The sequence below is a fragment of the Neomonachus schauinslandi genome, chromosome 3, assembly GCF_002201575.2.
Source record: "Neomonachus schauinslandi chromosome 3, ASM220157v2, whole genome shotgun sequence".
NCBI classification, from domain to species: domain Eukaryota; kingdom Metazoa; phylum Chordata; class Mammalia; order Carnivora; family Phocidae; genus Neomonachus; species Neomonachus schauinslandi.
This window is the reverse complement of record NC_058405.1, coordinates 161,650,940-161,723,028: the sequence shown is the minus strand read 5'-3', so window position 1 is coordinate 161,723,028 and position 72,089 is coordinate 161,650,940. Positions and strand designations below refer to the sequence as shown.

At 38.6% G+C, this 72,089-nt stretch overlaps 1 protein-coding gene across 1 annotated transcript; it reads right to left on the bottom strand.

Moving 5' to 3' along the window:
• Positions 1-32,110: 32,110 nt before the first annotated feature.
• ICOS (inducible T cell costimulator) lies at positions 32,111-53,080 on the bottom strand. The gene is made up of 5 exons (XM_021703222.1): positions 53,016-53,080; positions 36,566-36,904; positions 35,779-35,885; positions 34,557-34,641; positions 32,111-32,598 (listed from the first exon to the last, which is right to left on the bottom strand). The coding sequence occupies exons 1-5, from the start codon at positions 53,071-53,073 to the stop codon at positions 32,558-32,560; spliced, it is 630 nt and encodes a 209-aa protein (XP_021558897.1). The 5' UTR covers positions 53,074-53,080; the 3' UTR covers positions 32,111-32,557.
• Positions 53,081-72,089: the final 19,009 nt, after the last annotated feature.

Genomic DNA, 72,089 nt, shown 5'->3' with positions numbered 1-72,089 from the left:
TGGTTTGGTTACCCCTAAAAGGTTAAAAATAATAATTAAAAATAATAATTTTTTAGGCTCCTTAAATTATCCATCTTCCTTCTAATGGAACCAGAAACTTACAAGGTTTAAAACAGTAGTTCTCAACTGGGAATGTTTTGCCCTCCAGGGGCCATTTGACAATGTCTGGAAGCATTTTTGGTTGTCACAGATAGGAAGCGGGGAGGTTGCTACTGGCATTTAGTGCGGACGGGCCAGGGATGCTGTTAAACATCCCACAATACACACAACAGACCTTCACCCAGAAAAAAGCTATCCAAACCAAAATGTTAATAGTGTTCATGTGGTAGAGAAATCCTGGTCTGAAATAATGTCAATCCACAAATTTCCTTCAACTCTGCTTGTTCTGGGTAATGCTATGAAGTTCTTCTTTCTTTTCTTTGTATTTGTTGTTCTTGTCTTTCTTTCCTTTCTTACTTTTTTCTCCTCCCCCTTCCTTCCTTTCCTCCTCCCCCTTCTTCCTCTTCCTCCTCTCTTTGCTGACTCACCTAGTTTCCATAATCTGAATTGAGATTCTCCAGTTTTTTTGCAGAAGCCATGAAATATGTCCATGAAATATGGACACGGGTCACTTCTATCCTGGTATATCTTGAAATCTACATGACTGACTCACACAGTGACTTGTGCCCTCAGTATGTCCATCATCTCTCCCTAGGACTCCCTCATCTTCCTGCATCCTGTCCCTTCTCCTCTACCAATTAGCCTTTTAAAAACATGCAATTTAGGGGCTCCTGGGTGGCTCAGTGGGTTAAGTATCCGCCTCTTAATTTCAGCTCAGTTCATGATCTCAGGGTCATGAGATCGGGCACATGTGCTGAGTGTGGAGCCTGCTTAAGATTCTCTGTCCCTCTCCCTCCTCCCCTTTCTCCCACCCTCCCCCACTCTCACGTGCTCATACTCTCTCTCTCAAAAAAAAAAAAAAAACAACAATTTAATCTTGTCAATCTCCTATTTAAAAAGAAAAAAAAAAAAAAAACTTCAATGACTTTCCAAGAGAAAGTTAAAAAGCTTTATTGGCCTGGGAAACCATGAACAATTTCTCTTTGCTCTACCACCTCCCACATTTTCCAGTTTCATTTTGTGCCTCTCCTACTCTTCACTCTGGCCATGCTGGATTCTTAGTTTTGAGTATACCCTATTCAAATCTGTCTCACAGGCTCTTCCCTCTGTCTGGAATACTGTTCCCTCTATTTACTTACCTATCACCTGTTTCTTCTTCAGGTCCCAACTTAATCATAATTTCTCAAGGAAACATTCCCTGACTCCAAGACGAGGTACACAGCATCAGAACACTTGAGAATATTTAATTATTTATGCTTTATCTTTTGCTTAATGTTAATGTTGGCATCCACCAGACTATAAAGCAAACCATGAGTGGGTGTTCAAAAAGAACCTTGCATTTCAGCCTGTTCCAACGACTTTTGATCTTTTATTTGTAACCACATGTCATGGACCTAATGCTCTCTCTAAGAAAATAGTGGACTTGGGCAAAATTTGCAAATAATCCTGGCATCTTAACAGTAGCATCACATAATCACATCTATACATTCCAATACACAGTCCTTCTGCCTCTAATATTAGCCTGGCTAACTGTACTAGACAATTTTTATGCCCCATGTTGTGTTCTTCTGGACTACTTTACTAGTGGCAGCAACCAGTTGGTGTAACCTCACCTTAATTACTCTTATGACTCTAGCTTTAGCCCTGGGACTGTTGTATCATGAGACACCTAGGGAAACCTGCCTGGACTCATGCATGTCCAGCTTTGAGGTGCAAGGGATTTAACATTCTGTAGGGTAACTCCTGGTTATTTTTTGATGGAGCTAGTGTTCTTCCACTGGTCCCACTGTTTTGGGCAGACTATTCTGGAAATACATTCTAAGTTGTCTTCAGAAGGACCTGGCTGGATCAAGCCTTAGCTGCCTATAGTGATGGTCAAGCCAATAATGTATCCCTGAAAGAGTTTTACCTTTTACCCTCTTTCCTCAATCCATCACTAATGCTCTCTGGGACGACTTCCAAAATAAACTACCTGTACATAAGCCCTTGTCCTGTATTTTCACTCCATGGAGAACTCCGCCTAAGGTAATGACACTGTATTTTGTGGGAGTCATGTGGAGGAAGCTATTTAATCACACAGCAAATGAATTCCACTTTGCTCCAGAAATCCTGGATCCATCTGTGATAAGCTAAATAATGGTTCCTCAAATCTATCCATGTTCTAATCTCCAGAACCGGTGAATATGTTACCTTAATATGACCAAAGGGACTTGCAGAGGTGACTAAAATAAGGATCTTGAAGTAGGGAAGTTATCTTGGATTATCCATATGGTCACTAAGTGTAATCACAAGTCCTTATAAAAAAGAGACAGGAGAGCCAGAGTTGGAGAGGTCATGTGGTATTGGAAACAGAAACTGGAGTAATGCACTTTAAAGATGGAGAAAGGTACCACAAACCAACAAATATAGGCAGGCACCAGAAGCTGGAAAGGGTAAGGAAATGGATACTCCCCAAAGCGTACAGAAAGAATTTGATTTTAGCCCAGTAAAACTGGCTTTAGACTTCTGACCTCCATAACTCAGAATAAATTTATATTAAGGCACTAAGTTTGTGATAGTTTCCTTTTATTACTATAAGAGTCTACCTCTTTGACCATAATACAATTGAATACTTCTGTTAACAAAAATAATAGTAGCTGTTAATATTTATTAAGCCAAGTGCTTACTGTGAGTCAGATTCTGTGCTAACCACTTATTTTCCATTCTTCCTTAACTTTCACAACAACCTTATAAGATTGATACCTTGACCATCTATCCATTATGGTGGATACATTCCTATGATAATCTAGATCCATCTCTTTCCTACTCTGCTCTGGAAGGTGGGTCCATATTGACTGCCTCCATTGGCTCCCTTGATCTCTTGCTTCTAGACAAGTTTGGCCAATTGGAGGCAACAGGAGGAGATATGGAGAGTGGGTGGGCAGTGAGGTTTCCAGCTCTTTCTCCCAGGTTATTACAGGTTGACTGCATCCCTCTCTGAAAATCACAGATCATGTCAGGTAACTTCTACATACAGCTTGCTTCCAGGGACTTTGCTCCTGCTACCTTCGGTAATGTCCCATCACTCGTTGCTTTTCCTGAATCCTGCCCCCACTTCTGTAAATAACCTTTGATTAAACATTCCTTAAATCACCCAGTTCATATGTTCTGATTTCTGCCAGGACCCTGCCCAATATTCTCCAATTTACAACTAAAGAAACTAAGGCTCAGAGTAGTAAAGTAGCTTATACATTTCATCCAAGTATAAAATAACCAAAGAATGAGATGATTAGCAGAGGTTCCATCTGCTTTTGCTGTGGTAGGAAGCATTGCTGATGTCCTCCCAAACTTAAAAATAAAACAAAATAGTTGTTAATGTTGGGTCTATTGATCACATGCACACTTAATCTGCCTGCATTTTTATCAGGTCATCTCCCTTAACTATTGTGCTCTCATTTTGTAGGTGTACCATTGGGTATTTTTTAATAATATATGCAAATTTTGTGAAAATTATTTTCTATCTTGTTTTGATCATCTTGACACCGCATTTTCCTGTTACACAAACATTTTAGAGTGTGGTTTGTCCTCAAAGAACATGCCATTTGAGAGGAAATATGTCTGTGAGTCGTCTGTGAGTTATATGTGGCCATTTTTTGATGAGGTCTGCAATTTTAACGGCTGTGTCCTAAATTAAGAAGATGGGCATTTCTCCAGAGATGAACTAATTCATCAAGAACCCATCTTGCACGTAATATAAAGCTTTAATAATTCAGCCACACTGAGGGTTTGGCCAGGCTGAAACATGTTGCTTAAAGAAATGCAGTTTGATGGCTTTGAAATACAAACAAGAATTTGAACTAGGTAAATAGAATGTGGCCAAGCACAGTTCTTAGGAAATCTGCTTCAATAAATAGCTAAGAAAGATTTATAATTGGTGCATCAATTATTTCTATGGGAATGGATGTTTTTATGATGCTTGAGGGTACTTAAAAAGTTTGTTCTCATAAGTAATTTAAACATTCCTCTTGAAATACTGTTTGCACTATTAATTTATTTAGCAAATTAATCACAGAATCATAACATTTTAGAGCTGGAAGAGGCCTCAGAGAAAATCCAGTGCAACTTCCTTTTTGCAAACAGTTTCTTGGATCATTCTTTGCTCCACGCTCACAGGACAAGGGCCAGACCTCTACACCCCACCCCAATCCAGCTTCGACTCCTGCGATGCTGGCCCAAACCTGGGGGTCCTGAAGAACTGATTGCTTCTTGCCTGCAAAGGGAGATCAAAACATGGCATAAGTTAGGTTGTACAAATAGAGCCTTTTCCTGCTCTATTCTTTGCTACCTTTTTTGTCAGTTAGATACATTCCCAGTCACTTCAACTATGGAAGGCTGAGAGGAGGACCAACTTCTGTGTCTTGCTTTGCTAATTTTCTTCCAATCTGTACTCCTTCTCTATCCCTCTGGAATCTCATCCTCCAAAATGGCATTTGCCAAGGTCATTAATAAAAGAGCTCAAGACTCCTATGACCTGACCGTTCCTTGGTAGCATTTGGAATGGTTGATGCCTCCTTTCTAGAAACTCTTTCCTTCCTTAGCTTCAATTATATTGGCTCCCTGCTGGTTCACCCCCACCATCCTGACCATTGCTTCCCAGGCCCTCTTGTTGGAGTTTGTTGTCCTCTTCTCATTCTACGGTTCTTCATGAGAAATCCCACCACTTTCTTGACTACCTGTAGGCTATTTACTCTCAGATTTAAGTCTCTGGCCCAGATCTTCCACCCAAGCGCCTAATTGTCTATTGGACACCTTCTGAAGTTCCACAAATTATCTAACTCAACATATCTAAAACAGAGGTTTTTCCCTCCCAAATGTATTCCATACTCAGGTTTTCTTCTCTGTGAATAACAATATCATGCACATAGGTGCCCAAGCCAGAAATATGGAAATTACTGGATCAGTCCATCAATGTTTCCCCACTGTTCCAAGATAAAATCCTAACTTAGCATAACATGTAAGAAGGCCTGTGAGATCTGGTCACTGCTTACTACAACAGCTTCATCTTTTATAACTCCTTGTCAGTCCCCACATCCGCTCCAGATAGACTGTCCTTCCCATAACCCTCCAACAAACACTGACTCCTCGTCCAAGACTCCGTTCAAGCATTATCTCCTCTATAAAAGTTTTTCTCACCTATTTTTCCCTCTTCGGAAGACTCATTCATTCCCTTTGTGCTTCATCAATGACACTTAGCTATGCATAGTCCTAAAATAAGGTTCTGAACAAGGTTGTCATTAGGAATAGGAAGAAAATTCCAAGTCACAGAGAAGAAGCAATAGTGTTGAGGAGATTAAAATTGTCTCAGGATGAACTAAGTAACAGTTTTTAAAATGGGAGATATTTCAGAACTTTTCCTTCCCTGATACTTCTTTGTGAAAGATGTTTTCCTGAAAGTGAAATGGCTCTATGACTCTCTTACTTCTGTGGGTTGTTTTTTTCCTTTGGCTGGTGAATTCTGGAGGCCAATATCTTTGAGTACTGCTAATCACAACCCTGTTAGTGGGGAGCAGAGGGAGGAGGAATGTAAATAGGGAAACGTGCCCTGAGTGTTTATTTTTCCCCTGTCTGATGTCTTTAATCTTTTAAGACTAGACACAGAGGAAAAAACAAGCTGAATGACAGAAGAGCCAAGAAATTATAGGTAAAAAAAATCTGGGGGATTTCACAGAGGCCAGTGAAGGATGAAGGTTGTTGTGGTAAGATGGGGAAAAGGATTTATCTCTGTTCATTTTATCTACTTAGAGCTAGGATGGAGTTGTTTGTGACTCTGGTGCCCATGCTGTCCAGCCGAATATCCACAAATAAATAATATCTACAAAGATCCTGCAAGTTACACCAGTCTTTGCTTTCTTTCTCTCAAATTCCCTCCAAGACCTCACACAACCATGGCTACTGAAATCGGAGTTCTGGCAACAATAACAAAACGTCCATGTGTCAACCGGTCCCCATACCCTTCCATGTATATGTTTATGTTCTATACTTGAGTGTTTAAATATGTCACGTGTTTTTATCTAACTTGTCTGAACTCCCATGTAAGAATTTATGAAAGCAGGTCTCTTTCATTTAAAAGTACTTAATACATGGTTTCTGAGTTAGAAATATAAATATAAGAAAATTCTGAAATCTAAACTTGAGAAGCAAAAGTCTTAACTACAATGTTTCTCAGATGAAGTCTTTCATAGCTTTCTTCCAATACGTGTCAGGGTGAGGGATCTATAATAAAATCAACAGAAATTGGTGGCTTTTTTGGGATTTTACTGAGGAAAAAGGAAACACTCTGCACATGATTAACTTTGTCTGATTGAGCTGAAAGTTTCTGAATGATTAAGAAACTAGAACTTGACTAAGTCAGAAACCATGTGGTCTATAACAGAACACCTTCTAAAGAAAAACAACATAAATTTCCAGATGAAGCAAACAGATGATTTCTGTAACTTCATAACCAGGACAAGCACTCCATTTGCCTTCAGTTCTGGGTAAATTCCCTGAATTGAGGCCACACCAGGACAAGGAGGTAAAATGTGTTTTCAGCGACTTCTTGGAAAGAGAAAAATTCTCTATTGAAACTGAGCCCTCTGATTTATTTGAATAATCTCCATTTCAGATAGGAGAATGGAGGTGAGGGGAGTGAGTTTTGAATTGCCTGCCTTGAGAGTATAAATGGTTTTGACTTACTATATTTTTCTAATGAAAAGGAAAAGAACATAATTCTCACTAGTGGAAAGCCTGCTAATATTCCGTTGAGTCTGCCATGGGCTAGACACTGAGAGAGGTTCTTTTATAAACATTTTCACTTTTAGAAATAGTAATAATGATAGAATTCTATTGGCACAGCCACCATTGACTGAGAACTTCCATGTGTCTGTGAATCCTAAGTATTTTACGTAGATCACCTCCTTTTCAAGGTTTTCAAGATTCATCCATGTTGTAGCATATGTCACTATATTATTCCTTTTTGTATTATCTTAAGATAAAACTAAATCAAACTTGTGAAAGATAACTTTCGTTTCCATTGACTATCCTCTCCTATTGTAGTCTTATTAGCTCCTCTGTAGATAATTATCTCCACACTATCTCAGCAGTCCCCATGTGAAGGCAATCAATATTGTATTTTTTAAGAGGCACATAGCATTGTGTGCATCCTCCATTACCTTCTTTTTGAGTTCTCAGGCCAGTTGGTCTGGGAATATACCGCTCATTTATAAATCAAAGGCAAAAGGACCCAAAGATCCCAGACCTACCCCAGCATAGGATCAGATTAGGAGAAATTAGATTTTTAAAAGTCTGCTGGCTCTTGTGTGTTTATTACCAAGCTAATTATCTGTTTTACTGCTCCAGAATTTGAGCTTCCCATGAATTCCTTCTTTTGATTCTTTTGTGTCCATTATTTGATCTTAATGGTACAAAAATGTGGGTGGGGTGACCAGAATGGGATTGGACACACCATTTCTACCTAGCATTTGAATTTTTTCCCATACCTTCATTAGATGATATAATGAGAGAATCACAGTACTGGAAGGAACCTTGGCCAGCATCTTCTGTGTAAGAGGTCTACCAAGGTCACACAGCCAGTTAGTAGCAGAGCTAGAGTTAGAGCACAAGGAGAAGGGTCCTCGTCTTGGTGAACAAAAGATAACATGGATGTACTTCAAAAGATCTAGCTGTGACTCTTCACTCTGCCCCCTCTTAGCTGGGGACCTTGCATAAGTTACCTAACCTCCCCAAACCATTTCCTTATAGAGGTGTGAACAATAAATGAGATAACATGTAAAGTACCATACATTGTATGTAGTCTTAAGTTATGGGTGAATGTCAATTGCTATCCTTTCCATGTTAGGGCTCTTTGGTTTTGGACTTTGAGAGGTCCCTCCCAGGTAGTTAAGCAAAACCCATAGTTTTCAATTGTCTCCTCCACTTCCAGGGCAAGGAGACTGTTTGGTCACCTGGCCACCTAGGGCAGTGTCCTTTACTGAGCTGTAAACTGAGTGTCAGTTAACACAATGCCAGAACAGAGTAGGGGATTATGCCTTTGACAGGCACAGGGCTTTCTTCAAGTCCAGAAGATACTTCATTCCAGTCCTTAAAGCCATTAGTCACCTCAGTCTCTGTTATGATTATCCCACCCTAAGAAGATCTGGTCGATTCCTAGGAAGTATTTTGGATAGAAAGTAAAAGATTTTTGTTCCCACTTTATAGTTCCCAAGGGTGAGAATGAACCAAGAATGTATTCTGAGCTCCCTCTTAGGCCCTGGAAACATTATACTATCAAATACAAACCACTACTTATAACTGAATTTTATTACTTACAGTCATAGTTTTCCCACTACAAAATATTGTCTTAATTTTAAGTAGCATGCTTACTCCTCAAAATCTAACTGAAAACTTTCTATGCTACCCAAGTGTTCAATCTAAACAAACATAAGCTCTGTCTTGCAGTAATGCTTGTCCCAAACTTCCTCCTTTTTCATAGATTATTGACCCAGAGTATTTTTACATTTTGTTACTTTCCCAGATATGGATCTAACTGATTCTGAAACACATTTTCCTCATCTTATTTTCTACCTTTCACTGGCAGGCCTACTATTGTACTCCTAACTCCCTTCTAAATCGCTTTAGGGCTTTTCCAGAGCCCACCCCAAAGCAATCCACCTTTTCAACACTTTTGCTTCAGCCACTTGGAGGGAAAAATAAAGGACACATTCCCTGACAACTACTCAACTTTAGGGGAGCCTACTATATGTAAAAACTGAACAAAATTCTGTCACTTTATAAGTGACATAAAGCAAACTACTTAACATTTCTTTTTTAAGATTTTCTTTGTGAGAGAGAGAGAGAGAGGGAGAGAGCACAAGCTGGGGGAGGGGCAGAAGGAGAGGGAGAAGCAGACTCCCCACTGAGCAGGGAGCCCAACCTGGGGCTCGATCCCAGGACCCTGGGATCATGACCTGAGCCACAAGCAGATGCTTAATTGACTGAGCCACCCAGGTGCCCTGCTACTTAACATTTCTAAGCTTCAGTTTCCCCATCTGAAGAAGGGAGATAGTGATAGAACCCATTACGTAGGGTAGTTTTGAGTAATAAGAGATAATGAATATAAAGGACTTAGTGTAGTATCTATCTGGCACATACAAGTAACCAATGCTGGCTAGTGTTGTTGTTGTCATTAGACAATAGAGAGCACAAAGATACAGAAGATATGTTCCTCACCCTCAAGGAGCTTACAAGTTACTTGGGATAACAAGACATAACTGTGTGACAAGACCTCAGCATTAGAGATATCCTAATAAATTATGTGATGCTATTATTTGTCAGATGAGTGAAGGACAGAATAGTGTGAGCTAGAATATAACCTGGAAAGACTTTAGGTTGATGGAGCAATAATGACCTGGACCTTGATGGATGAAATGTTCTTAGGCGGGTAGTGAGAAAGGAAGAGCATTCTAAGTAGGAGAAACCCTAATAAGCAACATGCAGCTAGGAATGTGCAAATATTTAGAAGACCATGAGTGACAGGTTCAGAGGAGAATCATGCCAATGTAAGTTGGAGCCAGATTAAATTGAGTAAAACATTGAGTATAACTACACTGTGGGCATTTGAGGTTTGAAGACACAAAGCTATGGAAGCTTAATGTGGTGGTGGTATTTGGGTGAGTTTGGGAGGAACGGACAACAACAGAAAGTGAACACGTTGTTAAAATCACCGAAACTTAAGGTGAAGAACACAGACACATACAGGTGACTATCTAGAGGTGTAAAGTGAAGCTAGGTCTGAAATCCACTTAGAGGGAAGAACTGTGTTCTGACTTAGTATGCAAGGGCAGAGTGGAGTTGGGGTATCATGCAAGGAAGAGGGAGACACAGAGCACTCTAAGGTTTTAATCCCAGGAGGCAGATTTAATCCCAGCTGAAAGTCATTCATTCAGTCATTTGTTCAATAATATGAATTCTCCACAGTCTGCATCAGACCCTGTGTCAGCTCATTGGGATCCAGAGATGAACACAGCAGTCCCTGCCTTCCAGGAAGTAACTGACTTGTCAGAAAGGGAAACTAGCCTGGGGAAGAAAGATGAATATTTACTCATAAATTATAGATCTGAAAAAAACTTAAATGTCATCTAGAGTACTCCTCACTTTGCCCCACCTGAAACAAAATGTAAAGAAAACTGAAGTCCAAAGAGAGTAAAATTCACACCTCTAGTTACTGTCAGAGCTAACCCAGAATTCTTTTGTTTTTTTTTGAAGGGGAAGTGGTTGGTGAAAGGAAGTGGGAAGGTGGAGTGGTAATCCAGCAGTTCATCTTCATGCTCATGTGATTCTGAAAGAGCGCTAGGCTTCAATTTGGACTTGAGATTGACCTGTGGAAGGGCCAGACTTTGAATGAGGGAGTCTCACTGGAATTTGGGGGTAGAAGGGGTGGCACATAGGATCCTTTTTGCCAGCTCCAGTCTCCCAGAAACTTCCTCTGAACAATTTAGGCTCTGGAGAAGATGAGGTGTCTGCAGACATGTTGTGAGGCTTCCCTAGGGACAACCTCTGGCATTTTCACCGTAGACAGCTGTGGCTGCTGGGGGAGGGTTACAGGCCATCTGAGGAATAAAGAGCCAGTTTAGATGCACCACTGGTTGCAAAGAAGAGTTTGCTGGAAAAGAATAATGCAAATAGATGGCTGAGCCCAGAGGAATGAGAGACCTTAGTAGATTATCTGCCCCTACAACTGGGAAGAGCCAGGACTAGGGGTCTTTAGCCCTAAGCCCAGAGTTAGAAACCTCCTAGCCAGCCAGCAAGAGCACAGGTCTCTGCAAGCAGCTCTGAGGCCGCTGAGAGTGTGCTTCAAACGTGAAGCCGGGAAATGTGGAGTTTGGCCTTGGCCCTGCTACTCACCAGCTGAGTGTGTGGGGACCACCAGCTTCATTAACTGGGCTTCAGCTTACCTTCTGTAAAATGGCAACTTCAAAGTTGGCCCCTTCTAGTAATTCCCTAAAAGACCTTTGAACCAGAGGGAGGTCTACAAGTGCTTTGATTTGATCCGTACAGTTAGTGTTCTGGGATGCAGGCCTACAGAAGCAGGAAGGAGAGATAGGATTTCTTTCCTTTTTATGGATGAATAATATGCCAGTGTATATATGTATGTATATGTGTCATTAATCAATGGACACTTAGGATGTTTCCATGTCTTGGCTATTGTAAAGAATGCTACAACAAACACGGATGCAGAAATCTTTTCAAGATAAAAATAATGTTTCCTTCAGATAAATACCCAGAAATGGAATTCCTGGATCATAAGGTAGTTATGTTAATAGCTAAGTTAAATTTTTGAGGAACTTCCGTGCTGTTTTCCATAGTAGCTGCACCAATTTATATTCCCACCGGTAGTACGCAAGAGTTCCCTTTTCCCTACATTCTTGCCAACACTTGTTAAAATGGCTATTATCAAAAAGACAAGAAATAACAAGTGTGAGGTGATATTTCATAATGGGTTTTTTGGGGGGTTTTTGTTTGTTTTTTTAAAGATTTTATTTATTTGACAGAGAGACTGTGAGAGAGGGAACACAAACAGGGGGAGTGAGAGAGGGAGAAGCAGGCTTCCTGCGGAGCAGAGAGCCCGATGTGGGGCTCGATCCCAGGACCCTGGGATCATGACCTGAGCCGAAGGCAGATGCTTAACGGACTGAGCCACCCAGGTGCCCCTCATAACAGTTTTGATTCCCTTGTATTTCCTTGATGTTGAGTACCTTTTCATGTACGTGTTGGCCATCTGTATGTCTTCTTTGGAAATATATCTGTTCAGATCCTCCACCCATTTTAATTAGATTTCCTTTTTCTTTTCTTTCTTTTTTTCTTCTTTCCTTCCTTTTTTTCCTTCTTTCCTTCCTTCCTTCCTTCCACTATTGAGTTGTAGGAGTTCTTACTTATTTCGGGTATTAACCTCTTATTAGCTATATGATTTGCAAATATTTTCTCCCATTCTGCAGGCTGCCTTTTCATTTTATTGATGGTTTTCTTTGCTGTATAGAAGGGTTTTAGTTTGAAGTGATACCACTTGTTTACTTTTGCTTTTTGTTGGCTTTGTTTTTGGTGTCAAATACAAAAACTCATTGTAAAGACCATTGTGAAGGAGCTTATCCCCTGTTTTCTTCAAGGAATTTTATGATTTCCAGTCTTAAATTTGAGTCTTTAACTCATTTTGAGATGATTTTTGTGTATGGTGTATGTGTGTGGCTGTCCAGTTTTTCCAGTACCATTTATTGAAAAGATCTTTCCCCATTGTGTATTCTTGGCTACCTTATCATAAATTGACCATATATTTTGAGTTTATTTTGGGCTATCTATACTGTTACACTGATCTATGTGGCTGTTTTTATGCCAATACCATACTGTTTTGATTATTAGAGCTTTATAATATAGTTTGAAATCAGAAAGGATGGTCCTCTTGCTTTCTTGTTCTTTCTCAATATGGCTTTGGTTATTCAAGGTCTTTCGTGGTTCCACATAAATTTTAGAATTCTTCTATTTTTTAAGTTTTATTTAAATTCCAGTTAGTTAACATATGGTATAATGTTAGTTTCAGGTGTACAGTTTACTGATTCAACACTTCCATTCAACAACCAGTGCTCATCACAAGTACACTCCTTAGTCTCCATCACCTATTTAACCCATCCCCCTGCCCACCTCCTCTCTGGTAACCACCAGTTTGTTCTCTATAGTTAAGAGTCTGTTTCTTGGTTTTTCTCTTTTTTCCCCATACTGTTTTTTTTTTCTTAAATTACACATATTAGTGAAATCATATGGTATATTTCTGTCTGATTTGTTCTATTTCTATGAAAAATGTCATTGGAATTATTAAAGGCATTGCATTGTAGATTGCTTTGAGTAGTATGGACATTTTAACAATATTCTTCCAATCCATGAGCATGGAATATTTTTCAATTTGTGTCTTCTTCAGTTTCTTTCATCAGTATCTTATAGTTTTCTGTGCACACGTCTTCCATCTCCTTGGTTATATACATTCCTCAGCATTTTTTTTTTTTGATATGATTGTAAATGGGATTGTTTTCGTAATTTCTCTTTGTCTATTAGTGGATAGAAATGCATCACTTCTATATACTGATTTTGGATCCTCCAACTTTACTGAATTCATTTACTCTAAGACTTTTGGTGGAGTCTTTAAGATTTTCTATATACACTATCATGTCATCTGCAAATAAAGACATTTTATTTTTTCCTTTCCAATTTGGATGCCTTTTAATTCTTGCTTAATTGCTCTAGCTTGGACTTCCAGTACTGTATTAAAGAAAAGTGGTGAGAGTAGACATCCTTATCATGTTCCTGATTTACAGGAAAAGTTTTCAGCTTTTAACCATTGATGATTTCCGTGAGCTTGTCACATGGCCTTATTATGTTGAGGTATGTTCCCTCTACACTCACTTTGTTAAGAGTTTTTATCATGAACGGATGTTGAGTCCTGTCAAATGCTTTTTCTGCATCTATTGAGATCCTATGATTTTTATTTTTCATTTAATGTAGTATATCACATTGATTTATCGGTGGATATTGAATCATCCTTGCATCCCTGGAATAAATCCTGCTTGATCATAGTGTATGACGTTTTTAATGTGTTGTTGAATTTGGTTTGCTAATATTTTTTTTTGAGGATTTTTACATCCATATTCATCAGGGATTGGCCTATAATTTTCTCGTAGTGTCTTTATCTGGTCTTAGTGTCAGAGTAAAGCTGGCCTCATAAAATGAGTTTGGAAGTGCTCTTCTTCTATTTTCTGGAAGAGTTTGAGAAATATAGGTATTAATTCTTCTTTAAATGTTTAGTAGAATTACCAGTGAAGCCATGTGGTCCTAGGCTTTTTTTTTGGTTCTGATTTAATCTTATTAGTAATCAGTGTGTTCAGATTTTCTATTTCTTCATGATTCACTCTTGGAAGATTGTATGTTTCTACAAATTTATCCATTTCTTCTAGGTTGCCAATTTTTTTGGTGTATATTTGTTTATAATAGTCTCACGATCCTCTGTATTTCTGTGATATCAGTTACAACATGTCCTCTTTCATTTCTGATTTTCCTTATTTGAGTCCTTTATTTTTTTTCTTGGTGAGTCTAGCTAAAATTTTGTCTATTTTGTTTATTTTTTAAAAATTCAACTCAGTTTCATTGATATTTCCTATTGTCTTTTTAGTTTCTATTTCATTTATTTCACTCTGATCTTTGTTATTTCCTTCCTTTCACTAGCTTTGGGCTTAATTTGTTGTGTTTTTGTTTTTGTTTTTCTAGTTTTTTGAGGTGTAAAGTTAGGTTGTTTGTTTGAGATCTTTCTTGTTTCCTTATGTCAGCATCTATCACTATGAAGCTCCCTCTTGAATTGCTTTTGCTATAACCCATAAGTTTTGGCATGTTGTATTTCTGTTTTCATTTGTCTCAATATATTTATTTCCCTTTTGATTTCTTCTTTGACCCATTGGTTATCCAGTAGCATATTGTTTAATCACATATTTGTGAATTTTCTGGTTTTCTTCTTATAATTGATTTTTAATTTCATACTATTGTGGTCAGGAAAGATGCTTGATATTTCAATCTTCTTAAGGTTATTAAAACTTGTTTTGTAGCCTAACATATGATCTGTCCCGGAGAATGTTTCATGTGCATGTGAGAAGAATGTGTATTCCCCTGCTTTTGGATGGAATGTTCTGTAAATGTCTAAGTACATCCGGTCTAACATGTCTTTTAAGTCCAGTGTTTCCTTACTGACTTTCTATCTGGATGATCTATCCACTAATGAAAGTGAGGTATTGAAGTTCCCTACTATTGTCATATCATATTGCTGTCTATTTCTACCTGTAGGTCTGTTAATATTTGCTTTATATATTTCAGTACTCCCATGTTGGGTGCATAAATATTTACAAATGTTATGTCCTCTTATTGGGTAGCTCAGAATTCTTTGTCAGATTATGCCACCATCTCTCCACACATAGCCCTCACTGTTGAAACTATTTTTTTGATACTCAATCATGCATTGACTTGAGACATCATTCATGGGTTATCAAACAAGGGAATGGAAGGCCATCACAAACTGCAAACTGTGAGGGAAGGTAAACTATTGCTAACTCACTTCTCATGTGCTGATGCCTTCTTATCCCCAAAAGATTCTAAGTTACTTCCAAGGACCATGTAGTCAATATCTGTGAGAAAAAGGACATCATCTGCCATCCAAATGAAAGCCTGCCTCCCCTCTCCCTCACTGGCTATACCCAAACATTCCTGAAATCCTACCACTCTGTTCCTTCAATATTGCTTGAATTGGTCATTTCATTTATACTTCCACTGCTATTGCCTTAGTCCAAGTCCTCACTGCAGTTAGCTCTTAATTTTTTGCCTCCCTCATTCCAACCCACCTTTTTCACTCTGCCATCACTGAGCCGAACCTGTTTCTCCTCTCCTTTAAAATCACTTCTATTTCCTCATCCTTTATAGGATAAGAGCCAATCCCCTCAGTGTGACTAGTCGTTTTTCCTCCAGAAATTTCCTGCCATTTATTTCTATGATCCCACAAAAAAAACCACCCACCATTATCTGAACACCCCAAGATTTTCATCTCCCCGTGCTTTTGTACATACTGTAAATTCTGTCTCTTTTTCTTCTTCCTGCCACCTGAACTCCATCTATCAATGCCCACCTCAAAAATCAACTCCCTTCAATATAGACATCTATTAATTTTATTTATTTATAGCACACACCAGGACATAAAATAAAAGGATATGTTTCATACAGAGAAACACACTATATAGCAAAGTGAAATATATTCGAAAACTTAGCAAATGATATGAAAGCAAGATGAAGACAGGAGTGATATTAGGCCATGAAGTGCTTCTCAAACAATTCTACACATTTGCTAGCCCTTCATAGTATTCACATAAGTCTCTGGGGCCCCTCAGTGTTTGTGTTTTACTCCTCCTCTAGACTATAAGTCGTTAAGAACAAGAAATTCATCTTAATCAATTCTGTGCCTCCAGTGTCTCAAATAATATGCAGTATTTGCTAAGCACTCAATAAATGATTATTGGATAAATGAGTAAATGAACGTTTCAATGGATATCATACTCCTCTTTATACCCCTCTCCCAGGACTGAATAATTTATATGTAATGTATGAAGTGATGGAGAGAAATTCAGAGAAATTCATATCCAAATACTTGGAAATGTGATCATCTTCTTTGGGGAAAATAGATTAATCTTTGGGAATATGTTAAATATCAAGAAAGAAAGCTTGGAAATAAAAGAAATGGACAAAGGAGCCAGTGAAAGAGAATAGAGAAAGTGTTGGATGGAAAGGAGTAGTAAGGAGGTAGGAAAGACAGGAAGAGTTAATAGGTCAATGCTGTGAATATTCAAGAGACACAAGTTGTTCTTGAGTCTGATTTGTTTTCTATTCCCTGTGCCCTTCATGTAGTAGGTGCTAAATAAACATAGTTGTGTCAGAAGTTGGGCAGAAAAACTTTAAAGCTCCAAGTCAGGAGCTCAGCAGGGTGCATAACCTTCTTGTCTTCAGATTTAGTTTGAGCCTCCATGTGAACACATCTTCGCACTATTTGATATGCTTATGTTTCCATCAGCTTTAATTCATTTCTGGCCACCTGTTCCTCCCAACACTAGAGCTCTCAGAAATAATTTTTTTAATCTGCATTTTTTTATGTGCATTAACAACCCTGGTTGTTAACTCTTGGGAGAATAAGCATTCCTTTCAGATCCCAATTGATTTCTGCATCTGCCTGGGCATTCCTGACTTACTTAACATGCTCTAGGATGTAACCTGTGAGTCTACCTGTGCAGTCTTGGGTAGCCTCACCTCACTCTTCTAATGTTCATTTGTTCCCTGTAGAGTTACACAGCTCAGAAACTCTCCTCTCTTTCCCCATTCCCAGCCGTGAGCTCTTTGGCCCTAACAGAGTCAGAGATTAAAATGTTTTTTTGTTTCTTACGCTAAGTTTTTAAATTCACTCAAAAGGAAGACTATGCTGCTTTGTTTTTTATTCCAATGAAGCTTAAAATCACTATAAATTCTCAAAAGACTGACAGCTGGTCACAAAAGACAGTGATTACATTGAAATATTCTTTATAAAATCTCTACTATGTTTTGTGAGAAATCTCATCCAAATGTTTCTGATTTTGAAATTGCCACTTGTAATTGCTATTTAAGTCCAGGAAGCATTTTGACTATCATCTGTAACATTTTAAAAAGACTTTTTTCTTTTGAAATCACTTTTTCAAAGTTTGTATCACATATATTCTTGTTCTATAAATCTAAGAATTAGGTGGTTGCTAATTCAAACATATTCTCCATGTAGGATTGCCACAAATAAAGCTGCTTATGTAATTTGCAAAGTCATTCCCTTCTATGCATTCTCATTGGGATAAACCCCTTCTTGCCATCTAACTTTTAAGGGGGGAAAACCCATAAGAGTCACACACAATATAAAAATACTAAAAATGGAAAAATGGGAACTTTCAGAATGAAGTAAAATCTGAACAGACTACCCTAAGTAAGTCAAAAAAGGGTAGAAGATGGAAGTAGAAAATATCTTATGATCTGGGTGATTTTCTCAGGGACTTTTAGGAGCCTTAGGACTTTCCCAGAAATAAAAAAAGTAAATTGTAAGAAGCCTGACTATGCAGCTTTAAGAAGTGTAAAATCTTACAAAAAATGTTTTTTAATGGGAATTCATCTTGCCAATGTAATTTATGGTACTTTTGCATACAAAGATCACCTCGGGAGTACAAGTTTGCAGCCCTGAACTAAATCAACACAGGCTCTGATACCCCCTGAAATTATCACCAGGAAAGATTTTAAGAAACCTGAAATTCAAGTGCTGGGGATGGAGCTAAATAATTCTAAATGCTAAAATAGTAAAATTGTAGAAATAGCAGAGACTTCAGAAACGAATTTGTAAATGAGAAAAATGAGCCCTCAAGTGTATTGGACTGGCAGTGAAATGACTGAATGTGTGAAGATAAGGGCACAGACAAAAGGCAACATGCTTTAGATAATAGGAACAATTATGTGCAAAAGTTAGCACTAAAGGGGATTGGGTGTAATCCCATTTCTATGGGATGCAGTGGTCTCATCCTCAAAGACCCCAAGCTTCAGTCCAGGCTCACCCATGGCACACTCCTGACTTTCTCTCCCTAAGTACAGAGAAGTTGGTGACAATGAAGGTGGTAATACAAAGAAACTTGAAAATTCAAAGCCAGTGATAACTTGGGGAAAATGAAGAGATGCAACGTGTGAAAGCCAAAAAGCTCATGATAATTATGAGAATAGAAAATTGACTAATTTTAGACAAACTATTAGTGAAAAGTGCATAACTACATTATGAATTTTCTTTCGAGCATGTAATTAAGAATGTGTCTTAATCTATTTTTAAGTGTCATTTTTGAATTCAGGTTTGTCATTTTTAAAGATTCATATGTTAATTTGATCTATAGTAACACTAAGTACCACTCCTTTAGAAAAGCAAATTATACTATGGAAAAGAATGCTTAGCAAAAACTTCTGTTTTGTTCTTTGTGGGGGTGGCAGAGTTTCTAGATCATAGGCACCAGAACCTAGTCTCATTATCTCTCTGAGTACTGTGTCCTACCTTTGCTATACCTCTATGTAAAAATGGTTCCCAGGTGGCCCCATAGCCAGCTGTGGTTCTAGGTGCTTTTCATGAGCATAGCAGGCTTGTGTTTGAGTTAGGTGGGGTGCTTGAAATGGTAATATTTAGTGCCTCTAGGCACCAGAGTTTGCTGTTGGTAAAGAAGATAATAAAAGGAGGGGAAAACCCCAATTACTTCAAATAAGCCTAAACTTCAAAAGTTTCAAAGCTCAGAGGCTGGTAATTCGAGTTAAGGATCTTTTGTGGGCTGAACTTGACTTAATTAATGCCCCACCCCTGCCTTTACCAATAATGCATTCAAAAAACAGAAATAGAAACCATCTTTTGGAAATCAGGTAAAGGAAAAACTAGGTCCATTTGGCCAAAAGAGAACTGGAGAAGAGGTTCACAAACCATCTTCAGGGATATACCATGATATGATGAGAGGGTCAGTAGACTTGTCCTAGCAGGCATTCAGTAATGTGAGCTATCTTCATCAATGGCAAGAAGAAATTAGTTTAAATTTCAAAAAATAAGAAGCACAGCCTAGTGGATAATTACTGAAAAATACCTATATAAGAAAATCCAACCTCTGAGAACTTTAAGAATAGAGTAGAAGGCAAGAGAATAGATTGCACTTCCCTACATCATATCCTATTTGAACACATCAAAAGTAATTTCACATATGATCGCTTTTGTGATATCTCTGGGATTATTTGGAAGGAAGATTATCGTATTTGTCTCTGTGTTCCTAAATTCCTACTAATATATTTTATAGAAGGAAGAGAGAAAAACTTGCTCTAGCTACAAGTGTCTCTTGCTAAGCCTATAAGCAGCTGAGAATGGTGGAGGTGAGATGAGAAGCCTAGGAGAATAGAGGAAATGAGAACTGAAAGTGCTCAGAATCAGGGCCATCCCAACCCAAGGGAAAACATGGCTACTGACTAAGCAGATATCAGGGACTCCACTTCCACCAGAGCCCAAACTGCTCCATCAGAGGGATAAGAACTTCTGGGAACACCAATTATAAAGGAAGACAGTAGCTATCAACTCTAACTGTACCATATTATCTGAGCCCAAGTTTACAGAATTCCCACCATCTCTCCACCCCAAGATCATTCTTCTTTGCAAAATCCCAAGTCCAGAGAGAAAATGGAGGGTTTTTTAGTTGATACCTTATTATATTAGGCAAAACATATTTTCCGAGCTTTTCCTCTTTCCTTGAAGCTACCAGGCTTTCTAAAATAGGAATAATAAGGACATCTGATGAAAATTCTCAGCTATCAATTCTCCAGAAGACCCCCAGAAAAACCTGTTAAGCAAAGCTAAGTTTATTAAACTTACTGAAGTAAGGGAGGATGCCACCTTGACAGTCTCAAAACAGAAAATTGAAACAATTTATCTATAGAGTTTTAGGGCTCAGGCTGGATGACTCTAAGGCAAGGTTTCTAAGGTAGGAAAATGGTTGAGATTGGGCTGAATTTATGATGAAAAAACTTGATTTGGTGGCTACAATGGGTCATAGATGTTAAAGCAAGTCCTGAAGTAAACTGTTGAGCTGGCATTACAGGTTGGGTTTTCTGTGAAGCAGACTTTGGGGCACAGTTTAATATTGCAGGATGTTTACTAGGGAATATGCTTGAGATTAACACCTGTGCAAGAGAGGGAGAGGAAGTCAGATTGGCTACAGGGAGAAGTTTGTGGTCTCTAGTCTCAGTCAATCCCCACAGAGAGCTCTGTGTGTATAAAATGAGGCATCAGAAATGTCCTACATTGGACCCCATCAATGGACATGGGCTCCCTCTGGAAGGAAGTAATGGGCAAGGCAGCTTTCTGCACTGAGGCAATCTCTGAAGGGAATGGCAGATAAAGGCTTTCCGCCAACAGCATTCGCCAGCAGCTAGGGCAGAGGGATCTGGATAGGGTGGTCCACAGTCTCGTCATCCATGAACATATATTCCCTAAACAAGCAGCCTTGGTTATTGCTTGGTCTTAGCACTGTTTAACATAGGAGTAGGAAAATATGTCTGGTCCCATTATTTAACACAGGAATAAGGAATTAGGACAGTCCAGTTTTCAAAACTAGTTCCGCTTCTTTCCTCCTGATACGCGATTTATCTGAATCTCAGAGAAAGAAATGCCCTTCCTTTATGTCAGTTTGGTTCTCAATTCCATCTATCCTCACCTACATTTTTCCATTTATGTATCCCATGTATTATTCCCTTATTCTATGCATGTTCCATTATCCCTCACCACCCATAACTTCTCTACATAAAAACTTTAAGCTTTCCTAGTTTAATTAATTAATTTTATTTATTTAGGCTTGTAGACCTCTATATAATCACCCATCTTCCTTTCATCATCATAAAAAAGAAAAAAAGAAAAGAAGAAAGATCTTAGTGGCCTCATTTTTCCTACCAATTCTTCCTATTCTAACTTTACTGTTCTATTGAAACTACCCTCGGGAAGTCACAGCAATCTCCCTTGATATTTTTAAGATTATCCCCTATTTGCAACCTTCCTCTTAAAACTCACTCTTCTTGGCTTCTTGTATTCTGCAGGTTTTTCTTCTGCTTCTGAGGCAGTTATTTATTTGTCCTGTTCATTGTCTTTCCTTCCTCCCCATCATTTCTCTCAAAAATAAAGATGTTTCCCACTTATAGCTTTTCCACCCTAGCTATACTTTCCTAGTTGTTGATGTCTACTCATAGAAACAGCACCTTTATAAGAATAATACATCCATGACTTTTTTCAATATCCAATTACCAGCTAGAAGTTTAGAAGTGATTTGTCAGTACTTCAAACTCATCATTTCTAAAAGTAGACTCAACATCTACCCCTTCAAGGCTGCATTTCTCATATTTCCTATCTACATCCCTATGTATATTCCTATTCTACACAGAATGCTCTGCATTAGGATGTCATCAGAGAAACAGAAACCATGCCAGTTATTCCAATAGAGAGAATTTAATACAAGAAATAAGTTAAACAGGTATTGGAGAATTGTGAAGAAAAACAAAAGGGAATTCTGGGGTAGCACAAAGGTAGTAACTGCAGGAAGCACTTGTAGTGTTGGTAGGGCAGAAGGAAGAGGGTAGGGTTGTTAGGACCTAGACTCTTGGATATGGGGAGAGAGCTCTGCGTGGCTGGGAGTGATGCCTTAGGATCTCAGAAGAGGTGCCTCATGATGCCAGACTCAAACTCCTGTGGAGGGGTTGCCAGGCAGCTGGTGCTGTAACTCCAAGGCAGCTCTATTACAGTCTGGTTCCGGGAGTGGGGGAACAAACTGGAAATCAGAACCAACTGCATCTGCCAAAGTGAAGAACCCTTGTGGTGATGACCTGACAGGAAATAGCAAGCAAAACAGGAAGGAGTGTGTCCCTCTTCCCCACTCCACACCTCATAGGGAGCAGTTGGGAAAACAGAAATGTGCTTTGCAGAGTCCCAGCCCCAGCATCCCAGGGCAGGGACCAGGGTGAGTTTGGAGCTCAAAGGGGATAGTTTCATAACCAGCACTGATGTTATAACCTTGTAAACCAGGGATTGGTAAACCATGGCCTGTGGGCTGGATGTTTTAGTAATAAAGTTTTATTGGAATACAGTCTTGCTCATTCATTTACATATTAGCTATGCTTTCATGCTATGGTGGCAGAGTTGAGTAGTTGCCATGAGACTGTCTGGTTCACAAAGCCTAGAATATGTATCTGGCCCTTTACAGACAAAATTTGCCAACCCCCACTCCAAACTTCCAAAACTGAGCAACTCCATTATTTTGACAACTGCACTCCCTTCACCCTCAACAGAGAATTATCTGCCAAGTTAGACCTCTGTAATACTACCATTTCTTCCTCCTGTTTCCTCAGTCATTACATTTCCTCTTGGTCATCTCCTTTCATCTGTCTTCAGTCTGCTTACCTACAGCTACCAAATTACTCTTGAGAAAACCCATCTCTGGCAATGTTTCTGTTCTGCGCAAATACCTTCAATGCTTCTCACATTTGCTTAAAAAAAAAAAAAAAATAAACCTATTACCCGTGTTTGGGGCCAGATACATTTCCTAGCTGTTTCCCCACTATTTTCATACAAACTCCAATCACTGACTTTTCTCTAAAAAACCCTACTCTTTACTATCTACGTGATTTTTGTACTGATGCTTCTAGTTTGAGAGAATCCAAAAAAAAAAAAATACCTCTACTCCTCACCTGAGTTAAAAACCAATAGAAATAGACTCTCAACTGCAGTCAGGAAAATGGAGATCAAAATGTTAGACTTATTATTAGGAAAGCTGGGGTGGATTGTGTGGTTAATTTACACAATAAAACTGGTGTACTGACACTTTCTACTACACTATCTCCCATTCATTACCCAGTTAGACCTTAGGAAAGCCCACCCAAGGGAAAAACTTAGACCTGCAAAATAAAACACTATCTAGGATCTCTGCCTCATACTGAGCCAGGATGGAGAGAATATAATAAAAATTAGCACCCCAGTTATTGGAACTTTGTAATAAATTAACTCTGTCAAATGAAGCAACAAGGACTAATAGATGTCTCTAATTATTAGAAGGGGTGGAGTAAGAAATAAGATGGGTAAAAGACATGGGGGTTAGCTAAAGACCCTCCTATTAAAAAAAAAGGTTGTGGGGTGCCTGGGTGGCTCAGTTGGTTAAGCGACTGCCTTCGGCTCAGGTCGTGATCCTGGAGTCCCGGGATCGAGTCCCGCATCGGGCTCCCTGCTCGGCAGGGAGTCTGCTTCTCCCTCTGACCCTCCCCCCTCTCATGTGCTCTCTCATTCTCTCTCTCTCAAATAAATAAATAAAATCTTAAAAAAAAAAAAGAATTGTCCTTTAAAAAAAAAAAAAGATTGTGGAAGGTGGGGGCGAGGGGTTCCTGCATCATTTCCTATTTTTTCTTTTATTCTTTGGGATCCACCATGAATCATAACAACCAAGAGAGTGACAATCCTCCAAAAGGGAGGAGATCAGCTGTTCATCAAGGCAATCTTGTTTCCACCTTCATGGGCTGCTTCCTCAATACCACCTACGCTCCTTTGTTACCCTCCTATGACTACTAGTAAGAAGCATAAAAATGCTCCCAATAGTACATTCATTAGATTGACTCCAAATCTACAGTACATCCAAGGCTGAGAATTTGCTCCCTCTTTTATTTTCCATCCCAAATTATGCCCAACTACACTGCTCAGTATAGCTCACCAGAGGTTAGGCAATGTGATTAAATGGCAACACTAACCTATTCCACTAATAAATTTGCACCAACATAGAGGTGCCGAAATTTGCATATAAACTCTCTCCCATTCTGAAATTCCCAGAAGAAATTGAAGTCCAAAGATTAAATTCTCTTGCAACTTAGAATTCAAATAATTTAATGTGTGAAAGAATTAATGTCCTTAATTCTTTCTCTCCAGTTCTTATTCTACTTAGGCTCAGTGAAAGGACTTAGGCTCAGATATCTGGTAGAGTCTGGATTCTTTCAACCACTGCTACCTGGGATTTTTATCACTAAAATGAGCATAATTTCTCATGTTCCCCAACATTTAAAGAACCCAAAGACATACCCAGATTATCACAGCAGTAGCACTACACTCAGGAAATTTTAAATAAGACAAGAGCTAGAGAGTTCATCTCAGGTGAAACTGTTTCCCAAACTCAACCTTAATCTAGACCCACATTAACATGGCCAAGGATCATGGCAGCAAATCAGTGGTACTGAGGGAAAGAGGGTCTCAATTTTAGTCTTTCCAAGATGCTAGTCAGATGATATGTTATCTAAAATTCATAACTATGAAGTTAAACCCAACTGGGAGAAATTTCTCATAAGAGATTAATTTCTCCTAAGAGGTTAATATCGTATCTGAGGGAACAATTTAAGAGCATCCAAGAGCTTTTCTCAGAGAGAGGTGTTGAAGACATCGTAGTCTTCTTAGAACGTGTAGAAACTTCCAGTGGTTACTGTACCAGTCACAAGATCTTATTTCCACTTCCCCTTCAAGTCTTTTGTTTCTGGTGTCTGGTGCCATACCTAGCATGGTATCTCTTCAGACCATCATTTCCACACCCATTTCCAAGCAAGTATTTTCAGTCCTATGATACAAGGGCTGCTACCCCTACCTCTTGGGGTAGAATTGTTTGGGCCTATGAAATCCATTTCCTAGAAAAGATGTTACCCTACTCTCTACATTTTTCTTCTGTCTGCCAGAGTCTTAGCCTCAGTAGATCTCTAAGCTGAAGTTCCTATGAATGTTTCAGAGTATTTTCTTCCTAGGAGTCTAGTGAAAGCTGATTTCTCTGCCTGTGTCCTCAAAGCAGTACTGTCTTCCCTCAGCTTTCGGATGTTCCAGGCTTTGAATAGAATTGCATTCTCCATTTTATTCTTCAGTCATGGGGTACATCTGCGGGGGAAGGGTCACTTTTCTCTTCTGTTCTGTAAATTCTTTCTGAAGGTCTCAGTTGAGATTCTAACAATTAAATCTAATGCTTAAATGGATCATTTCCTCATTTATCACAAGTAGAGCTATACCATAATTTTTGGACCTGAATATAATCAGTTAATGGATATTTTGGTGGTTTTCAGTTATTATGAATAATGCTGCTATGAACATTTCATACAGGCTTTTGTGAAGATGTATATTTTCATTTCTTTGGGGAAGATTCCTAATAGTGGAATGTGGATCATATGGAAAGGGTATGCTTAACTTTATCCAAAATTGTTTTTTAAAGTGACTTTACCATTTTGCTCTCCCACAAGCAATGAATAAGAGTTCCAGTTGCTCCATATCCATCTTGACACTTTATTTTAACCATACCAGTGGGTGGGTAGTATTATCTGATCGTAGTTTTAATTTGCATTAACCTGATAAATATGATGCTGAACATCCTTTCAATTGTGCTTATTATATATATTCCATATATCCAAACCAGTGGCAGGCCGAGTCTGAAGATTAGTAGTTACATAAGTGGATTACACAGGCTGGAGTTGTGGTGTCAGAGTAAACTATAGATTCGGATGAGGCAGGGCCCTGAAACTTCAGTGACTGACAGTAAACATTTCTCTTACTCAGAATGCTTAGAGACCAAGGTTAGTGCTGGCAAGTTATCACCGGAGTGATGATGAGGTAACTGCATAACTCTCAGGTTTTATCAAAGACAGTGATCAGTAGAGATGCAAATAAACTGAAAGGATTTAGTGGAGAATGAAGGAATAGGGTCTGAGTCCCAGAACTCAGGCATATAGCCCTCATCTTCTCTGATCCTTTCATTCAAAAACAGTTTTTGGCCAGAGCTTCTCCTATGTGGTTAGAACTTGGAGGAGGAAGGGGGTTACACCAGTGTCTCTTGTGCCAGGGGCAGAGTGGGGTGTTGGGAGAACACTGGTCCTGGAAAGCAGGCAGGGGGACTTGCAATGGGGACAAGTCTTGGTGAAGAGGAAGAAGAGTGAGAAGGAAACTGGAATTGACATATCTTCCGTCATAGAGGTTTTCCTCTGCTTGCTGCCCACTGATCCCTCTTCTTTAACGTCTTCAGTCTTGCCTTGGTGGGTGGTAGAAAGTGGAGATAAAAGGGGAGAATGAGTGTTTAGGGAAAGGAAATTAGGTATGGGAAGTTGGGTTAGGTGCAATAAAGCAAGTGGAAAAGAGATAAGCAATGTGTCAAAAGTAAGAGGCACAGTTTCTAGTCTGCTTCCAATACCCACTAAGAACGTAAGCATGAGAAATCATTTTACTTCTTCAGACCATCTATGAAGTTGGACTATGGATCCTTGGAAATTCTGTGGTTAGACAGCGGGTGGAGATTCTGTGGTTGTTTCATTGAGCTTTATAAATGCTTTTCCTTGTGATCAGATTTGAAACCTCAGACCTTGCCTTCACTCGTACAAAGCTGATTATTCTAGACATTTGAAAATCTGGACAGTTGGATTTCTGTAACATTTTGCTTGAAATCCAGAGTTCAACAGAAAGTAATTGTTCCTTTAAGGTGAGAGAGTGGGATTAGGCAGCAAAGAAAAGGATAAAGAAGCACTTTGATTAAATCACTCCTTGGGTCCTCACATACAAATAGGATTTATTCTCAAAGCACTGTTTGGGAAAAGTTAGACTGGATCCAAGCTTCAATTGGAAGGCAGTCAATGGTTCCTCTATTTCTCATGTTCATTCACTTGGGTTGCTTTATATTAAAAGAGGAGTGCTTTCCAGAAATAGCCATTTTTCTTGACTGTTGTTATGAAATAAATTCAGATCCCACAGCATTTAATATATACCATGAGATGGAGGTGAATAGAAAATCCCCACTGTGATTTCCATTAGAGGGGAAACTCTGACCCAAAATAATTTCATTAAGTCTAGCCTATTTCCCACATCAATAAAGTGAACAGCCATTAAAAGCTAATGTCACCTTCTTTAGGACTCTGGAAGGCCCTGCCAGATAAATCAAGAAAAAAAAATTTTATTTCACAGTGATGGGGACCCAGTAACACAAAGGAGGGTGGGCTCTTGGCTAAGTGAGGCAATGGAGTCCTTTCTTAACTTAGGTTCAGACTACACTGACTCCCAAGTATAGTTTGTTCTTCAGGGATGTGCTTACTATAATGGACTAACTAGCAAACAAACCAATGGTCTTCAGCTCCTTTTGGTGGATGTAATGGAAAGGAAACTGGAATTGACAAAGTTGAGTTCACCATTGGCCACAGGACCAAAGTCCATACTGGTCTGTCCCCTCTCCATTCTAACACTTGCTCTTTTAAGAGTAATGAGCATCAATCATCCAGTGGGCTGAAGTCTAAAACTAATCACAACTACAGGATTCAGACTTGGAACAAGGCCACTGGATAGGGAAACTTTAGACTCTTGGTGCTTTGTCAAGGAAGGGTATGGAGTTTCCAAAAAAGAATTAGAGGAGAGAATGGGGAATACTAAGTATAGAAACCCAGATTGGGAGTGGAAAGAAAGGTTCATAGAGGATTCCCCACCCCCCAAATCCCTGGTGTTTACGGGACTCTGGTTGGCTGAAAAATGGTCCATGAAAGACCATCCCTAATCCTAGTCCTAATACCTGGAACCTGTGAATTACCTTGTATGGCAAAAAGGACTCTGCGGATGGGCCTAGTTAAGGATGTTGAGATGGGGAATTATCCCAGATTATCTAGGTGGGACCTAATGCAACCATAAGTATCCTTATAAGAGGTAGGCAGAGGGAGATGCCACAGCAGAAATGGCGAAGTCAGTGTGACTACAGAAGAAGAGACTGGAGTGATGACAAGCCAAAGAATGCTGGCAGTCACCAGAAGATTTGGGAAAGCAAAAAAAAAAAGAGAGAGAGAGAGATTCTCCTTTTGAGTCTCCAGAAGAAGTAGCCCTGCCAACACATTGGCTTTAGGCTGGTGAAACTGATTTTAGACTTCTGGCCTTCAGAACCATAAAAGAATAAATTTGTGTTGTTTTAAACCACCATGTTTGTGGAAATTGGTTATAGCAGTGATGGGAAACCTATACAAGTACAATGTGAATTAGAAAGAGCTATTTTGGGCGCCTGGGTGGCTCAGTTCGTTAAGCGTCTGCCTTCAGCTCAGGTCATGATCCCAGCATCCTGGGATCAAGTCCGACATCAGGCTCCCTGCTCAGCAGACAGCTTGCTTCTCCCTCTCCCTCTCCCTGCCTCTCTGCCTACTTGTGCTCTCTCTCTCTCTCTATTTCTGTCAAATAAATATAAAATCTTTAAAAAAAAAAAAAAGCTATTTTATCAGGTGCTTTGAAAGGGACGATGTGAGGAGGGGATGGAAGAGATGTACTGCTGGCTTGGAGAGGACTTGAGGAGGAGAAAAGGAGGGAGGAGCTGCTTTGAGAGCTGCCTGCAGGCATATGAGAGGCACTGAGAATGAGGAAAAGTGGTTTGGTTAATGAAGCTTTGCTGTGCTTTGAGAATGAAACCCGTTCCCATTTTGGTATATTCTTAAAAGACTGAGAAGAGATATGTTTTCAGTTAAAATTATTTCTGGTAGAGTGTCACCCCATTTCAATGTAACTCTGAGTTGGTCCAGAGGTATCTTGATTTTATTTTAGGGGTTTTAGGGGAACTTGTCTGATGTTTTGGATATAAGATGGGGCATTCTGTTGTATTTCGAATTCAAGTCCTCTTCCTAGCCTAGCTCAAGAGAACATTTCATCAGGACTTCCAAATTATTGGAATACTGATAGAAGAGTGCCATGTCCATTAGACAAGCTGCAGTCCTTTTGAACTATGACCATTGAGCCAGAAGAAAAGAGTAGAGAGGGATCAGACAAAGAAGTCACATGTAGAATCAGTATTTTTGTCAAACAACCATGCTTAGATGTCATTATACTCTTCGTTAACATAGACTAAAAACTCTCCCTGTGAAACCAGAGAATTTTTTTTTTTTTTTTTTTTTTTGAGAGAGAGGCAGTGGCAGAGGGAATCTTAAGATCTTAAACAGGCTCTGCGTTCAGTGTGGAGCCTGATGCAGGACTCAATCTCATGACCCTGAGCCCAGGGCTCTTTGGAGAAATGGCTGATGCCTGCACTGGGATGGGAAAACACTAGCTGACCCAGGAGTATCTTGTTCTGCCAGAAAGCAAGGAAGTGCTGGGGATGTGGCAGAAGGAAGCCAGAGGCAGTGTCGACAGGGCTCCTGCCGGCCAGGAATGGGACAAGGCAAGCATCAGGATAAGATAATGACAGTCACAAATGTTTCGCCGTTGAATAAAACAGGAAACCATACAGATAAAATTGAACGAATGAATACACTGAAAATTTGATAAGGAACAGAAGATTTAGAAGATTTCAAAGTACCTCCCCATAAACTACTTATAACCTATAAAGAGGAAAAGAGTATTTGACGGTGGAGAAGCTTGACAGACACCATTTTAGTCGAGTGATCGAAATGAGCATTATCAGTAATGTAACAGATCAAGATTGTGAGGCACCTGACAGGATGCTGTTAAAAAAAAAAAAAAAAAAAACCCAGCATCACTCTTGTGCTATTTTTGCCAAAGATCGATACCTGATTTTAATTATCAAGAAACCTCAGACTGACCCAAATCAAGGGGCATTTTACAAAATGACTGCTTGCAATATTCAAAAGTCAAGGCCATGCAGGTCTAGACGGAGGAACCGCCCAGACTGAAAGACACCACAAAGACATGACAACTAAGTACAAGGGGAGATTCTGAACATAATCTTTTGCTATAAAAGACATTAGAAGGACACCAGACAAACTTGAATACAGCCTGAGGATGAGATGGCAGCAATATATCAGTGTTAATTTCTGATGTTGGGGGACGCCTGGGTGGCTCAGTCATTTAAGCGTCTGCCTTCGGCTCAGGTCATGATCTCAGGGTCCTGGGATCGTGCCCCGCATCGGGCTCCCTGCTCAGTGGGGAGCCTGCTTCTCCCTCTCCCTCTGTTTGTTCTTTCTCTGTCAAATAAATAAAATCTTAAAGAAAAAAATTTTCTGATGTTGGCGGTTGTATCGTGGTTATGGAGAAAAGAGTGTTCTTGTCTATAGGAAATACACACTGTTCAGGGGTGAATAGGGCATTAGGCCAGAAACTCACCGAGGACAAGAAGAGTCCTTCTGCGGTACTTCCAACTTTTTTATAAGTCTGTGGTTCTTTCAATATTTAAAAAGGAAGAAGAAAAAAATGAAGAGCGACTGTTCTGAGCAGTGTAATACCTTCAAGACAGCCAAGTTTGCAAGTGCTAGCTACAACTAAGGTAACCATTTCCTTCCCCCCAAGAAAACACTGTGAGGTATTTTCAGGTGCTGAATATCAAACGTTTATTCCTTAGTTTCCTACTACTGCTAACATCTATTTCATGATTAGCTCCTCTTAAAACAAGTCTTTATTTCACAGAAATTGTATCTTTTAATAATCCACTTTGAAATGTCCAGTGCTGAGGATGAGGATGCTTCAGAGCACAGTTTGGACAACCAGGCCAGATGGACCCCACATGAAGGCTCTACTCCCACTCTAACCTCCCCCCAGCAAGCTGCAAACCACCCAGAGGACACCTCTGCGGAGCCAACCAGACTGTCCGAGTCAGCTAGAAACAGAACACCATACTTGATTCAAATTACAAATGCAGTACTGTACTGCACACATCCAGCATTACACACGCTTACAACAACCTAAGTGTGCGTAATGACATATCTGGTCTCGCTTTTAAAGAACACTATAAGCAGGCACCTACAAATTTTAAAACTACTAAACAACCCCATTTTACCTGAAGTTAAAAATGTTGTTGCACGTACACTGGCTGCTTCAGAAGCATTGGGCATGAGAACAGAAAGTGGAGAAAATATTCCAGCTAAGACTAATGACATATTATATGTATTTAGGAATCTTTGCAACCAAATTGTATTCAAAGAAAGCCTATCTTGAAGGGCCAGGGCCAGTTTCCAGGCTGAATGTTTCCTAGGAGAGGGAATCATGTTGATGTTCCCTGATACATCTGTGCTTCTTCCCAGAGCCCGGAAGTACAAATGCAGGCGGACTCACCATGGTCCCCAGGGTGACTTCTGCCTCTGCGGGTGAGAGCAGATGGTTGTCCTGGGCTCAGGGGAGTCTCTCAACCCTTGGAATTCCACCCAGGACTGGATGGCTGTTCCAGGCTGATGGGACCATTTCAACCTGTCAAGCCCAGAGGTCAGTGTGGCTATAGTTTGGAAGTGACCTCCAGGAACTACAGCTTTCTGCTGAATAGATCATTGTCTCTTTCTCCAGGACAATGCTTGACAGGGAAAGATGGTTTGGGGTTTTTTTGTTGTTGTTTGCAATTTTAACATGATCTACAGAAACAGCCTGGCTTGTAATTAATAGCACCATGAAAACATAGATAATGGTAGAAAACAGAATCATACAATAAAGTCCCTTCTGATTCTGGGCAATTTTTTTTTTTTTTTACCACTAATGTGGTCGAAACAAGTCAACAAAGTAAATCATTTTAACTGAATTTGGGAAAATAAGATGTCTTTCTGGAGCAAAAATATTCTTATAGGGAGAATACAGGCAAATGATATAACATATATTTAGTTGCAGCTAAATGAATATGTATTTTATTGAGAAGTAGAGGGGAAAATGTAGATCTACCTCCCTGCTCAGAATGTCTGTCATCAAGTGGTCATGTAGAAATATTTTAAAAAGGAAAATTGAAGGCAGATGAAGGCATCTAAACTCTTGGAGTGGGGGATTGGTGTTCAGAAGTTTGAAAAGAGTACTGTGTACTGATGTATTATAATAGTACAGTTATATGTCGACACCTCAGAAATAGCTACAATTCTGAAGCCTCTCCGTCCACCATCTCATTAAAAAGGAATGCTCATTCCTACAGGAAGAAGAGGTAGTCTCTTAGTGAAATGCAGACAGATACTGGCCCTTGGCTGCCCATTTGCTTTGCAGATTCCGTACCCTTGGCATCTCTTAAAAATATCTGTAGATGTGTTTGTTTTACTGGCTGGTGCATTGCTAGAAGCAGATATGAAGATCTGGAATTCCATCCCAGTGAGGTCTATTTGTTGAGCAAGCACGAGCTGGGCTTTCTATAAAACTAGCTGCAAGAGGGTGTTTTGATAACCCCACAGTACTGAAGCAGCCTGTTAAAATCCCTTCTGACTGATAGAGTCACTGGTCCAGATTGAACAAAACACCAGCAGAAGATGTATGTACTCAAGTCAAGTCTGACTCTCTGTGGTCCAGGGAACGTGGGAATCTTGCGCTTCATGGCAGGGGGAAGCTGGCCAGTGTGGTTCATGCCTGGGTGCCACAGAGTTCCAAAGTATGAGGCACACCTGTAACAACACGCAGCACAACATTTTTAAAAGCACTCTATTCCAATTCCCTTCAACAAGTTTGTCCCTTTCATCTGCCTCTTGTACACACGCACATGCCATCGAAACTCTTCTTTAGGCTTCAAGACTCACCACCAGTTCCGCATTTTCCGTGAAGTTTTTCCCAGCCCACTCCTAACTCCTGTAACAGACGTTAGCTGAATGCTACACTTCACTTAACTGAGTACTTTTGCCACTACCCCGATTCCACCCTCTCTACAAACACATCAGCTTTCCCAGTGACATCACAGACTGAAGACAAGGACTCTCTTGAGTCTCCCCTCCCTCTACCCAACACGAATTACTCAGCACAGTATTATGCATATAATTATCATACAATAAATATTTGACAGAGGTGCTGAGGCATGCTCTGCTTGAACCTGTGTCTGCTTAGTGGTTTCAGAATACAGAGGGGAGACCCTACCTACCCTCAAGAAGCTTACACTCTGGCCATGTTCAGTTATTACACGTGGTAGGTGGGGTGTGAAAATGTCCACCTCTGATTCCAGCCACAGCTGGGGCAGACACTTCTGCACATGCTGTCCATTCTAGCACAATAGCCCCACCGTGCATTTCTCTGCTTTCTGCCTCTGGGCTTTCTCTGAAGACTTGTGAGACACTCTTCCAAGCATAGAGCATTGTTCCAGGTGCGTGAGGGAAAGCTCCTGAGCCCTGCTGGCAACCCCAAGCCAGTGGGGATGGGAGCCAGTGGATAGATAACCTCCCTTGCCACCCTTCGGAAAAACGATTCTGGGAGACCTCTGAACATTTCTCAGAAGCTCTGTGGCCTCCAGCTGAGATCTCAGTAATGCAACCTTCATTTGCTTTTCCTCCTTGCCTGTCTCGCTCTCCCTGCTCCCTCACCCCTTTTTCCTGGCGTCACCTTCCAAATAAACTACTTATACCCAAGTCTCTGTCTCAGGGTCTGCTTTCAGGGATCCGAACTAAAACAGACACATTAATATAAGCACAGAGATGAAAAGTTGTTGTTGTTGTTTTCAATAGCAAAGCCATGAAACACACGTTCTTTGCTAGTGACAAAGCTATGGTAGGAAACCTCTAGGGAGCAAAAGGAATCACTGAACGCCCTGGGCATCAATTTCTCTCACCCAAAACATGAGGAGTTAGCCTGAGGAGCATTAACTCCCTTCCCATGCTTTAAGTCCATGATTACAGATGCTGTTTGCATCCCATTTATACAAGTCCTTCACCACTGAATGGTGGCAAAAATTCAGGGGCTTCTGTCTTATTACATTCTTCATCTCAAAGGCATGAGCCTTACAAATTTTCCACAAGGAATGCTTCAAACCTCCTAGATGCTCCTCAGCTTAACAACCCTTGAATTGACAATATTCACTCTGAATGGAAAAAGTCAAAGTCACACCTAACTGGCCTTGTGCAGTCAGTCATCCAGACTCTATGACCTTGCACCTTCTTTTCATCAGAACAATACTAGCTTCCCCGACTCCTCTTTCCACTGGGGAGCACTGGCCCAGATCTCTCTTCCAAATCTGTGTCCAAAACCCTCCTCCACGTGTTTGTGTATCTCCCAGGCCTCGCTCAGTAATTTGCACTTCACTGATAGCCAATAAATGTTCATCAGGTGACTTAAAGAACTTCTTACCAAGGAAGACTTAGAATCGTCCCAGTTTTTGAAACAGCGATTGGAAAACTGCCTCGATACAATAGTGGCTTATGAATCTTTTGCTTGTTTATTTTTAATAGTGGCTTACAGACTTATTGTTTGTTTTCAATGTACTGCAGAGGGTATAAACTTACAGTGAAAGTTCAGAATTTCACGGAAAAATCTAAAATTGGGCCTTAGAGACATTTGCCCTTCCTCTAAAATAAACCATGAAAATTCCAGGCTTAAGGTGAAAAACACTCTGCTCTGCCCAAAGCCCCAGATGGAGCAGTACCTGTGAATCCAGGTTTTTTGGCTGTGTTCACTGCTGCCATGAACATGTACTCGCTGTTAGGGTCATGCACGCTGGATTGATATTTCTGGAAGAAAAGGCAGAAATATGGTTTGTCATCTGCTCTTCCTTATCTCCATCCCTGGTCTTTTTTTTTTTTTTTTTCTTTTTTTTTTACTGTTTTCTCTTCTTGGTTGAAGTGGTATGTAACAAAAATGTTAGGATACGGCTCAGGCTCCTGACTTGCAGCTAAGTAGGAGAACAATATGAAAAGGGCTTTAAATAAAGAGGCTTCTGCCGAATTTCCTTCCTCATTTTTGTTTTTATTGTTCCTTCCTCTGTAGATTTCAATCATGGGCCCTATCTCACTGTCTTCCTTCTTTCTCTTTCTTACCAAATTCCATCCTGGCACAGATATACCCACGGTCTGGCCAATGATCACACTGTGGATATACTTGGGTATTAGCATACTTGTGTAATATGCAGCATGGTGTGAGTTCTTTCATTGAGAATCTGTATTGTGAACAACTGAAAAGAAAATCCCCCAGCACAGAAAGATTGTTTTGTCATTGTCAAGTTATCTCCCTAGCTTTTTTGTGGTGTTCTTTATTTTTTAAATTTTTTAAATTTTTTTAATTTTTTTAATTTTAAAGTTTTTAATTTTAATTTCAGTTAGTTTACATACAGTGTTATATTAGTGTTTTTTAAAAACAGAGCCCTAGCAACTTACCATGGGAAGAGGCTGGCCATTTCTTTCTCAGCTACTGCTGGCAGCTTACAAGACTTTCTCACTGATTGTTTAATCGACAAGTTGAGGGAAACATAAAACGGATTGTTTCCTCTTTGCCCTGACTCTGGAAACTTAAAATCAAATGTGCAGCCCGCATGCAATAATTCTTAGAAATCAGAAGCGTCTATTTTTATGTTTCAATCTTCGTCCTGCCTTTTTGTGTTTTCTTGGCCCCGATTCCCTTATCTTTTTTGAATAATAACAATAACAGCTCTCTCTATAAGCCATCAAATCCTTTTTTAGACTGAAGCAGCTGTAAAATAAATAAGCTTCTCTGCCAAGTTAGTAGTTTAATTAGTAGGCATATCTTGCGGAAAAGAAATCGTCTGTCTGTTAATCAAATTACCCTGGCTAGAGCGATATGTGTTTTGATGAGTAAATAACTACTGATATTCTTCAGTAAAGCAAATGCAAGAAAAAATAGACATCGCTCACCTTTTTTGTAAGCCAACAAAGAAATACGCATCCAAAAATATAGACTCCAACAAAAGCTGCACATCCTATGGGTAACCAGAACTTCAGCTGGCAGCAAGTCTGTGATTCTGGGTTGGAAAAGAAACATGTTAAGGGAAAACTGAGAGAATCAAATCTCCTCTTTCAGTGCTGAATCACAGGTTCTCTTACCAAATTTAAAAAAGTGATTTAATCAAATGGAGCTTGGCTTCATTACAATCATGGAATCCAATAAATTGTAAATAACATCATCTCTGTACTATAGCAAGAATTTAAAAGCTAAAACCTAAAAGACTCTATGCACACAGAATGTTTACAAATGGGGTTAATAGAAAGGACTTTTTTTGGGTCCATATTTTGGTAGAAAAGTAAGTAGGAATAGTAATGGTATAAAACTATTATTTTCAATCATCTCCTTTCATTCCACAAACCAAAACCTTAAACTTTTTGTGAATAGAGGCAATGGCCATTAGGCCATGGATTTGGGTAATTAGTCTTAATTTTTTTCCTGATCTCTAATGACATATGCGCTTTAAAGACAACATGATCTATTTCTAACATAGCAGTCTACATGATCAAATTGCATATAACTGATTAATATTAATTATTATTAATAAATGATCCCTTGCATATTTTCATAATCAATGATTGTCATCAATTGCACCAAAGCGAACTCTACAAAAGATATTTTTTTGCTTGTTTTCATTAGTGAGAAAAGTCATTAAAATACAAACGTACTCGAGTCTGAAAGATGAAAACAATGTCTTACCATAAACATTCAGATATTCTCTGCTAATATTCTTTTTTTGAAAAGGAGGAGGATCAAAGATTGACAGTTCACAGGCGTAGTAGCTAGCGTGAGAACTGTCCAAGTTGTTCAGAAAAAAGGAGACACCATCATTGGATAACTGAGATTGACAGAATTTTGGTTTCTTAATGGACACTGTGTTTCCACTTTCCTTTGTCTTAGTGAGATCACAGAGTACTTCTGTCCCTTTCCGCAGCTCCATTTTAAATTGCCAGACAGTATCACTGAATTTGCATAAAATTTGTACACCTCCATTGTGAAACGTAAACATCTCAGACTTGGCAGAATCATTGATTTCTCCTGGATAAAAAGGAAGAAAACAAAGCGAAAGTGACATTTTATGAAGATGTTACTCCAGTAATTATATTTAAACACACAAGTAATCTCTCCTTATCATACAGTCACCTCTATTGCACCAAAATGAAAGAATTTCACAACCAAAAGAACATGATAGGGCGCCTGGGTGGCTCCCTAGTTAAGCGTATGCCTTTGGCTCAGGTCATGATCCCAGGGTCCTGGGATCGAGTCCCGCATCGGGCTCCCTGCTCAGCGGAAAGCCTGTTTCTCCCTCTCCCACTCCCCCTGCTTGTGTTCCCTGTCTCGCTGTGTCTCTCTCTGTCAAATAAATAAAATCTTTAACAACAACAGCAAAAAAAGAACATGACAAAAAATAAAACTGTGCCCTTAAAAAAAAAAAAAGCCTACACAGAAATTTGCTTGTTATATATGAATATATAATTTGTAATAAATAATATATTTACATAGTATAATCAGAGATGTTGCCTGCCCTTTCATATTGGAGACAGATGGTAAACAAATAAATACATTGTAAACCAAACAAATAAATACATTGTAAACCATCCTAATTAATGCTAACAATGGAGTACTGTTCAAATAAAGGTGGTGGGGTTCTATTTTTGTTTACAGAATCAAATAATGCCCTTTTGATTTTAAAATTGAAATTTGAAGGAGAATTAGCACTTAGTCAACCAAAGGAAAATTTCGGATGAGATTTGGGAAATAATATAGTTTAGAAAAAAAATTAAAAAGTGAAAAATAGCTTAAACTAAAAATGACTGATTATATATAAATATGTATTTACATTATACCCTCCTGCCAGAGAGTAAAACAGCAGATGAATCATTTTCAAATGATAGAAATATGTCTTTTCTGAACCTGATCCATTGAGAATTGAATCAAGGTCTGATGACAATACTAAGGCCCCAGATTTTTGTATACTTTTTCTTTTTTTTTTTTTTTCAATAAATTTTAAGCTTACAGCAAGCCAAACGTGTTTTTGAAAACTACATAGGGGTCACATGAAAAAAGAATGGAAAAGGTTTTAGCCTAGTTGCATATTCTGAGTTACTGGATTATAAATTCAAACTGCTCTCTGCTTTCCTTTTTTCCTTTTCTTTAATATAAAAGTTTCTCACTGAAATTGTTTGGGAAAATTATTAGCATGACAGTTTTTTGCTTATGTTTTGAAATCTCCCTTTATTCCTAAAAAGAGTATATAACAAGTATAATGAATGTTTAAGGGAAAAAAAGTTGCCCCAGCCGTACAGTGAAATAGAAATGCTATTTGCGTATATTTGCCCTTTACCTTCCAGACATATGCTTTATATAGCAAACATACTACTTTGTGTTCTGCTATTGTCGTTTAATGGTATATCATAAATGTTCCATTTTTTACATAGTCGTCACAAGTATCCTTTTTAATGATTATATATTAGGACATAATATTAATATATAATTTGTTAAAGCCTTCCACTAAGGTTGAATATTATGGTTATTTTTAGCGTTTTGCTTTTATGACATGTGGCCACAATGTTTAAACATGATTATAACACTGTGTGTTACCATATCGCTTTCTGAAAGAACTCCCATCTGTGAGAGGACTAGCACTAGGCAGGTGGATTCATTTGCCACAACTCTGCTTGCACTAGTTGCCTTGATTTTATTTAAGATTTAGCACAGTTATTCTCCTTAATATCTGTAGGCTTTAATTTATGGCTCTCAGATTACAAGGGAAATAGAGTTTCCACTTGGGGTTTGATTGTGAAAATCTGTACACGTGTTCTAGTTTTTCAGTTACGGCAGTCCAGATCCAAACAAATTCCCACACCAAAATAACCAAAAATGCTGAACAAAAGGGTCTAAAAGTATTATTAAAAGGCTTAATGAGGTTTCACAAAGAGGAGAAATTGGTAGGTTAAATTTGAAGAACCAGAACCCAGAGAGATGAGCAGAGCTCAGAAGTTGCTTTTACTCTGAGAGCATTCGCTGTTCTGCCAGGTTCAAGCTTTTGTTTATATGTCTCAACTCCCAGAGTCTGCAAAGCAAGAAACCTGGAAGAGCCTCTCCTCAATAAGTTGGGATCTCAAAGGGTTTCCTTCTTGCACTACAGTTAAGCCGGAAGAAACCAGCCTCCTGCAGATTATAGCTCACTTTCAAATCACTTCAATGGTCCAGAAAACCTAAATCCTTGAATTTTGTTTAAGGTAATTTTGGATTATTATTACCCTTAGGCTTTTGATAGTAAAAATGCAACTATTCCAGGAAGAAAAGATTTACATCCTAGGCCTCAAATCCTATCTGCAAATAATATTTAAAAACAATGACATGCAAGGAAACAAAACAATAGAAACAACAGACTACAGAAACAACCCCCCCCCAAATTATATATCTGAATTATCAGACCCCCAAAATAAACAATTGAGCTTACTGCATTTAAGGCAATAAAAGACAAACTTGTAATAATATCTGCAAAGCACAGGAAACTAAAAACAACTAATTTGAAAAAGAATCAACTAGAACTGGTAAAAAACCATAGTAACTATGATTAAAAATTCAATGGATAGGTTCAAAGCATATTAGAGCTAAAGAGAGAATTGGTGAACTAGAAAATTAGGTTGGAAAAATTATTTGAAATGCAGTCCTCATCCAGATTTAAGAATCCTGACAAATAACAAGCAATTTTTTTAAATACGCACGTCTAGACATATCATAATGAAAGTCCTAAGAGCCGCCATAGAAAAGAGACTGATTACCTTCAAAGAAGGAACTATTAGACCATCAGGTGATGTCTCAGCATTAACAATAAAAAGTAAAAAGAAAAACAGTAAAGGTACATGTAATGAGAAACTTCAGTAAGTGAAGCATGCATGTTATTTCTTGCATAATGACTAAAAGAATAGAAACAATATATAACCTAAATGGACATCACAAAAATGCAACCTAATGATTTGGGATATAGGGAAGGAAGTGTTGGAATCAGGAAGGAAAACACAGGGGTGGAAAGGCTTCTAGGTGCTGACAATGTTTTATTTCTTGAGCTGTGGTGATTATGGGAGGAAGGTAGTATGCTTTATAATGATTCATTAAATTGTATATTTATGTTCACTTTTCTGTGTAGATGTTTTGTTATGGAATACAAAATTATACAGAAGGAAAATAACACGTGTTTCATTTTTAAAATAGAGGAAACGACATAGGCAAAAGGCAAAAAGGAAAGAACAGATAGCATGAGCATAGGTCTACATTATATTCAAAGGAAAGGTGTTTTTGCTTGGGGACTTATTTACCTGAAAGTAAATTATGTTGCATGACTGTCGTTCTGACGTTTATGTCTCTATAGCCTGCTGCCAATGATAAAATCAGTGGGCTCATTCTCAGTTTCTTTAGAAATGTTCAGAGCACATTTCCCAAGGACTTTAGAATGACAGCAAGTAAACCACAAAGAGATCTTGGAGCAAAAGTGACTGTGGCCACCATGTAAACACATAGAGATGCCCTGTCTTATGTTTCTGAAGATGTTTTGTTAGCAGCTTCCCTTCTCTGCCCCATTCCCACACTATGACCCGTAACCCAACACAAGATGAAATATAACAGTCAGCAGTGCAGAGTAGTGGAAGTACAATGTGGTGATTCCCAAGAAAACGTGAGGAAAATTCTGGTCTTGCCATTAGCAAGTCTGTGACTTTGGTACCCTTCTGGACTTCAGCCTCTTCCTCTCGGAAATAAAGAAGTGAGACCAAAACATAAAATTCTTTCCAACACTTACTCTCTAGGGATCCAGGATCAGAATATATCCAGAGGAGACTGCAAACAACCAAGAGAGCTATTACTTTGTTGTTGTTTCCAGAATTCTCTCAGTCCCAGCATCTTACTGGGGGATTCCAGGGAGTCAGGAGAAATGAAAATGAATGAGACGTTCACATTCCCTGTAAAAGTATTTAGGTAGGGCTAAGAAGACTACCTAAGTCTTTCTTGAGTGATAGCGCCAAGGATGTGTGCCATTGACATGAGAGGAGTAACTGGGGATTCCAAGTTCATTTCTGCTGGACGCTGTGACTTGTTCATTTTTTCATATTTAATCTAAAAACTTCCCCAGGTGAGGGGCACCTGGGTGGCTCAGATGGTAAAGCGTCTGCCTTCGACTCAGGTCATGATCTCCAGGTCCTGGGATCGAGCCCCACGTTGGGCTCCCGGCTCAGCGGGGAGTCTGCTTCTTCCTTCCCTCTGCCTCTCCCCCTGTTCATGCTCTCTCTCTGTATCTCTCTGTCTCAAATGAGTAAATAAATCTTTAAAAAGAATTTTTTTAAATAAAATAATAAAAACTTCCCAGGTGAGCTTTTTATTATGAAATGTAGTGATAAGACACCTGACTTAATGTCTCTACATACCCAATGCTTAAGCTTTTCATCTGGAAAACCATTTGGCAACTCTAAGTCTGCAATTTGAATGTTTTCAATTAAAGGAGCCAGGTATGATATTGAATGAATTACTTCATAATTACCTTGGTACCTGTAGAACAGATATCCTCAAATACCTAATTACAAATGGTCCTTAGCCTTTGATGACATGTGAAAAAAATAGTATCAAAGGGGATCATTTCTATACCCATGGCTAAAGCATTTAGTGGATCAGCAGACAATGTAAGGAAAACCTGAATATATTAGTTTCTTATAACTGCAGAAACAGCTAGAATCTTTTCTCCACCCTCCCTGGATGTTCTCAGCTCCAAATCTAACATTCAGCAGGGAGTGCTGGTATCCCTAGCACCAATTTTTATAGCCAGTGTTTGTTTTGATTGAGTATCAGATATGTTTGGTCTGTTCTTCTGCCATACTGGAAGTTAAAAATTGGGAGTATTCCCCTCACCAATTTCTTTCTCCTTGTTCTTTTTTCCTTTCCCTCAGCTTAAATTTTTTTTTTTCCACATACCACCTCTTAATATAAAATCATCCTTCCTGGGACGCCTGAGTGGCTCAGTGGGTTAAGCGTCTGCCTTTCCGCTCGAGTCATGATTCCAGGGTGCTGAGATCGAGCCCCGCATCGGGCTCCCTGCTCGGCGGGGAGCCTGCTTCTCCCCTTGCCTCTGTCACTCCCCCCCGCTTGTGCTCGCTCTCTCTGTCAAATAAATAAAATCTTTTAAAAAAAATCATCCTCCAAAATATCCATTCTCACAGTCTTTGCTATGTTCCTCACCCTCCCTAACATCCCATCTCCATCTCCAGTGCCCGTAAACGCTCATAGACACTGTCCATGTTTCAGAGCCCCATAAACACCTTCTCCTTCACCTTTCCTGTAACACGATTCAACCTCCACCCAGTATCATAAACAATCAGACCTGGTAAACTTAGAAATTATACAGCAAGCCTAATTCTTTTGTTCAGACAACTGAAGACCCAGACAGGTTAGATTATTTGTCTAAGGTCATACAACTTCTTGGGTGCATAAAAGATTTTGGGTTCAATCTAAGGTTGAAGTGCCTCTAGCAACAACCAAGGGAAGTGTAATGGAAGCAGGCAACCACATGAAGCTAGATACTTCATGATTCCTACAGACTGACTCTCACAGGATCCTATTAAAATCTGTCTACAGGAAGAAGGGCTAATCTCCTGTACTTCTGTTTCATGTCTGGTAGAATCTATCCACTACTCCTGCACCTAAACTTCAACTGGGCCAAACCAGCATCATCCCTCTGTAGGACTACAAGAGTCTCCTAATTTTCTGCTCTCACTCCTGCCCATTTACCATTTATTCTCCTCAGGGAAGCCAGAATCATCTTTTAACATTCACAGATAGTGTCATTGCCCTGCTTATAAAACATACATCTCACTTAGAATAAAATCCAAATCCTTAGCCTGGTTTCCATGACCTGCATGACCTACCTACCTCTCTAACACCATTTAATACCAGTCATTCACTATACTGCAGCCATACTTCTTTTCTTTCTATTCCTCAAACATAAGCAACTGGTCCCCTGGGCTTTGAATTTGTTGGTTCTTCACCTGGGATGTTCTCTCAGATCTTCACATGACTGCTTCTTACTTCTTCAGTGACCATTGACCCCTCAATCCAAAGTACACCTCATGTCATTTTCTATCATATTACCTGAGAGAAAGTATTTATCATTGTCTGAAATTATCTGGTTTATTTATTTACTTGTTTATTGTCTGGCTACCCCACTATAACATCAGCTTTAAAATCAAGCACCTGTTGATCTTATTCATCAATCCATCCCAAGTACCTACAATAACACCTAGTATGTAGTAAGTCATAATAAATACTTATTGGAAGGATGGACAGATGAACAAATGAATATGTAGATCTCAGTGATACTATAAGTTTGGGGAGATGAATAGAATATACGATGTAAAAACCAAAAGGGCACTTAGAAATGATCCAGTTAAGCCTTTCATTTTATATTTACATTTATCACGCTAGACCGGGAGCAGAAAAATGAGTATCTTGCCCAGGATTACACAGCTCCTAACTGGGACATGATCCCATGATTAGCTATGCCATGTTGTCTTTCTTCTGGAAACAAGTACGTGCAGATGTATAATCAAGCAAAATGTATAATCAGTCAATCAATCCCCTGAAATGGAATGTCAGATTCTAATGAAAATTCTGTCTGAGCTTCAAAGAAACAGGTTCTTGATCTGTAAATATACACTAGGTTCATAAAGACTTGTTTAGATGATTGATGATTCTTTTGACTATTTTTTTGTCTATAGAGGAGAGGACAAGTTTAAGCCTGGCTGATTATTTAGATCCTCCAGAGTGCACACTTCTTAAATTTGTTTGGTCATACATTAAAAAACGTATGACCACAATAGGGGCCCCTGGACCAATAATTTTTCCAATATATGCAGATGTTTCAAAACCACAGCATGTGGTTGTGATAAAATACCACGCTATATCTTTTAGCATTTAATACATTATTAAAAACACAATAAAAATATGTTCTCTTGAATCCTGGTGATGGGTCTTAAAATCTGAATATTAAGTATTAGTTTTTTGGGGTTTTTTTGCTACCATATCCATGTACTTCTTGTTGATACTCCTAGATTATAAGTACTCTAGAGAACAGATACTATGTCTTTTAATCACATTGACTACAACGTCTAAATACCACCCTCCCGATAGAGATTCAAACCTGTTAACTTCTGCTAACTATGATTTTTATAACCTTACTCTTGACATCAATAGACTAATGTTTTCAAGAATAAATTCAGAGTCTTTGTATTAGGTGATTTCTTTAGGTTTTCAAATTGTTTCAGGGACAAGAAAATTCCTATCTCCAGGGCAAGGGCAGTATGGGGAGAAAAAAACAAAACAAAACTTGGAAGAAACGATCGTTCACCTGAGAATTGTACTGTGGCTCAGAAGAGTTTGTTTCTAAATTGATTCTTTTAATATCTAAACTATTCCATTTCTTCAGTATAAGATGGTCTTGCTAGAACCCATCCTGTCAGGATTCTTTATAAGCAATTGTATTATCCCCAGTTGAAAATCTTTTGGCAAAAACATGTTAGAAAACCCACACAATTGCAGAGGGTGTGAGACTAATCAGCAATTTGACTTCACTCTCCTTAACTCAGACTTCTAACCACAAACCTCCACAAAAGTCTCAGAGTGATAGAAAGATAAGACCTCCTGAGTTCGCAATTTATTGATAGTGCTTATTAAACAGATTTTCTGTAATCAAACAATAAGCTTTAGCTTAGCACGGCACATGAATGTGACATAAGAGATGAAGTTCTAAAAACTGCAATGTTTATTTAGGTTTTGTTACATTTGATCTTTTACTAAGAAATTTTGGCTTTTAAGAAAACCTGCATTTACCCTTGTTTTCACCTTTCATAAAAGCATTGTCATTTCTTATAAGTCTACTGGCTAAAACTTAGATTTTTATACATGCATCTTTTCTATACTTACTATTCAAAGACATCCATACTCTAAAGAAGTGATTGAAGTCAGTAGGGAGGACAGGCAAAAGAAGCCCAATCTGATCTAAATTCTTTTTTAGAATTTATTTATTTATTTATTTGAGAGCGTAGAGAGAGAAAGCATGAGGGGGGAAGGGTCAGAGGGAGAAGCAGACTTCCCACTCAGCAGGGAGTCCGATGCCAGACTTCATCCTGGAACTCTGGGATAATGACGCTTCACCAACTGAGCCACCCAGGTGCCCAATCTGATCTAAATTCTTAACATTTGTAGAAAAGAAAGACAAAAAATGTGAAGAAAAGTGGGGAGAAAATCAAAAAGCCAAGAGAGCATAGAAACACACACACACACACACACACACACTAAATGTCTGAATTGTTTTTACTCTCCAAGGGACTTTGTAGGGGGGGAATAAAACAATCTTTGGTCCTTTAGAGTGTGCATCTTATTATATAATAAGAAAAAATGGAAGATTGATTTTCTTCTAGTAAAAACTTTCTTCGTGAAAATGGAAGAATGCCAAATAGGTTATAAAACTTTGTAGCAATATTCATGAAGTAGTTAATTTGCAAACAAGTTACTTGTTAGTTAATTCATTGTCATTGATTTGAAACTGTCCTAACAGGGAAATCACAGGAGATTAAATGAACCCAAGTCTCTTCCAAAGAAAGGGAGGGAGAAAGAATTTTATTGGCACCCAAGAATATCCACAGTATTTCCCATCCCTCAGCTGCTGTGTAAAGCCCTTTGGGCACATAGACAAGGCATTGGCTGGGTGAACTTGTTCCATTTAAGGCTTCAGATCCCATTTCTACTCCAGTAACTCACACCTTCATCTCAGCCACCCCTTCCCTTGGCTCTCACCCCTTATTTCCAATTTCCTTTAACATCTCTGTCCGATTTCTTCTGATGATCAAAAGTAACATTTCCAACCTGAACTCAATATTCACTCCCAAACTCAAACCTCATCATTTAAGGGGAGTCACTAGTCTGACCCCTCTCCCTGACTCTCCTGATCCAATTGTCCACCAAGTCCAGCTGACTCTAGCTCAAAGATATCTCTTGAATTCAGTTGCTTTTCTCTATTCCTATTGCCAATCCAGGACCTTTTTTTGTCTTCCCTCATCTGTGGAAGCTTCTTGACTGACCTTCTCAAGAGGATTCTCTCCCTTTCCAAGTCCATTCTTCATGCTCTTCCCAAAATTGTGTTTCTAAAAAGCATGTCACTCCCCAGCTTAAAGTCTCTATTAGATTGTGGCTTATGAGGTAAAAAAAAAAAAATCAATTGTCTTTTAGCATGACACAAACTCCTTTCACAATCTGTGGACCATATAGGTTCAAGCCATACTAAACTTTTTGGCTGTTCTTCTCGCATCTTTAAACTATTCCCATAAACTAGAATATCCCAGGACTTCTTTATCTTCCTAGAGACCCCCATTCATTCTTTGCGAACCATTTTTAATTGGTCCCTGAGACTTCAAAGACTCTTATCTCTATGCTCTCAATAACACTTATTTTACACCAATATATTTATAATGTATATCAGCTTAGATCATAATTATTTTGTCTGTCTTCCTCATTTAAACATGAGCTTCACAAGGATAAGTACTGTAGTATGGTCACCTAAATCATCCCAGGATCTGGAATGTATTAGAAGCTCAATGAAATAAATGAATGCATAGAAAAACATGGAGGCTGAGCATGGTTGGCAAATGTCCCGCAATGGACTGAGGAGAAAAATGAGAAAAGCAGAGCAAGAGAATCTGTTTACTGGATGTTGGAGAACACTTGTTTCCCAGTCCAAAGGCAAATATTCAAACTGAATGATGCTCAGACAATTTTCTGAAGCCTAATAGGTCTGGAAGTTAAATAAATATTTAAGCTTTCAAAAGCTTCCAAATAATAATATTACAACAACTTGTATGCCTTGAGAGTTTCTCATGCATTGAATACTGTGTTAAATGCATTACATGAAACATACAATTTGATGTTCATAACAGCCTTTTATGTCAGATTTTCTATTTTGAGGAAACTGAGGCTTGAAGAACTGCCCCAAGGTTATAGAGCCAATATATGGTGCAACCATAATATGGACCTAGACAATCTGAGACCAAAATCCACATTCTTAAGGAGTCTTTTAGTCCAATAATCTAGTCCAACCCTCTAACTTTATAGAAGCTAAAGCACAGAAGCCAAAGAGACTTGCTGAAAAACAAGAAAAAAGAAGAAGCTTTTAACATTAAATTTGACTGGGAAGTTATATTCAGGTATTTCTTTTCCTTCCAGATGTATTATGTGTATTAACGTCCCAAGTACTTAAAGTACTATTTACATTGATGCCACATATATATTCTGTGATTTAAAAAGTTATCATACACCAAAAATATATAAAATAATTTCTTAGATATGAAATTACTTTGTGCTACACACACTTATTTCTCTAGACATCCTCATTCATCAACCATTACGTGTTGAGTTGCCCTGTGTATTTGAATCTGCAACGAAGTCTAGCTCCTTGCTCTGACAAGGTCTAAATTCTTAATGATTATTCTGAAACTTATCTGCCTGTAGACATGTAAAAATATGGATTCACGTATGCAAACTTTCATCATCATTAAATAAGTACAAACAGGAACTACCATGAGATTCTTGCTTTAGACCTGGATGGTACAAAATAAACAAAATTTTAATTATGAGTGCACTAGAGGTTTTGTTTGTTTGTTTTTGTTGTTTTTTGGTGCTGAATCCTAGGAAAATATAAATGTTGGCTGCAAAAAGTTTGATTTCTCAAATTTTAAACAGCTACATTTAAATGATCTTCAATTGCTTGTTGAAGGTCCAATGCCTATGTCAACATGGCTCAGACAAACAAAAGATGTTATCAGATCTAGTGGTTGACAGAACCAAAATTCTTGAGTCTGTCACCCTCCCTAAAGACAACTTGATTTTTCTTAGCTTTTCCTCAAGCAAAGTAGAAACAGGCATCAATATGTTATACATGACCCAGAGGAGGTCCATATCCCCAACACTTTACTCTCTTTAAATTTGCAAATCTTGGTCTGTGTTGATCAACCTTACATGCTAAACCAATGAAAAAGAAATCACGTTTTGACTAACAGTTTTCATTTGTGTTATATATTTTCTATGTACTTAAGTTCCACTTTCCAAAATATGGTTTTGAATTTTCATAAGAAGGTTTCAAATGCCAAAGGTCTTATTTTACTTAGGATGACCAAAAAGTGCCATTTGATAGACTCAATTTATTGGAATAGCACAGAGATGCCTTTTATGGAGTAAATGTGGCCCTTTCCTAGGGTATTGAAGGCAACAGATGATTTTTAAATTTTTTTTTAATTTATAAAGTTTAATAAATCCTTTTACATATAAAATTCATATCCTTAAGGTAGGAAAGTAGCATAAGTTGTGGGTTTTGCCCAGTTTACAACTGTGAATATAGAGGCCAATTTTTTTAAGTCAAGTCTATGTACTTTACAGTGAGCAAAACTAAGATGAGAATTAGGTCCTCTCTACACACCTACATTCTGTTTCTCCGAAGAAATAGGGATATGCTGCTAGCAATTTAAAAACCATAATATTCCATTTCACCTGAGGGAGTTGCTAATGCAATGGCAAGTTATGAAAGCCACTATGTTCACTAGTAATGAAAAATCAAGGCACTCAAGATCTTACATGAGAATAATAGGTATTCCTAGAAAGAAGAGAAAAAGACAAAGATATGATCAAACAACTACAACTACGGGGAGAAAAATATCCCTGAAATTAAAAAAACAAAAAGCAAAACAAACAAACAAACAAAAAACCCCTCAAGTCTACAGATTGAAAAGTCTCACCCAGTCCCAAGCAATGCTCATGAAAATCTTCACAGAGCCAGGCATATCCTGGTGGAATTCCTGAATTCCAATATTGAAATAAATAGCTTACAAGATTCTAGAGAATTTTTTTGAGTTGCTTACAAAAGAACAAGAATCAGACTAGCAGACAACGCTTCACCTGCCATCCTAAAAGCCAGCAGACAGTGGAGGGGGATCCACGGACCATTAAGAGAAAAGACTTCAGTCCAGAAATCCTATTCCCAGAAAAGATATTAGTTACCCCTTAGGGGAAAAGAAAGACTTCTTTACCCATGCTGGAATTCATAGAATCCAGGGTATCTGAAGAAAATAATGGAAGTCTTCTGATCACCGTATCAGAGCAGAGATCACAAGACAGGAGCAGAAGGCAAGTGATGCTGTCACTGAATTGGTGAAGGAAGCATCAAGAAGGGATTCTTAAAACAGAAGAGAAATACTGTAAGAGGAAACTAGCAATGATCTGCAATTATTATTTCAACAAAGCCCAAGATTGGGGCGGGGTGCACTAACAGGACAGCATGAGAGTGGGATGGAAGAACCTTCAGAAGTTCTCAGGTCAATGGGACTGTGGGGTCTGCACATCAGGCAAGGCCATGGTCATTGTTTATTTTAAGCCAATAATAAATAAATAGACATTCAAGATTCTCTGAACATAATGACTTACTCAGTTAAGAACTGTAGACAACCTTCCAAATTACAGAGGCAAAGAGGGAAATTGAAAGAACCAGACAAAAAAGAAGATACAATAGCAAAGGAAAATAAATAAAATAAGCATAACAATGAAGAGATAAAATCAAGTACAGGCTTATCACACTGAATGGGAATGGCCTGAATTCATCTACGGGGGCAGGGGGGTTAACAATTTGGATTTTTAAAAATCCAACAAGAGTACTTGAAGGATTTTATAAGAGGAAAAACAACTATAAATAAAATTTCCATTAACAAGGTGCTAAATAAATTATAATTGAACAATATAATGGAATACAATTAGTTATTAAAAATAAAAGGTAGCTCTATATGTGTGGTTGTGGAAAAATCTCCAAGATACATAGTTAAAACTTTTTTAAAAAAGCAAAATGCAGAAAATAATGTATATGTTGTTAGCTATCCAAAAAGTTTGATTATAATCATATAAGACTATATAGACAGAATATTTCTGGAAAATATGTTTCACAGCAAGAAACAGGTAACAACAATGGTCTTTCAGAGAGAAACGGGAAGTCAAGGGGGCAAGAGAGGCTTACTTTTCACTGTATACTCCTTTGTACTTATTAAATTTTACACCATATACATGTATCTCCTATTCAAAAATAGAAAAATAAATACAAAAAGTTTTTAAATTAAAAAAAAAATACTTGAAGGGAGTTGTGGGAGGAGCTGAAGATCAGCTTAGATCAGCAGACTTCTCTCTGAGCTCTGGGGAGGAGCTGATCTGCAGACACCAGAGGGTTGTTTTTCCTCAGGTGACGGAATTCTGGAATCATGGATTGGATGGCTGGGAAACAAAAGCAAGGCTCAAAATGAACCTGAGGGTTATTCTCCCAGCTTCCTCCCAGAACACATCATGGGACGTGCACGTTTGTTAAGCACCATCTGACTTCCGTCATTCCCACTTATTCGCAGCCTCCACACTGCTTTCAGAGTGGTCTTTCTAATATCAGAATTCATAAGGTCACCCGTATGTTTCTCATTGCCCAGCGGTGTAGAAAGAGGGTCTTCCAAACGGAGGTAGAGGTTCACATTTTTTCCAGATCCTTTTACGAAGAGGAGCTTCCTATTGTTCCAGAATCATTAAAAGAAGATGGCTTTGTTAAATTTTACACTAAGAACAATAGTTAAGAAATCACCAAGATTTCCAGCCTATTAATTCACTAACCAAATGCAACACTGATGAGAATTTCTCCCCTTTAAGCTTATGTTATATCTCTTGCTGCTTCAAAGCAATGCGGAAGGTGTGACTATTGGAGTCAGATACATTTGTGTTCTAATCTTGGTTCTGCCATGAATTACTATGTAACAAATCACTTAGCCTTTCCTGGTCTGAGATTGTTCAAACATCCACTGAAGGTAAGAATACTTAACCTCTTGGTGGGATGAGAAAACCTACTTCATTGCGAGGATTAAAAATATGCCAAAGGAAAAGACCTGCAAGTGCTTGGTGTAGGCTCTGAAGAATGAATAGGTGCTAGATAAATGTATCATGAAGGTATTTTGAACATGGAGACGGTTAGCAATTTACGATCTCCATTTAGTCACTCATGCCTCAAACCAAAAAATGACTTGTCACGTGGCAGTTTTCTGTGTGGGGAGAGTGAACGTTGGTTTTATTCCATTAGAGCCTAAGATGAATATCATTCTAGAAGCACAATTTCTTCATCAGCTTAGTCTAGTAACTCAAAATAATTCTACCTAGGTTGGATCTATCCTTCCATAGAAAAAAACACAATTGTTAATTCAAATCTCAAGCTGATAATAAGCACACTATCATCAACCATAAGTGCCCAAATGGGTTTAACATATTGGGATACCTTTTAGCAGTACAAAGCCCTCAATGACTTGCCCCAATGTTCTTGGGAAAAAATCCAAAATCCTTTACATGGCCCAGATAGTCTGAATGGTATCTGGCCTCTGTTTTTCTTTCCAGCATCATCTTGTACCATTCCAAACCCTTCTCTTTCTGTGCTCAGGCACATCCACCTTCTTCTAGTCCCCTGACCTTACTTCATTTCCTCCTGCCACAGGTCCTTTGCACTTCCTCTTCTCCTGGTGTGGAGTGTTCTTCTCCCCTTCACACCATCCTCCCCATTTATTCCTACTTATCCTTCACATCTTAATTCAAGTGCCATTGCCATAGAAAAGACTTTGTTGAACACTACTCCCCAACCCCACCCACATACGCACCCAGGTTAAAGAGGCTTCTTTGTTACATTCTGAGTTCTGCCTGTAATTATCATCAATTCATGGGATTATTTGATTAATGTCTCTCTCCCAGCCATTCAGTTAGCTTCCTGAGAGCGGGGACTGCTGTGGTTTTGTTCATCATTGTACACAGTGCAGCTTTCACTGTACCTCCTGTATGGTAAGTGCTTGGTGCCGTGTGAATGAACAGCTAAGTGAATGAATGAATAAATGAGTATCAATCCCAAAGCTGTTCATTTGTTATTCATGCTGCTAAAAGATTTCACTGGGTTGTAGACAAGGCATAAACAAGCAAGTACCCCCACCTGACTTTGGAACTTGTAAGTAGACTCTAATTGTTCACTCTTCATTCCTCTTTACTTAAGAGCATTTGAATCACCTTGAACTACCCCAAGATGAAACATTTGACCAATCTGCTTTTGCATTTTAATTCTTTGGAGAGAAAAGTAAAATTTATTTCTTTGTATCGCTGCAAAATTTATGTCTAGATAAGATTATACCTACTAAATTTCTCCTTTCGCTTTTAGTGTTAATAGAACTTTCCAACTTAATACAATTTCACTTTGCTTTTGCCAGCCTCAAGAACATGGCTCAGAGTGAAAGATAAAAGTAATACAAAAATGTACCAAGTAAGAAGCAGCAGAAACACATTTTTTAGTTTAGTTGTAGGTCGCATTATTTAAATCGTTTAAATAGTCTGATATATACCATCTAAGAGAGAGAATTGAAGACTTCAGAATGGTGGTTTGCTTTTCTTTCACGTCTCCAGGGGCTAGCATCTGCTACTCCCTGGCTTTTTAGAGGGACCCTGACACTTCGTGTCAAAAAAAAAACAAAAAACTCAGGGGCAGCCTAGACATTTCTGACAACAGATCACCCAGATAAGATTAAAATCAAAATCCTTTTTTTCAAAGCCCTTCCATTTTATTTTCTCCTTCAAAAAGAATTCCCAGCCCAGATACCAGAATTATTTTACTTTCATTCAGTTGACACAAGTCATTTTGCCTTTCATCTTTCTCTGAGAACAGTAAGCCACTCTTCTACTTTCTCCACCAACAGGTAACTCCAAGCAGGTAATTTAAAATTTGAATGGTCTGATGAAACAATTTTTTCTTCATCTTGAAAAACACAGTATCAAAGGAAGCAGGACAAATTCAACGCCGTCAGCTGTGACCTGGAGACACACACCCTGAGCCAAGCGCTTGGGCTCTTCTCCAGTTGTTCCTACTTTCAAAATCAAACAAACAAAAAAAAAACAAAACAAAACACAGAAAACAAACAAACAAAAAGCCCTTCTATTGGGTGCCTGATCTTTCTACCTTTGGTTTTTCTTAACGTTCATTTGAATGATAATAAGAAATAATCACTGGGCCACTTACCTGTTAGGGCTTCAACTTGAAAGCAGAAGAGAAGGAAATGCCAGAGGTCTGACTTCATGTTTGCCAGAAACGGATGCAACCCTCTCCAGTGTCCAAAGCTGATAGTGAATTCATGTTCTCAAGTGTTTTCTATTTGCTGGAAAGGAAGTGGGTTTTGTGAGGGTTTATGTAGTGTCACACTTACCATCAAGGCAAGGAGGTGTCTCTCAGTTGATGTCAGTGGCTGTATGTGAGGCATTACTGTTGACTGTTTGCGGGGGTTCAGCTTAATCGATTGGATTGCTGATAATTTTGAAAACAGAGGGAAACTTTACCCTCATTCTGGTTCCAATAAAATGAGAGAAAGAGACAATGCCTATTTTCAGAATCACCCTACTCCCCTGAATCAATAGTTCCTGGGGATAACAGGATCTAACAACAGCCAAGTGATAAATAATATGTTTTTTGATACCATTCTATCTTCTGCTATTTGCTCCAGAGATAGAAAACCTTAGAAACAGGACAAGAAACAAAGGGAATTATTACAGAAATGGAAATGAAGATATATCTGGAAGAAGAGTGACTTAGGAATTGGAGAAATATTGACATCACATTCACTGTAGATTGTAATTCTCCAAATGATGGGGTCTATTTTAATTCAACTTAAACTCTGTCCTGCATATTACAGCAGAGTCTGTAGAAACCATGAATTGTGTACCTATAGCCTCAGATGAGAGCAAGAAAGTTGAAAAGCCTACCCAAGGTCTCTCCATCTCTGCAGGGAGATAGAACATACAATAACAACAGTAATAATAATATAAATAGGGAGATTTGTATGTATGTAAGTGTTTCTACGGAATATTCATTTTAATGTAAAACATGCATAAAATTAAATGTAAAATAATATATACTTAACATGTATAAAATAGAATATAATATAGCTAATACTATATTAATCTGGATTATTTGTGTATGTGTATTTATGTTATGTTTTATACACGTATTAATTCATTTAATTCTCCTAACCATTCTATGAGATGGGGACGACTAATCTCCCATTGTACGGATGAGAAAAACTGAGGCACAGAGTTGTAAAGTACCAGCACAAATCAAATAGCGAGTGGCAGTGCTAGGATTTGGAGAGTCTGGCTCCAGAGTCCTCACTCTTAACCAAAGCAGGTAGAGCCACTCAAGCCAACCATCCAGAGGTCTGAACCAGCTTCCAAGATGCTGGATCCAGGGTGGGTTTCTGGGAAATAACAGGGCAAGACCAACTGTCAGCTGCAGAGGAGACATCCAGGTGAGAAGCTGAAATCAGGAGGTCAGGGCAACCAAGGTTTCAATTCAATGTCTGAGCTCTGAAGCGGACTCCAAGTTTGGCGCTCTAGGAGAGCAATTAGGGATCCTGGACCAGAGCCAAGGGGTTCCACAGGTAAGGTAGGAGGCTGATCCTGCAGTGAGTCCACTATGTCTCTGATGTTTCCCCAGGGATCTTTTTTTAGGGCTCCTGGGCCTCAGTCATGAGTGTGAGAGAAACTATTTGAGGTGTTAAGCTAGCCTGAGCAGGAAATACTGGGCCACCAAGACCCCTGGGAACCTGTTACCCTGATATCCTTGTTCCTTGACAGCATCAAGAGGCATTGCCTCCAGACCCATGGTCATTGTGCTAGAGCCCTTTTCCAGCAAAAAGGAGGCAATGGAGAATAATTGACTTTTTCTAACCTTGCGGTGGCCTAGCTCTAGAACTAAGTCTGGAAAGCTCTTACTTTGTCTGATAAAAGCTACCACAAATTCTAGAGCTCAGCTGTGGTTCTGCAGAGGATAGTAGGGCAGGAATCTAATAATGAACATTTATGGGGTACATACCACGTGCCATACACTGTGTTGCACATGGATGATCTCGTTTCATGCTCACAGCTACTCTGTGACAGAGATCTCATTATCATTCCCATTTCACAGTGAGAAAACTGAGAGTTAAAGAGATTAAGTACTTAGTCCAAACTCACACAGCCAATAAGTAATGGAATCAGGTGAAACCCAGACAATGAAACCAAATTCCATGGGGTGCCTGGGTGGCTCAGTCCGTTAAGCAGCCAACTCTGGATTTCAGCTCAGGTCATGATCTCAGGGTCCTGAGATCGAGCCCTGCGCTGGGCTCCCCGCTCTCTCCCTCTCTGCCCCTCCCCTTGCTCACTCTCTCTCTCTCTCTCTAAAATAAATAAATCTTTTTAAAAAAAAAGAAAAGAAACGAAACTGAATTCCACACTCTAAATTACCACACTACACTCACATGCTTGTCTTCATTTATCTGGCCCGAAATTACTGGTAACATGATTTGGGGACCTCATATTTTGGTGGATGTACTTAGGTCCTAGATGAAGTTCTAAAATATTCTAATGCGGGGCACCTGGGTGGCTCAGATGGTTAAGTGTCTGCCTTCAGCTCAGGTCATGATCCCAGGGTTCTGGGATCGAGCCCCACATCCGGCTCCTGGCTCAGCAGGGAGTCTGCTTCTCCCTCTCCCTCTCCCCCTGTTCATGCACTCTCTCTCTCTGTATCTCTGTGTCTAAAATGAATAAATAAAAAAATAAATAAAATAAAATATTCTAATGCAAAAGAGTTTTCCTAATAAAATTTGGGTGCAATGTTTCTGTCTCAAGGGGAGAAAACACACATTATGGTATGGCTTGGCTTTAGTTCAACTGGATATGCATATTCTTATTTGTTCTGAATCTGTTTGCTTTTTCCCAACCAACAGGATTTTCTGTTTGTAAGCCACTTGGTGATAACTGATACTAAAGGGAGCAGGCCTTGCTTTGATGCAAATGTGCCTATGTCAAAGACGGCTGTGAGTGATCCTGTCTGGGCCCCCTCTTCTCAAAAATCTCAGTTAAGAATACAATTTGTGGTTTTAAATATTCAGAATTACTTTTCATGTGCTTGGAAAATAAACTGGGCAACAATTTCCGTTCACCTCACAGGAAGCACTTTTTGTTTGCCCTTTTTTTTTTTTTCATTTTTTCATTCCATGACTTAAGACGGTTTTGATTTGTGTGTGCAAATGCCTGGGGTGAGGGTGGGGAATGGAAAGTGTGTTGCATTAAAAATGGAATGTTTATTATTCCTTGCCTTGTGGGCACCAGCCTCGGTGGTGCTGTGTGCTTGCTTTTTTGAAGTTCCCCAGGTGAAGAGCTTTCTTTTGCTTCACTTGAAACTTACTGAAAGCAACATTTGCATGTGTAGAGGGGCCCACACACCAGAGCCACTGAGCTCAAACAATGGGGTTTTTAAAAAGCACCTGCAAAGTTATCTGTGCTTCACCTAAACTTGGTTTGCCGTTCTCAGGTAGAAAAGCATCGAAAGAGAAGTGTTCTTCCTAATCAAGATGGTTTCTCCTCCTCCTCCCCTCCCCCCCTCCTCCTCCTCCCCTCCCCCCTTCTCCTCCTCTCCTTCTCTTCCTCCTCTCCTCCTCCTCTCTTCTCCTTCTCTCCTCTCCTCCTCCTCTCCTCTCCTCCTCCTCCTCCTCCCCCTCCCCCTCCTCCCTTCTCTCTATCGTTGAGTGGCACCACCATCCAGCCAGGAACCTGTGTGTCAGCCCCCTCTGCTCCTTGAGAATTCACCAGGAAGCCCTGTTGTTCTACTTCCTGGCTGTCAGCCATCTTGTTTTTCTTCTTCTCTTGCCAACGTCACTGCTTTAGATCAGGCGTCCAGCATCTCTCTCCTGATGTCTCTGTCCCTACGTTTGCCCATGTTTCAGTCTGTCTCCACACTACAACAAGAACAAGTAATCTTTGTAAAATGTAAATCTAATTCATCTTGCTCCCCTGCTTAGCACCCTCCGTTGGCTTCCTGTAAGTCTTAGATAAGGCCCAAACTCCTTACAAGACGCTTTACAATAGGGCCCCAATTTAGCCTCATCTCTTGCCACATTTTCTTTCTTCCCTCTGCATTGAATGCTTCAGCCATATTGAATGATGTGGCGTTCTTCAAATTTCCCAAGCTACTCTTCCTCCAAATGCCAGGAGCCCTCTTCATGTCCCTACTCTCCCTTCTCACTACCCAGCCTCCCTTCTCCAGCCATTCTTCAGAAATCCTACCATTCTTCAGGCCTTTGCTTACACACCCATCAATTCATCAAAGAAGCCTTTCCTGATCCATTCACTACCAACCTACCATTCTTCAGGCCTTTGCTTACACACCCATCAATTCAACAAAGAAGCCTTTCCTGATCCATTCACTACCAACCACTTCCATAACTAGAGTCCAAAGAAAATGCCTTCTCTGCAATGCTCAACACAGTGCTCAACACGGTGCCTGGGGAATAGTAGATGCTCCATCACTATTTGTTGAATGAATGAGTGTTTGAAGAATCCTTGATTTTTTGAAGGAACCGTATTACCTCAGGAACAATCACCAATTAACACTGTGCTCTTTGAATCACAATTTGAGGGCAGAAAATTATCAAGATATTTGTATTTCACATTGAAATTAATTCAGTAAATGTAATAATCATTCTGATTTATCTCTTATCCAACCATTTGTCCATCTCTAAACATCAAACAAAAGGACATTCCATTTTAACAGCCAAATAATTTCTCAATTAAAAGTTATTAATTCACGAAACCCGGGAAACTAATTGCACATTTCCACGAACAGTGAAAACAGTGTAAGATGTGACTATAAAGTGAATTATTAATATTTTTAGCAAAAATACCCTAACTTAGTCACTTTGGCAAACAAGGCCTTCATTCTGATGATGGTGCCATTGCTCAAAACATCATAAAGCACCTTCCTGATCTCATTCCCTTCAGCCCCTCCAGGGTTCTGGCTCCCTCAGTCCCATCTTTTGCCCCTGGACCAACTTCCTATAGCTCCTTCCCTTTCATTTAAAAACATGCAAGGATCTCTCCGGTCATTAACACATACAAACACATTTCCTTAGACCCTGCAACCCCTGCCATCTGTTGTTCTCTCTCCTTTCTTAAGAAGGAGATGTCCACACTCAGCCTCTACCCTTCACTACTTCCTAGATATTCTTAAATGCACTGTAGATTGATTTTTGTCTCTATCATTTCATTGAAACTCCTTTCCCTAAGCCCACCCATGAGCTCCACAAGGCCAACTCCAACCAACACCCTCTATCCTTCCCGTCCTTGACCTGTCTGAATCATTCGATGCTATACTACTTTATGTTGATATTATACATACTTTATCTTGAAACAGTACCACCCATTCCTGACTGAATTATCAGAACCAAGAACCATTATACTCTTTTAGGCTACTTTGCATATGTTTAATCTGATCTCTTCTGTGTTGAATAAAGTCTAACTCTCAGAAGGAAACCTTTAGCCTCCTGATTTCAAACATTTCATAGAAGCCCCTTTCTGGTCCCCATGTATGGTCAGAATCATTGCTGTCTTCTTTTTAACATCTTTCAGACCCCTTCCAGCTTGGGCTTCATTGCTAGTTCTTCCCATGTCTCTGTCCTCCGAAATGTTGATGCTGATATTCCCCAGAATTGAAGCTTCAATCCTCTGCTTTCCTCCTTCTATATACTCTACCTCAATGATCAAGCAGATAATGCCCTGTCAATTAAAAAATTACATGGGTTGAAATACCTGCCACATGTCTCTTCTGTGACTCTTAACCTGATTCTGAAAGCTATCAAAACAAATGTTTGAACCATAATAGCATTGCTGAAATGAATACATAATCTTTCCCAAAAGACTGAAACTCAAAAGACTTACAAGCTCATATGCATACAGGGGCAGGCAGATGGAACAAATGAATGAAGTGGACCTGGTATAAGGCAGCAGGGAGTGGTGGAAACTGGGGCAGGAGAAGCAGCCCAAGTAGATCCAGCTATACACTGTGCCGCAGTGGAATACAAGTCCAATGTAGCCATATCTGCTGAATTTTTCCAAATAGATTGGAAAGTCTAGTTTTGGTGGGAAATATTCCAATTTTAAAATTTTGCAACTTATTTTAAAAATCTAAAATATAGTGTGAGCCAACACTGTGGGAGGCAGGCAAAACATGCCAAGATCCAGTTTGGCGCATGGACTATCAATTTTTAACCTCTGCTTTAAAAGATCACTCATTTGGCAATACATACAAATATGCATATGAAGTCAGAAGACTCTTGTTCTAGGCCTCGCTTCGGCGTTTACCAGCTGGATGGCCCTGAGCAAGATACCTAACTTCTCTGAACCAAAGTTTACTTTCTTTAACCTCAGGGGATTCTTGTGAGGACCAAAAGCTAACGGCCATGAAAGCTCTTAAGAACTATTACATGCTACCAAAAAATTATAATGCTTAAATTTCATGACTTTCTCCATAAATTTCTGATATTTTAAAAATACTTTATTATATTTTGACACATCTCAAATTTTACACACAGGATCAAGATTGGTGACCCTCTTTTTCTGAAAACATGACCATATCATTGACCTTTTTCGGGTGGCTACTCAGAGTAAGATTTTTATAACTTCTCAGTAACTAATGTATTTTTAGGATGTAGAATAACTTCAAGCTTATGAAATTTATTCCTTTATTCTTTTTCTTTCTTTCTTTCTTTCTTTCTTTCTTTGCAAGCACCCTAAGGGCAAAGGTAGCTAAAACACAACACTAGAATTTGGTTTCCCAGAACACTAGAATAATCTGTCCAATTATGGAGGTTAAGTCAAATTACATTAGGTTTCTTGGGTTGTGCTTTGTGTGAACGGATGACACCTACTGGCATAAACTGAAAAATCTGCTTTTTTCTTTTTAAGAAGAAAAATGAATGTTCATCTTTTAAGCCAAAATAAGGAAAAGAAAAAAACACATCTAGCAGAATCCCACACTGTCAAAGTGTAATTGCTAGAGGTACAAGTCAAAAATTCCACAGAACCATGAGAAAATGTTCATGATACAATCAGTAGAAAAGGCAAGTTATATGTATTACATATATATGAGGTTAATGTTTAAATTTTTATATAAAAATTTATAAATAAAAAATATAAAGTATATATAAAAAATTCAAAGGATAGGCGCCAAGAATTAATTTGCTTGTATAACAAATGTTTGTTTTTCCTTTCTGTTTTTCTGCACTTTTGAAATCTTTTGCTATGACCATGTATCATTCTCATAACAGGAACAACTAAACACTGTGTGTGTGTGTTTGTGTGTGTGTGTAATACTTTTTTTCTTTAGTAAAAGTCATATGAAATTATCTTATACATGAGGAAGCAAAATACCTAAAGCACAAAGGACAAAAGTGATCAAATAGCTTAATAACGACTTTACATTCTGGCCAGGCAAAGCCCCTGACTTGTTTCTTTTTTTAAGAAATATCCATTGTTACCTAATTGTTTTTCCAAATGAACCTAATAATCATTGCCAAATGTTCACAAGTTCTTTCTGTCCAACATCCTCACACCTCAAATCCCACTGGGATTTGAGTCAATATAGTATTGAGTGCCCAGACCTCTATGTTACTACTTCTAATCCCAGGAGTATCCTACAGCCTAGTAATTCATAGCTTTCATTAACCGTTTTATTTTAAAACCGTTTTATTTTAAAAGTCCAATGAAAGTTTAACACATATAAAATTAATCTCATATTTTTCATCAATGTCTATCTTTATTTCCTAAGCAGTATTTCATGTCCTGAGGAGACATTAGTGGCTACAGGAAATTGGCATGTAACAAGAGTTTTTCCCAGTCTTGAGTGCTGAACCACTTGAGAAGACAAGGGCAAGGATCTTGCAAAGGCTAGTGGTGTTCACCAGGAGATTAAATGGGTGAGGATAACTAAAGCAAATGAGTAGCTATTTTAGATTCATGATAGGTCAAGAAAAATCAGAGATGGCTGAAAAGTTTGATGAAGAAGATAGAGCAAAATGGCTTGATGATTAAGCTAAGTAAAAGATGATAAAAGACAGAAAATGTGTTAATTCACATTTATATGGCATGGTGGAGGTTACATGACATCTACACATACACTGTAAATTAAAAACCAGTGATTTGCACAGAACAGTTATTATCATTCCCACCTAATAGGAATGGAAACCTGAATCTCAGAAGTTGAATATTTTGCCCAAATTAGCTAGGCCAGAGTCAAAATCAGAACTCCTATATGCTTGCTTCAGATTAGCGTTCTTGTAAGTGTCTAGAAAGAAAGAGAGAAACATGCTGGGCTTAGAGAAGGTTATCTTGGAGGCTTTGTTCTAGGTCAGTCTCTGATAGTTTAGTTTCCCATGCCTAAAGAATGCAATTAGGAATCATCTTGGACCTAGCCTCTCCTCAGGTAACCATTGATCATTCTCTAGATTATAGATGTATTAAAATGTCCAGACCTCTTTGATGTCAGCTTTTCATAAGTCATTTGATATCAAAATAGAAACAAAGATTTGGTGGGTGCAGTTACAAAGTTATGAAAATTAATGTCTCCCCAAAAAAGAAAATTAATGTCCCACTTTATTATCAAAATTTCAACCACAAAAGACTCTTAACTCTAGAGAACAAACTGAGGGTTCCTGGAGGAGAGGTGGTGGGAGATGGGATAATTGGGTGATGGGCATTAAAGAGGGCACTTGATATAATGAGCATTGGGTGTTGTATGTAAATGATGAATCACTAAATTCTACCACTGAAACTAATAATACACTATATGTTAACTAACTTGAATTTAAATTAAAAAAAAACTTCCACCCTAAATCTTAGAATTATTTGTAACCATTATAGCAGGTTTATTATCAAGAAACTGTGAGCCCAACCTGGACTCTTGAGCAGTTTCCTCAAATGGCATATTGAATCATATCCCCAAGGAACAGGGGTGAGGACTATGAGGAAATTGTCAAGGATACCAAAGTTTATCCAGAAGAATAAATAGTTTTTATATTAGGCCTGCCATACATATATTAAAATATATAAAGTTGTAACAATTAGATCATTTTATACTGACACAAAGATAGAAAATTCAGTGGAAAAGTATATCCAGAACTAGGCACTTGTATTTACAAAAATTTAATGTTTGATAAAATCATTATATTGGGTGGGGTTCAGTTGCAGATAACAGAAACCATTCTCTCTAGATTAACCAGAAAATGATTTATTATCAGACATTACAAAATCTCTGGAAGGGTTGGAGAAGTAGACTCTGGGATTAGCTTCCAAAAATAATTCCCTGACCCTACACTTACAGGGTTCCTATGATGATCATAAAAGCTGCCATGACAGCAGGCTGTCCTGTCAGGAATCTACAACTATAAGACTATCCTGCCTCTGTCATAATTCGCGCTAGTAAAATAGAGGTCTTTCACTTTTCTTCCATTAATGTGATTCCAAAAGCAAGTGCCATGTTGGCACATCTGATTGGCTGAACCAAAATTACATTTGAACCTTAGCTATAAGAGAGCCCAGAAAAGGTAGTTTTCCTATTTCCCACCTCTGCAGTATAGGCAAGCTCACTTGGAGGCTGGAATGGAACTTGAGCAAGCCAATTTTTAGTATCTACCAAAAACAGCATTTCACATCGACTAGAAGGAAAGAGTTATTTAATAAATAACGACAAAATATTTGGATAGCTGGTTGGAAAAAAAAAATTTGTTTAGATCTATAGTTTACCATACACCAAAATAAACTGCATATGAATTAAAAAGTTATAAAATTCACATTAAAAAAAAAGAATATGAAGAAGTATGTTCTAAGTATAAAAGCAACAAAAGAAATCTCCTAGAGAAACATTAATAGATTGGATCCAAAAAGAATTCTGCACATAAAAATTAAGGATTATAATTCAAACATTACAAACAATATTTATAAGAAAGAGGCAAAGGATTGATATTTTTCATATGTAAAATTCTATGAAAATTGACAGGAAAACATTAAGACCCCACAGAGAGGTTAGGCAAAGCACTTGAATATAAAATTGACAGGAAAATATAAAAATATGTGTCTATATATGATAAATAATAACAAAAATGCAGTGAAAATATTATCAAAGAAAAACTCAAGACAAAGTTGTTTTATATTGATTAAAAAGTACAATTCATGATGAAGCTTTAGTAATCATAAATCTTAGTATTTATATAATGTATCATTGAAATATAGAAATAAAAACTGCCAGAAATATATAGAAAATTGACAGAAACAGAACAGCGAAGAGAGATTATTTTTAGTCTTTGAGAGTTCAAGTAAGGAAAAAGTTTAAAGATAGAATTAGAATAACAAATTATACAGGTTGTTTTTATTAGATAGATGTTAAACTTTTAGTCTGTTAGAGAATATATCTGCTCTTCCAACACATCTGGAATATTTATAAAAAATGATTATGTACTGACTCAAAGAAACCCTCAATATAATTCAAAGGCAGAAGATATACACTTTCTTTGATCACTATGAAATTAAAAACTAGTAAAAAATGTTTAAATGTTAAAATGATGTCTACTTGAAAATTTCAAAAATCACTCTCTACAATAACTCTTTGGTCAAAAAGTAAATAATAAATTGCAGTTATAGACTATTTGGGAAAAATGACAATAAAACACAACTTACCAAAACATATTAGATGTGGCCAAAGCTATAATTGGCAAAAGATGTATTCATATAACTTTAGCTTTTTTATTATTAAATAAGAATAAAATAATACTAATGAGCTAATCACTTAGATCAAGAGATACAAAAATAAAAACTAAGCCTTTAAAAAGCAGAGACATAGAATTAATATGTATTTACAAACAGAAAAAATACTAAATTTGGAAACATATTACACATAATAAAAGTTATGTTTTTATTTTAAAAATCATTAACTTGAGCAAGACTATCTTTGTATGAGGGAAAGAAAATATACATGCACAATGTTAGAAGAAAATACAGATACTGATGAGATATTTTTTTTTTATTTTTAAAGAAAATACAACATCCAGTACCATGTACCTTTTTAAAATATGGCTGCAATGGCCAATTTTCTGGGACATAGAAAATTGAAACAAATAGAAAACCGAATAGGCTAATAACCTTGGAAGAAAATAAAAATGAAACCAAGAAACTAGCCCAAACAAAAAAGCTGAACCCAGACTATTCTATAAGTGAGTGCTTCAATTATTTTCAAAAACTAGATAATTCCCATGCTATTTAAACTATTCCAGACCACTAGAAGTAAAGATTAAAACATTAGTTTATTTTCTGAAAATGAGAAAATGCTAAAAAATAAAGTTAACTCATAGAAGATCCACAGACCAATCTCATTTATGAATATAGATACATTCTAAATTAAATACTAAAAAATCTAATTTGTTGGCCTATTTTTTTAAGGATTTATTCATTTATTTGAGAGAGAGAGAGCAAGCATGAGCAGAGGGAGAGAGAGAGAATCTCACACTCCCTGCTGAGAACAGAGCCCGACAGGGAGCTTGATCCCAGGACCCCAAGATCATGACCTGAGCTGAAATCAAGAGTCAGACACTTAACCAACTGAGCCACCCAGGTGCCCCTAATTCAGTGGCTTATTAAGGGAATAATGTACCAAGTAGTATTTACTCCCAAAATGCAAGAATTGCTTAATATTAAGAAATCTATGTCTCATAAACTTAAAGGGGAAAAATATGCAATCATCTCTGTGGATGCTGAAAAGACCTTCAAAAAGTTCAGCATCCGTGCATGATTTTTAAAAAGAAAAATCTAATGTATCAGAACTAGGATACTTCTTAAACTGACGAAAAGTTTATACCTCCTACCACTAGACAGTATCATGCTTAATTATGAAGGGATTGTCTAGGGTTTGGAGGAAGGTACTACCCCCACTGTTTTTGAATATTCAGAAAGATATTTAAAAGAAATAGTCATATAACTTTTTTTTAAAAGAGGAGAAACAGTTATCAGATATTTGTTCTGATGTAGTTGATTATCAAGAAAATCCAAGAGAGGGGCACCTGCGTGGCTCAGTCGTTAAGCATCTGCCTTCAGCTCAGGTCATGATCCCAGGGTCCCGGGATCGAGCCCCGCATTGAGCTCCCTGGTCTACGGGAAGCCTGCTTCTCCCTCTCCCACTCCCCCTGCTTGTGTTCTCTCTCTCTCTCTCTCGCTGTGTCTCTCTCTGTCAAATAAATAAAATCTTAAAAAAAAAAAAATAAGTTTAGTAAGGCAGCCAAGAGCAAAATAAATACAAAAAAAGCCAGTAGTTTCTTATATGTGAGGGAAAAAAATAATGGTTAGAAAACTATAAAGGGAAAATAACAATAAGTATACAAAGCCTATATCAAGAAAGCTATGAAACTTACCAAGGGACATAACAAAAGATGTGAATAAATAGAAAGGCATACAATATTTCTGAAGGGGAAGACTCCATTTGATGAAAATATCAGTTTCTTCAAATTTATAATGTTTTTCCAGCAAAATACCGACTGGATTTTTGATCTTTGAAAATTTTTACCAAATGATTCTAGAATTCTTTTGAAAAAAATAAAGTTGAAAATAACCAAAATAATTAATGGACTAGAACGTGAAGTGTCAAAGTGGTTGAGCCCCAAGAATGGGTGTAAGAATTAGCTAAACTGAATACAAAGTCCAGAAGCAAATCCACACAACATAGGAATTTGACAAAATGATAGATACATAAATTTCAAGGCAGTGGAAGAAACATGTATTTTTCATTAAATAAAGTTAGGAATAATTAGCCAACTATTTTTTAAAAATTAAGTTAGAATAGAGCTCTAACCTCACATAAAATGGCAAAATAAATTCCGGATTCAAAATTAAATTTTTAAAAAAATCATAAAAGAGTTCGGAGAAAATTTAGATGAGAAAAGTTTATCTTAACCGCTTGGAAGGATAAAGTCCTCCATGGTTATTTCTCAGACATTCTCCTCATCTCTATTGTTTTTTAAATCAACAATCATGTGTTAGAAAAAAAATAGTAAAGATATTTTTGGAAAAATACATAGATGACTATGTGCCTGATCTCAGGGTGAAGAAAGTATTTTAAACCTAAAAACAAAAGGAAACTAAGACATAAAGGAAAAACCTTAATAAATCTAATTCATAGAAACTCACAAATGTTCATGCATCAAAATCTAAAGTTAGGGAACCTGGGTGGCTCAGTCGGTTAAGCGTCACCTTCAGCTCAGGTCATGATCTCAGGGTCCTGGGATTGAGCCCCACATTGGGCTCCGTACTCAGCAGAAAGTCTGCTTGAGGATTTTCTCTCTCTCCCTTTCCCTCTGCCCCTCCCCCTACTCGCGCACTCTCTCTCTCTCTTGCTCTCTCAAATAAATAAATAAATCTTAAAAAAAAAAAACTAAAGTCTAAAATCTAAAGGTCAACTGTGAAGGCAGAAAAGATATTTGTAACTCTGACAGCAAAAGGCCGGTATAATCAATATATAAAACTTCTTACAAGTCATCCACAGTAAGATGAACACTCTAAAAAGTAGATAAAGGGCTCAAGTAGGCAATTTACACAAAGAGAAAGGCAAAAATTCACAGTCCACTTAAGAAAAATAAAGTTCAAATTCCCTAGTAAGCGAAATGAGATGGAAAGCAAGACATAAATTTTTGTCCTCCCAAGTTGGCAAAGATATTTAAGTGATATTTAAAAGATATTAAATGATATCTAAAAGATTTTATTTTTTTTTAAAGACTTTATTTATTTGAGAGGGAGAGAGAGAAGCGAGAGCACAAGAGCAGGGGGAGGGAGAAACAGGGTCCCCACCGAGCAGGGAGCCCAATTCGGGGCTGGGGCTCGATCCCAGGACCCTGGAACATGACCTGAGCCGAAGGCAGACGCTTAACCAACTGAGCCATGCGGGTGCCCCGATATCTAAAAGATTTTAAATAAAATCGAATGTTCAGTTTTAGATCAGGAAATAAGAAACAGGCACTTTTATCCATAGCTGGTAGTGGTGAACACTGATACAACCTCCTTAAAGGTAAGTTGATAATAAATATCACAAGTCTTAAAGCACATCACACAGTCTCCAGACCAAGCAGCCTCTCCCAGGAAGCCTGCTCTACCATTTTATCAGATATTTCCAAACAGATCAGGGCCCTTACTTACTGAAACTCCAATGGACCCTCAAGCCCATATGCAGATGTACATCTACATCATAAATGAAGTTATGTCTACACAGACTCCAAACATCCAGATATTGTTTTATCTTCTTTATAGCCACTTAGAATCATCCAAAGAACTGAATTTTATTCTTTTAATTGTTTACTGTTGAGTAATGTGCCCAAGTAGATACCTATTTCAGCTTTGAAAATTTGCCCTGGAAATAGCCAAAACATATGTATCATCAGAAAGAGAAAAATAGCAAAACAAACAGAAAAGGTAATAGGAACTATTCTGTTTTTCCTTCCCAGACCAAGGGAAGGAGGCTTTGGAATATGGTTAATGTAACTTAAAGATCTATAAGACATAAGAGCAACTTCTAAATGTGGTATATTTTTCATTGCTCCAGTAACCTGGTTGCTATTGTATATATATATATATATATATATATATATATCCAAAAAAAACCCAACCTAAAAATTAATGCTCCGTATTCCATGAAGACCATGTCTTCATTCTGCATTATTTCATCAAACAAGTGGTATTCTTTACAATGAATAGGTGGCTTCTATCCCCACAAAAACAGGCCAGCTGACAGCCTGTAGGGAATTTTACTTTTCTGCTAAAAAATATACTTTCAACATTGCTAATGCACCCATCCCTGTAATACAACACTAAGCATAGGACTGAACCCAGACCACTTGATGATAAATAATGTGTCTAGAACCCAACGTAAAGCAATATTGATTTTTAAGATCACAGAGTATATATTAGTCAGAAATTTCCATTACAAGTGACAGAAACCCAAATTGGCTTAAGAAAAGAAAAGGAATTATGGTTCATGAAACTTAAAGTAAGTTTAAGAGAACTTCAGGTATAGCTAGATCCAGAAATCTATCTTTATTTGTATCTCCTTTCTGCTGTTTTCTGTATTGGCTTCATGCTGAACTTAATGAACCCTGGGCTTACATCCTTCCAGCTTTACAAATGTGACAGCTTATGAAGAGTATAGGGGCCCCAGGTGGCTCAGTTGGTTAAGCGTTGGACTCTGGATTTCAGCTCAGGTCATGATCTCTGTGGTGAGATCCAGCCTCAGGCTCTGTGCTCAGTGGGGAGTCTGCTTCCTTCCCTCTCCCTCTGCCCTTCCCCCCACTTGCGTGCACTTTTTCCCTCTCTCCCTCTCAAATACATAAATCTTGAAAAAAAGAGTATATAGCACTAGCAGAAGTCATGGTCTGATGCACCAGCTGACAGAGGCACAGGACTTTTAAAAAAATAATCCCATGGCAAATGGGATGCAGAGCAGTGCTTAGCCCTGGAGCCCAGAGGCCAGGTCAGCCCCACCCCAACCACATGAACTAAGAGTCCAGGAAAGTGGCCCCTAAAGGAAAACCAAGGTGCTGCTTCCAGAAAGGAAGAAAAGGAATGTTGAGCAGACAAGAACAGCAGAAGTCTGCACAGATGAGAAAATGCTTCCTTCATCTTGACACTGCTGATAAAATAAACGTTCAAGGCACAATATGAAAACTCATTGCAGTAGGTTGTATAACAAGACTCTTAGACTAAATAATTGACAGTGATTAACAGAAGGCTTTTCTTAGTCATTTCATCATGAAAAATAGAGGAGGAGAAAATGGGAGCCTGGAATTAACTCTCACTGTTGGACTGCTCCTCATATGCCACAAAAGATAAAGCACAAGGAGTGAGAAGGACCTGGTCCTCCCTGCTCTGCTTTGGGAGGCTGACCTTACAGACCACATCGACTTCCTCAACCTCTGGCTTCCATGTGCTTTCAGCCGAGGGAGCACTGTCAGGAGATCACAGGGCAGGAGGAAAGTGAGGCTGCCTATCCTCTCATCTACCTCCTTTCAAAAACCATAGCTTCTGTCCTGGAGCCCTCTAACACCTACATCTACCCCTATGGTTCTGTCTGCATTCTGGTAAGCATTCCCTGACCTTGACCTTCAGACTAGAGGTGGTAATGGCTTCCTGCTGTTGCTTGCCCTGGGATGTCTATCCATCCCTTACTGGCTTTCCTTAACCCTGCTCACACCCTTGCAAATAGTCTCTTTATTCAACTTTCCTCAGCTACTCCTGCTTGTGTTTACTGCTTATTTCCTTTGTGGGGGGCGGTGGGCGAGGGTACCCCATTGATCCCAAGGACCAATTTTGTAAAGAGATGAATTTAGTAAGTGTCTGGCTACATCTTATTATTTCAGGGGTGGGGCAAGGAAAAGACACTGATCTCGCTTCCCCCTTCACCTACTGATCTACTCATTATTGGGTGGATTTCCTTTAAATGGAGACAAAGCCTTTCATTACACTGTTATGGGGAAGACGTAGCATGCAAATTGCCCTGAGTTAAAATTGTTCCACTATATAAATGACTGATAACAGATTCTCTCGAGAGAGATAGCACTGATGATAGAGGACGATAGAACAGTGAGGCACAGAGTCTGATAAGGATAAAGAAAATGGTGACAACACAGTGAAGACAGGATCCAGGGAGAAAAAAAAAAAGACTGTGCATACCAAAGCTAGATTTTTCAACTTGTAATTTTGAAGGCTAGCTCTAAAGCTAAACATCTCTATCAGCCTAGAACAAATGAGGTTACTCATGGTTAGGAGCTGAATTGTGTCTCCCCCAAATTTTTTATGTCGAAGTCCTACCCCCAATACCTCAGAATATGACTATATTTGGAGATACGACTTTGAAATCAAGGTAAAGTGAGGTCAGGTGAGTGAGCCCTAATCCAATATGACTGGTGTCCTTCTAAGAAGAGATTAGGACCGATGGTCAGAAAGGAAAGACTGTGTGAAAACATAAGGAAAAAACCAACCGTCTATTAGCCAAGGAGAGAAGCCTGGAACACATCCTTCCCTCGTGGACCTTTAGAAGAAACCAATCCTGCCAACACCTTGATCTTGTACTTCTAGTCTCCAAAATTGTGAGAAGTTTCTGTTGTTTCCCCCAATCTGTAGCATTTTGCCATGGCAGCTCTAGCAAACTAATATATCCCCATCTCCCAAGGGTCCCCAGCTTCTCTTCTGGGGGAGAAAAAAAAAAAAGCCTCCTCCACAAGACCAAGAAAAACACATCAATCCATTGCTTTAGCATCATGAAGCTTCAACATATATATAAACCCTACAGCAAGCTGTCTTGTTACCTATCTATTCATCAATATATGCCAGCAGACCCATCATTTGAGGCAATAAAATTGTCAGTGCATTTATGTGCCAGCCATTTGGGAGAATTAACCTATGGTTGGGCTACTGTCCATCCCACCAAATATTCAGACAAAGCCTCATTTATAAACAAGGACTTGGCATGTTAGGACTTAATATGTTTTCTTTTCTCACACAATGATCCTGTACAAGGATTACTAGATGGCAAGGTATGGCAATTCAACTGATGTGAACAGTAAGAAATAAAATAATAAAATAAAGTACAGTAAGACTCCTCCTGAATCGTAGAAGTCAGTTCCCTACCCAGCCCCTAGGTGTTGCTACTCCAACAAAGGTTATTCATAGAGCCTTATCTGAGACTGTGAGGTCTCCTCGAGCCCATACCCTGATCTAAATCAAACCTCTTAATTTGCAGGATTTGCTTGTCTCTTCAGTTTGTTGTTGGTCAATGCCCTATATGAACAGGGAAAGTCTAAACAGCAATGAGAACAAAGCAAAGAAAGAACCCCGGGCAATCACATTTATTTTTTTTTTCTCTCTATAGGAGTAAATACTACCGGGATACCTCCTGCTTCTATTGCAATTATTAAAAAGTAATAAGTCATGGGAATGTAATGTACAGCATAGGGAATATAGTTAATAATATTGTAATAACTTTGTATGCCCATAAATGGTAACTAGCCTTATCATGGGGATCATTTTGAAATGTATAAAAATATTGAAGCACTATGATATACACCTGAAACTAATAGGATATCGTATGTCAGCTACAGTGGAAATTTTTTTTTTAAAAAAGCAATAGAATTCTCTTTCAAAATTTGTGCTTGGGAACCCATTGTCTTAGAAATAAATGTAAAAGCATCAAGTAGGTTTGGGACTGATTAATTTATTTATTTTATTTTTATTTATTTATTTATTTGACAGAGAGAGAGACAGCAAGAGAGGGAACACAAGCCGGGGGAGTGGGAGAGGGAGAAGCAGGCTGCCCACCGAGCAGGGAGCCCGATGCGGGGCTTGATCCCAGGACCCTGGGATCATGACCTGAGCCGAAGGCAGGCGCTTAACGACTGAGCCACCCAGGCGCCCTGATTTGGGACTGATTAAAAAACAAACAAAATAAAAACCAAACCGCTAAGGTTTTAAAGATCTCAGCCTCAAAAATGGAATGTCATCTGTGACAGAAACCCTATTAATGGAGTCACTTGTTTTATACGGTCTCATTTTAGTTTCAAGTTCCAGAGCTGTTCATTTTCATTTAATTTAGTGAAGCTTCATGTTCTTAACAATAGTTTCTATGAGTGAGTTTTTCCTTCAAATATATAAAATTAGAAGTTTTGTCTCATTCTCAAATGTGGTATTTATTACCCCCAGTGCCTAGTAATTTTTCCTGTGGAATACAAGTTGATTCCCAAAAGGGAAAACTGGATTCCCTTCACAGACTGTCGTTGGCTACAAACTCTACGGAGGCAGCAGTACCCCACTGGGCGAGGCCCGCTCAGGGTGCAGGGGCGAAGAGCTGGGCTGGGAGGGGCTTCTGCGGCCACGCCTTCTGGGCTGGAGCCCAGGGTTCCCCAGCTTCCTAGCTGCATGCAGGCCCACAGGCAAGTGACGAACTTGAGTTCCGTTTTCTCCGATGTAAAATGAAGACAATGACAATACCTACCTCACTCGTTTGTTGGGGGCATTGGGTAAGTTAACACAAGTCAAGTACTTCTAGTATCTAACATGTTTCGTTTGCTGGATAATTGTGAGTTACGCTGACGTTGAGGTAGCAAACAGCACGTGACTCTCACCCCTTGTTCACACGTCTCCGCTGTGATCTGCGTGGTTAATTGGTCAATACCGCACGTTGTCTTTTAGGGGCCCTGCGCTGGGGCTG

What these genes read in the sequence shown, in the direction of transcription:
- ICOS (XM_021703222.1), bottom strand. Translation starts at nt 53,073, where the DNA reads ATGAAGTCAGACCTCTGGCATTTCCTTCTCTTCTGCTTTCAAGTTGAA. An exon ending in TCAAGTTGAAGCCCTAACAG is followed by an intron (nt 36,905 to 53,015) that starts GTAAGTGGCCCA and finishes CTTTTTATCCAG; the next exon opens with GAGAAATCAATGATTCTGCC. An exon ending in CAAAAAACCTGGATTCACAG is followed by an intron (nt 32,599 to 34,556) that starts GTACTGCTCCAT and finishes GTGTTGTTACAG; the next exon opens with GTGTGCCTCATACTTTGGAA.